At 39.7% G+C, this 72,089-nt stretch overlaps 2 protein-coding genes across 7 annotated transcripts; both read left to right on the top strand.

The window, feature by feature from the left end:
• The first annotated feature begins 3,684 nt into the window (after nucleotides 1-3,684).
• Nucleotides 3,685-42,072, top strand: LOC121326622 (histone deacetylase complex subunit SAP130-like). Of its 6 annotated transcripts, none has more exons than XM_041269949.1 (22): nucleotides 3,685-3,743; nucleotides 7,050-7,179; nucleotides 7,592-7,851; nucleotides 14,568-14,663; nucleotides 15,352-15,519; nucleotides 15,896-16,034; nucleotides 19,846-19,967; nucleotides 20,549-20,673; nucleotides 21,622-21,766; nucleotides 23,691-23,784; nucleotides 24,088-24,192; nucleotides 25,501-25,642; nucleotides 28,961-29,079; nucleotides 29,197-29,469; nucleotides 29,690-29,867; nucleotides 30,283-30,387; nucleotides 30,846-31,162; nucleotides 32,353-32,571; nucleotides 32,814-32,939; nucleotides 38,582-38,685; nucleotides 39,664-39,777; nucleotides 40,555-42,072. In XM_041269949.1, the coding sequence occupies exons 2-22, from the start codon at nucleotides 7,071-7,073 to the stop codon at nucleotides 40,711-40,713; spliced, it is 3,219 nt and encodes a 1,072-aa protein (XP_041125883.1). In that variant the 5' UTR covers nucleotides 3,685-3,743; nucleotides 7,050-7,070; the 3' UTR covers nucleotides 40,714-42,072. The 6 variants fall into 6 exon arrangements, with proteins under 6 accessions (XP_041125883.1, XP_041125882.1, XP_041125884.1 ...); XM_041269948.1 differs by lacking the exon at nucleotides 3,685-3,743 and adding an exon at nucleotides 3,751-3,903; XM_041269950.1 differs by lacking the exon at nucleotides 3,685-3,743 and adding an exon at nucleotides 3,751-3,903 and having other exon boundaries at nucleotides 20,549-20,667.
• Nucleotides 42,073-44,697: 2,625 nt separating this feature from the next.
• Nucleotides 44,698-57,731, top strand: LOC121327364 (AMMECR1-like protein). The gene is made up of 7 exons (XM_041271343.1): nucleotides 44,698-44,889; nucleotides 50,278-50,737; nucleotides 51,562-51,672; nucleotides 52,112-52,226; nucleotides 52,585-52,675; nucleotides 55,099-55,195; nucleotides 56,225-57,731. The coding sequence occupies exons 2-7, from the start codon at nucleotides 50,307-50,309 to the stop codon at nucleotides 56,334-56,336; spliced, it is 957 nt and encodes a 318-aa protein (XP_041127277.1). The 5' UTR covers nucleotides 44,698-44,889; nucleotides 50,278-50,306; the 3' UTR covers nucleotides 56,337-57,731.
• Nucleotides 57,732-72,089: the final 14,358 nt, after the last annotated feature.

Genomic DNA, 72,089 nt, shown 5'->3' on the forward strand with positions numbered 1-72,089 from the left:
CAGCTGGGTTTTCTGCACCTGGGTGATAACTAACATTGTAGTCATATGCTTGTAGTTTCAGCAGCCAGCATTCAATACGGGCTGGTAGCTTTGAAGTGGGGTTGTTGAAGAGTGGCTCCAAAGGCTTAAGGTCTGTAACAATGATGAAGTTGTGGCCATAGAAATAGAGATTGAAGTGGACACACCCCAAACAATGGCAAGGGCCTCTTGTTCTCTCTGAGTATCTGAGTATGAGTATCAATGTTTGACTGGTGACAGTGTCTTGCTGGCATAGGCGATTGTGTGAACTTGTCCTTGCACATCTCTTTGACATAAAACTGCTCCCAGAATGACAGGGCTGGCATCCACAACTAGCTCAGTTGTTTTCATAGGGTGGAAGTAGGCTATTATGGTGTCACTTGTCAAGTTCTTCTTCACTGTTAAGAGTTGTTTGGTGTTCTTGTGTCCATTGCCAAGGTTGATTCTTTTTTGTCAGTTCCCTGAGTGGTTGTGCAATTGTGGCTAGGTTGCGTTGCGTTTTTTGGTTATATATAAGGAGTCGCCATAATCAATTTAACCACGTTAGAAAAAAAGAATGGAGACTAACTATACAGGACCAATCCATTTTTTTTCATCATCAGTCCATTTTCCTTTTTGAACAGACACAACATATTGTAAATGAAGACAGATCTTGAAACACGGCCTATTTGTGGCAATGAAATTTGCTTGGACTCTGTAGCAAGCTTGGCCCCCACTTTTGTTAGTCACTTTGCTATTACTTTCCACTGCAATACAAACAGGGTTAACAACTTACATTTCTACATGTTGTATAACTTGATTCCTGGTGTACATATCACATTTGTAAGTAGCTGAACCCTTATTATTGGACAGATTCACATGATCTTGTAGTAAAGACAGTCTTTAACTAGTTTTCTCACTTAGATAAGTGGTTCTCTAGATATATGCATGTGTGGGTGATGTGTGACATAGAAATGTGTTATTTTCCAAGACAATATTTTACACTATGAGTTTCTGGATCAGCACACCTTGTTCATCTGGTAGAGTTAACAGTGCCATGGGAAGATACTGTGGATGAGGCATATGAGAGGAAAAAACCGGTATGCTCAACTAGCTGCTGAAGCGGAACAGCTGGGATGGAGAGTCCGAGTTTATCCAGTGGTGGTGGGTTGTCAAGGATTTGTCGCACACTCTATAACCCGGTTTCTCAGAGATGTCGGGTTCAGTGGCCAAGAGTTGCGTCACACAGTGAAGAACTTATCTGAAGCAGCAGAAAGGAGGAGCACCTGGCTGTGGTTGAGACGGAAAGATTCTGGATGAGGATCTCAAGCACAATAGAAAGAAAGCAACGCTGATGTATAGGTAAGTAAGCTGGGCTGAGCTGAGTGGAGGATGGAGGGGGGTGATGCTGTGACGCCAGATTTACTGTTGAGCCCTCTTGAGGTGTCGTGGGCTAGTCAACGAAACACCAAGGATGGAAGGTGCCCACTTGAAGAGCCAGAGATGTACCATACTTAGCTCAATCCAGACGGTTGTGATGTTGATTCGCTGAGGAGACCGCACTGGGTTGATCCCTGTAGCCAGCACTGCAGCCATTGTGTTTGCTGATGCGCTGGGGAGGCAAAATGAGCTGATCCCTGGAGCCAGCATTACACTTCAGCAATCAACACTAGACATAATGGTATCTACATCATCAGATGGAAAACAACACAAATTAATGGAGATGCAGATGGATCACACTAGCTTACTGCAAAGCTATGTCTTAGTTGGTGTTTATCTTGGCGAGAGCCGAGTTCAAATCAGCATGAAGTTCAACATCTACTCTCATGTAATGGAAACCTAAATAGTTCTCTTGCCATTCTTCTACTTCATACAGTGTAAAATACAATTGGGCTACAGAATTACAAGTTCATCGTTCCATCCTGTGGCTTGCATCGACCATGGCCACAGAACCTCATTCATAGGTTATATTAGTGCATAGTTATATTAATATTTTAGTCCAGTGGTTTCCAAACCTCAAGTACCCTCTATTGTCCAGGTTTTTGTTTTTGAACACAGACTCTATATGCTGTAGCTCAATGCTGTTAAAGTGTTTTTTTTTTGTAGACAATGCAGTTTTTGACTCAGACTTTGGTTCACCGTATTATATTTCATCAGAAAGAAAACATCTGTAGCTTTCCGGTTAGTTTCCATACATTAAGGGGTAGTTTGAGCTGCAAGTACACACATTCGGTCTCCTAAAGCTTGTTATTTTCCGCTTGCAACTTGTGATTTTAAATGATAAATGCTACTGTTTTCATTCATGTTGATATTTGTTGTAGTTGTTATAGCTTTTGTTTTAATGAGTTATCAGCAAAAACAATGTAGTGTTCAGGGTCATATGTTGTTCCACACTGTTTAAAGTATTCGCTTTTATGCACTTGAAAACAATGCATGTTTAAATCACATTTTTTTTGTTCCGGGTTGAAACAAAAACAGAGACACTTTAAGGAACTAGAGCAGAGTTGAAAAGGGAATCCCTTTACGCCCACCAAAGCGACTGAGTTAAACTGTCTTCAGCAGAGAACAGGTCAGACAGAGCTCCACATTAAAATGGACCGACATCAAAAATAAAACGTCCGGGCTTTCTGTTAGTTTACTAACATTAAAGGGTAGTTTCAACTGCATATTCCTGTCTTCTAAAGTTTGTTGCTGTCCTCTGCAAGCTTAGCTGTGTCTTACTGTAAAAATCTAAATAAATGCTACTCTATTGTCATTTTCATAGCTTTTGTTTTAATGATTTCTCATATTACACATTTAAACCGGATAGTTGTCGATTTTAAAGGCATGTACTTGTGTTAAATTAGGAGTGAAATGGAAAGTGAAAGACTGTCGTATGTTGCAGAACTTTTGGTTACTGGCTCATAGCATAGTGCCCGATGTGTAATTTTTTTTTAAAAAAATTAAAGACTAGGGGGCTATTTGAACCAAAATAAACTTAAATTGTCAAAAACACTACATCCCCCACAAAGCCTTACAAATGTAAACGTAATTGGGCGGGCGTAGCAAACAGTGACCAATTGAGTTCCTGTTTTACAACTGTTACCGAGGCGACCGGTGACCTATTCAATAGTGTAACCGAGAAGGAACAAAGCTGGTGGCTGTTTTCAGGCGGAAGAAAGACACCCATGACACAGCAGTCAGAAAACATTCACTAAACAGGTCGCCCTTTCATTTTATTAAAAGAAAGTAAGGATTATATTATCTTTATATACATTCCATAGGACAATCCAACTTGCCACATATGTCATTCAGTTTCCCAGGAGTTCAATGTTATCCTTTCCTAATGCACAACATGTTCTGTGTAAATAAACACAAGTTTAACACATTTAATAAACTAAAGGAAAACTTAGCTTGTTGTGATTTCTAACGGCTTAGTCAACTCAACATGTATGTTTGGCTTCGCCAGCCAAAAAGTCTATGTTGTGCAACCGCAGGTTCCTGGCGTGTCACATTACTACTTTGTCTCGGGGCGGGCATTCAACAGGTCGGTGAGCCGCAATGTGATTGGTTCTTTCAGAATGCGATCTTTTGCTGGTTGAATTGTGCATTGGCCTTGTACAAACTGTCCCTGAAATACTATTTTTGATTGGTGGTTGCGTTGTTGTCTCGCAAGTGATTGGTTTAACTGAGCTGCGATGGCCGACTCCTCCTCTTCCGGACTGACGCTAGGTGGTTTCAGAGACGGCTGTAGAAAGCTGACCGCGGTAATAGTATTAGACGAGTTGATATATTTTTCTAAATCGAAAAAGCTATTTAAATAAATGCTTAAAATTGCATTCGTTCAAAATATACCGTGTAGCATCTTGTTTGCATTTTGATTAAATATAATTTTGATGTGACGAAAACCTAAATCTCTTGAGTAAGGTAAGGAACGTGTTACTGTTTTATTCTATCAGCATACAGTACATAAATATATATTTAAAACAATAGCCTTTCCGTTCCAAAAATAGAATGTGTTATTGACTGGAAAACAAGGTTGCAAACACATCTTCTCGTAAGCAGTGGGGGTTGCTTGGTGTACTCTAGATGTTTACATTTTATTTTTATTTTCTTTACCGTATTACATTGTCAATAATTGTTTACCTCAAAATACTTCATGATGTATAACTAATAATATGTTTGCAATGATTAATTTAGATACCATTCCATTTAACTGAAGTAAATTAAAATGCTTAAAAGAAGTGGCTACATCCGCCAATGCTGTGTGAAGCCTCGTTGTTGTCGTACAATACATAGTGTTGGCTTTTTCGTAGTATCGGTCTGTCAAGTATTAAAATATATAATTTCTTGCTAACATAGAATGTTGAACGACTGCCATTTTTTCAAAATTTAACCCTTGTCAATTTTGTATTCCAAAGTCTCAGGGACATTTGAATTGGTTCAGAAAACATCGGAAACCCAAACGAAAATACTCTCAACTCTAACCAAAGCCGGGCATTTTCCAGATATTTAAATTGTATTGAAAACGTACATTCACTGTAATTAAAACCACCATACGCGAATACTCAAAGATTGTTGTGGGGCTCTGTGCAGAGTGTTGTCGTTGTTAGAAACTACCGATATTAGGACAAATTGTTGTCAAATTATACTACGAAAAGTAGATATAGCTTTTAATTTGCCTCGTGTTTGTGACATGACTGCAGTTTAAATGCTCAAAGCAGTTGGCTGTAGTTGGATCATCGGTAATCCGGACTGCATCTGTACAGCACAACAAAGTGCAGTACTGCTGCTCTCTCTTCTTGTGGCCAAAACAGAAGCCACTCGAAGAGCGGGATTACTATCGGAAAGCACCAGTAAATGTAGATGCATGTAAGTAAACGGTTTGAAGGTAGCAGAGCTTCTTGTCGGACTACCAGATTTAAACCAGTAGTAATATGATCAGATACCAAGGTAGTTACCTCATTCCTCAAGTCGTGGTTTGTTGTCTTGATCTGTATTGCAGATCAAGATAGCATACGAATTGCAGCTTACAAATACAGCGCTATGATGGGTCTGGGTACCGATAGAATGGATTCTCTGTGATGTTGGAGAGCTTCTGGGTTGTCATTTTGTTCCAAAATTGTATTCTGTTCAGCTTCAGAAGATGTTAATCCAGCATCTCAATACCCAGCTCTCAAGATCCGCTGTTCTGGTGAGGTGTGAAGGAGCTAGGCATGTTTGATGTTATAGAAGGTGTGATTAGTGCCCCAAAGACACACCCATGTGAAGACAGTCCCATTTCAGAGTTGGTTTGTTTAGAGACAATCATTTAGTCTAAAGTGAAATCCAACAATTGTATTAAAAATGCTCTGAGATTGTGGATGGTGGCAGATTTTCAAGTATTGACAGAAAAATCTGTTTTGCATTAACATATATTGATTTATACAGAGAAATGGAAAGTGGAACTGCTTCATATGGAACAATACATAATCTGTGCACTGTTTGCAAAACAGCATTGGGATTTCACAGTAATTTAGTGTAATAAATGGATAAAATTATGCTTTAACTGAAATCTTGCATTTCAAATATATTTACTGCTGGTTTCATGGACCTGGATAAGCGCATATATTGGGCTACTGACATCTGTGAAATTTAGTTCCTTGCGAACCATCCCTTAGTCCCTTGCGAACCATCATATAATAAAACCTGTCCTGATATTCTACAGTTCAGTAAAACTCAACTGTTAGGCATTGCGAAAATACAAAACTTAATTGGCGACATTTATTTATTTATTTATTTAGTTTAAGATGCTTTGAGCGGTGCATTTAAAGGTATGTATGCAAATAATTATCACAAGGACGAAAAGTTATTCATTTCTAGCTTTTGGAAAAAAAGGTATAATGCAATTAGGTATTTACGCTAGGGATGCACCGAATCCAAGTTTGTGGGATTCGACCGAATACCGAATCTACAAAAAATGTCAAGAAACTTGAAGAGCTGCATCTTTGCCTAACCTCTATTTTCTTTTAATGATGTTTCAGCCTGTGTCACCTGATCTGAGAGCTATGAGGAAAAAATTACCGTGATGAGTGACCTGAATTTCCCTGCAAAATAAAACCCACGTTGATTTAAAGGTGTAGTAACACCTCAAATAGGCTACAAAATAGTTTTAAAAATATTTTGATAAAACACAGCTGTTCAGATATAACCTAATTTAATTTACTAAAGCATATTTTTCAACAGCGTCTTGCACATCTGACAGTAGTAAAGTTATGAAATATGTTTCTGTGCACCGATGCATTTTTATCTCAGTATTATCTCTAGAACATGTTTGACAAACAAAGCACAAAAGTCTACAAGAGTTAGGGTTATGTCTGGGAGGTTACTAGGCGTCCTCTTCTTTTAACCAACTCTGAGGAAAACTGATTTAACCCTTTTAAGATTTGTGCTAATCGGGGACTGAGCAATATGTTGATAAAGGGTCCTGCAGATTTATAAAAAAAAATAAAATTACATATATATTTTTTGTAGTATAAAGTCAAACTCCAGTACCAAGTAAAGCATAGTTTGTATTTAAAAGATTTATTATACAAAATATTAAGGTATGATACCAATTTCTTTTTTCAAAGCTATTTGCTGTACTAAACTTGTAAATAAGTTCAACATAATTCTAAAGATGACACAGCTCAGGTTTGACAGCACAAGTCAATTTTAAGCAGCAGGTTGCAGTGGACAAGAACTTAAAACCAACAAAGAGGAGGAGAAAAAGGTGTTTGGTTGGTGAGGTCAAATACTAAAAAACAAATAAATTTTATTTTTACCTCAAAGATAATACATCTGTGTCAACTAGTTTAAAGAAAAATACCTTGGTTGTGCAGAAGAATATTTAAATTAACCTTAAACCTTAAGTTCAGTTTCATTAAGTGTTCTTTCTAAAAATAAGACTCCTATTGTATAGCAGTTTTCACAGTGTATAAGTAACAAGCTCAGGTGTGTCTTATTAAAACCGGGAATGGATTGAACTGCTATGCTATTTCCATTCCTTAGCTCTTATTGATGATTCCTGTGTGTATCTGTCTGTCTTTTTGCAGATTTTCTGTCACAATCTGAAGATGAGCTCCCAGCAATTTCCAAGGTCTGGAGTTCCAGCCTCTGGTTTGGGGTCAGCACAGACAATGGGGGGCAACACTGGCCTGGCCTCTGGAAACCCTCAGAGCACAGGTAACACCCTCACACCAGCATTGCTTGAGTTTAACAGGATCGGCTCTTGTCCTGACCAGTTTTGAACCAAACTTATCTTGCTCAGGGCTAGGAGCGGATCTTTATTAAATATAGAGAACACCTTACAGGGATTGGGTATACATTTTATAATTTACAGCTGCATAGATACAGTACAGGTGGTGTCCAGTGAACAATGCAACATAATTTGTGGCCTCTGGATATAGCAATGATATATTGGTTTTTACATTTCCATTTTATTTCATGTTTTGAGACCACTCGATCTGATACAACGTTCTCCTACAGTTATGCTACCGGAAATGCATTGTTTTTGTTCATAAAAAACATTTGCAGTTTAGGTTGGTGAGGGATGAATGTCACTAACATGCGTGTGTCTTTTGCTTCTCTGTCTCAGGGATGGGTGATGAAGGTAGCCGGGATTCAGATCATGGTCCTCGTGATCACTCTTCCACTGGTGGGGTCTCCCTACCCTTCCGAGATGAGAAGCAGGAGACAGTGGTGGTGAGACCCTACCCACAGGTCCAGACTCATGGACAGCCTCTAACGCTGGCCCAGCACCACACATTACCAACAGGCACTGCCGTCACCGTCACTGCCCCTCCTGCTCACCTTGCTCAGTCCATGCCCCTGCCCTTCCCTGAGGGTCTCATGAAGGTAAGAGACATGCTGGGAATCTGGTGCCATCTGAATAAAATGACATAACCATTTCATGATTAAGCTTAAGAGATTATTCAAATCCACTTTTGCTGTCTGACAAAGCTTGAAGTTTGAAATATAAATACATCTTGTTGGGCTTTGGTACATGCATCGCTTTTTAAGTGCAGAGTGTATTCCATATTCAGTACTCAGCCAACCGAGTCTAAACTCATGCAACATAAATTGAACGAAGACATGGCCATCCCTAACAGTAGTTGGGTTGGTCAGTGGACAGTTAATTTTTTAAATATTATTCTGTATACTGATATATTTTAGTAATTGCTAATAATATTAATGGCTTGATATTAATGCTGGGACAAATATCTGAATATTCAAACAAATATTTTTTGACATGCACTTACCGCCTCACCAGAAGTTGCGCGATGGTTTAAAAAAAAAAAAAAAAAAGGCAAATGAAAGAGCTCTGTGTGATTTTATCTATCTATCTATCTATCTATCTATCTATCTATCTATCTATCTATCTATCTATCTATCTATTTATCTCTATCTATCTATCTATTTATTTAACAAAACACAAAATCCCCCACAGAATCAACACAGAAGCTCTTTAGCCTCTATTTAAAAGTTTTAGACAGATTATGCGCATGCAAACGTAGTGATCTCTACGGAAAGCCAACTGGGTCAAAAAAGCATTGTGCTGCTTTAGAGCGAGCCAGAATCTCATGGGACAGAAAAATGGCAAGCACGTCATTTTGAAGTGCCTCGCTTAAACAGTGCACAGCTTCCTGAAAATGTTGTGCAGTGATTTTTATATAGATTGTAAATATTATATATTTTTTTTATTGTAACTTTTTGCGAAGTGGAATGTAATAAATGAGAACCAAGACGGTGAGTTTTTTCTTCCATTTTACATTTTGTTTTATTTCAAGTGTTTAAAGTTAAGTTTCAGTTTGTTTGCTTTTTCAGGGAATAATCAAAACAACGATTAACTTGGACTGCTATCCTTTGTTTTGTAGTTAATTCACTGGAGTAAAGTAAAGCCTACACAACTTTATTCTTTGCTCCTGGGATAATTTTCTACTTTAACGTGTTGCATATTGTAACATCGTCTTGTAAAATAAAGGCACACACACAGGCGACGCCCCCTCCCCTGCTGCTCTGCTGTTTCTGCCTGCATTCAGAGCAATATAATGGCTTTTATTGCTTTTTAAATAACAAAAGAATAGCCATACAAATATTAAATGAGCGAACATTCGAACATGAAAATCCTATGTTCGTCCCAGCACTACTTGATATCAGTCAATATAATTATTTTGGCAAGCTAAAATGGATGTTGCATCTACATTTGTGGCAGGGGATATGAATGTTGCTTGATAGTTGCATAAGCATTCATTGGAAAAACAACATTGAATGCATTGTTAAATTTAAAGTGTTATAGAACACCCTGCATTATGTAGTGTTTATATTGCAGCATTATAATTTTTTAAACCTATTGCCGACTCTTTCAAATTGTAATCGCACCTCATAGCTCATAAATCAACTGGGGGAAAACATTTCTCAACATTTACTCAGGAGTGTTCTCCAGGAGAAAAAAACAATGTCTTCTAAGGATCGCAGTGTATACAGATTGCACTCCTTCCTGCTCTGCTGGTTTTCTGCTCCCACAATAAGCCACTAATTTCAATCGGAACACCAGCATAGTTGCATCCAAATTATTTGTATCCTCTGGTCATACCTTAGAAGCCATGTGAGTTTCATACTTCATCTTCATACTTGTGTACTTGTAAGAAAATGTTTCCTTTAACTGGTGACTGTAAGGACCCAAAACCAGACTATTTTTGCGGCAAACTGTATGTGGGACCAAAAAAAACGATTGGGAGTAATAATTTGCATCACAGGCTTTCAGTATGGAATATAGTATGATTTTATAAAAATCATCAACTACCACACAAACAGGGAAGTAACGTACAAAACTGGTTTGCTTTAGTAAACTGATGTCTAAAAACTTGGTCTCACTTATATTAGGGCTGTGCAATTCATATCGCCAGGGACAGCAAGATTTGTGTGAGGGACAACAAATTTTGCCATTATACTTTGCCCGTTGGACAAATAGTATTTCTTTTTTCCTATGTTTGCTGCTAGAAAAACACTCCAGGTATATTTGTAGAGAGCCACGCACGTTTCTGAAAATGGAATTGCGGAAGTCTAGCACATACACACAAACATTTACAAAAATGTTTACGTCCCACCCATATCGCTTCTGATTTGATTACAACGAAACCCAGAAATCACAACCAAGAGAGCCTCTAATTTTTTAAACAAGGTATTTACTATAGATGATATTGGATAAGTCGATTTAGGGCATTCTTGTGGGGACCTTTAAGGGGGGAGCGACTAATACACCAGTGACGTATGCACCGGTATGTCTAATATTGAACTACTGTACCAGTGCCACTATGGCATCACTATAGCCACTGGTGTGGCTCGTACAAACTTAACTGTCAATAACCCGATTTTATTTTTTAAGGATATACGGCATTCAGGTTATGTTGCTAGGTAGAAACACAAAACCAGTTTTCTAATTAAGTTTTAATTTTTTACTCTCAATACCCTTGGTCATTTTGAATGTTAAACACAAGCTTTCAGACTCTTGACTGACCTCTCGAATGTCACCGCTTACTTCATTGTGAACACAATAGCTGTCAGTCTCTATGAATTTCCTTATTCTCACCCTCCAGAGCCATTGATTTGTGATCTCTACTGGCCCCGGGCTGCCGGGCCATGGTTAAAGTGGAGGTAGCATGTCAAATAATTATTTTGTTGACAACATATAAATACAATACGTTGTAATACCTTTATAAAAATGTGTACATTGTTTAGATTTTTTTTTTTTTTGCTTCTAATAAAAATGGATTTCAAGTCTGAGTGACCCAACCAAAAAACGTGATCTGGCAGGTGCTGCCGGTGACGTCAGGTTGAGAACAGGCTGTGTACTGCAGAAGCCCGCATTGGATCCGGCTTGTTTATCAAACGGTGAAAGTGTTTTGTTCTCTACTGTAGGGTTGGAACAATAATCGCCAATATTGATAATCACGATCATTTTAAGAGAATTTATTGCGTAGAAAAATTATCGTTAATCATAATTATCGTCAGTGAAGCAGGAAGTGGTACTGAACTGTTTGCATGAGGCGAAAACATGATCTGTGTGAGCACTGCGTACATTTGGAAGTTACAAAAAGTATTCATTTTAAGCAATATGCTATGTTTGTAAAATGAAACACTAGCTCACTGTAAAATTACTCTAGAAAAGTGGAACATTTTGACACAGGATTTTAATTAATTAGTTTATTTTTATGTAAATTGAAAACAAAAAAACAACCATATGGGAAACTTTTAATATAGCCTTGTGACACAGAGTGATTCTTGGTGGTAAATCTCCCTCCTGCAATTGTTTACCAAGGGGTCATGAGTGACGTATAAATAGGGGTTGAAGCGATGTATATGTTCTTTCACTTGATTTAAATGCCATTTGGAACGTAAGGACTGTGTGAGAGACCCTGTGAGAAACAATAGTCGCTCGTAGGTGTCTTGTTTTGTTTGTCTGTAATGGTCTTGTTGTGTATTGGACTATTGGAATTGCTAAACACAATTCCAGAGCTGTCGCCAAGGGCTAGCACTAACCCGGAACAGCACTGCACGATTGTCACTAAATAAAGTGTATCACCCACCAGGACTGGTGATTGTATTAATACTATTGTGGGGTGGATATTTGTTTATTGTTTGGGACTGCAACCTGTTATTTACGCTGCACAGTACACATTGTTGTATATTGCCGGGGTCTTATTTGGTCGCCAGACCTGGATACAATAAAATACCTTTCCAACTGGATTGTAACTCTCCATGTTTGTTTATTGCACACTGCATCACTCCTGCACCTGTACACAATCAACCACTTTGCCACAAGCCTAAGCAACATGTTGCTTCTTTATTTTAAACAATAGTAAAGACATGAATAGTACATAGTTTATGAATTAATTCATTTTATGTATTTTTTTTCAGTGAGTAGTGCAGGGAAAGAATTTGCTTGTGCAAGTGTTTGCAATTGGCACTGGTAAAGCACTTTTGGCCCAATAAGCTTCATGACTTGTTTTGCTTTTGTTTACTTTCACAGTGCATTGGTTAGTTGGAAGGGGAAAATGATTTATAGCAGCTCGAAGAGCGGCATTTACTTTGAAGGGGGAAAGAATGATAGGAAAGCAAGTCTGTCTTGTGATCGGGAACCTTGGTGACCTGAAGGTTGGTCTTGATGACGCCTGAGACCTGGAAAACATAGTGTTAGTCCCCTACTCACTGGAGAGCTGCGGCGGCAACTTGGATGCGGATGCAAGCCATTAGGGGGAAGAGGATAGATGACCTGTCTCAGCGGGCAAAATGGACTCAAGATTGTGACCTTAAAAAGGAAAATAGATATAGCGACACCCCGACGTTTAGGTTGGCATCGGCTTTAGGGGTACCCTGAATAGGAAACATATTACTATATACTAACCATATATAATATTTTATTCTGTGGGGGGGGGATGGGGGGGTTTTGAACCGGGAGGGATCTTTAAGCCTGCTCCTGTGAGGGAAAAGAAGGCTGCACCCTGACGACATTCTAAGATGAAACACAAAAGACATAGCAGAATAAGTTTAGACCACCTAAAGGAAAGCCATCTGCGCAGTGGAGAGGAGAAAACACCTTTCTTTTTTCTTTCTTCAGGTGGAAACCTCTGGTGGTTCCATGAAGGGCAAGCTAGTAAAAGATTGTTGGGCAACAACAATGTCCGAGGGAACTGTTCGAATATGATTCGATTGCTGATGATGTCCAGTGACCTATACATTTTATAGTGTTGTGGTTGAGGCCTGCTCTTGCAGCGGAAGTTGCCGCTCCGATTTCTGAAGGAGCGTGGAGTGAAGAATTGCTGTGGCAGGCCTGCTTTAGCTGTGAGGGAGGACAAATGGGAGGAGAACTAATTTCTTGTAATGATGGTCTTTGCTCAGTCCGAGAACAGAAGGTCCGATTGACTGGGGTTTTAGGAGTTGGTTAGAGAGCTGTAGGGACATAAAGGAGAGTTAATCTTAGACAGTTGAATACAGTGACCAGAGTGAAGTTGATGGAGACTGCTGCTGCAGCAGGCCGCTTCCCTAGAGCATCAAGCCTGGTGTTGATGGTAGCCATTGAATCCACCAGAAGCCTTTTATATCGGCAAATATCTCTTCGTGGACGCTGGCGGCCCTGGTGGATGCACCACTGACACCAGTGAGATGTCGCCCCGCGTCTCTGTAGCAGACGGCTGGTCTGGAGACTTTCCGAAGCTGCTGGTGCACTTAGATGCCTAGATGAGAGGGACCGGGCAGCTGGAGGAGGGAGGAAGATCGGTTTGGCAGACATGACTTCGCAGAGCATGAGGAACATTGCTCCTTTCCGATCCAGCTGGAATTGCCATGTCCCTATCGTTCAGAGATTTGTTTCACAACTCCAGTCATTCTCCTAATAGTGGAACTCCTTAACTCATAAACAAGACTGATTTCCAGTCTCGTACCACGTCTATGTATAACAACATTTGTGTGTTCTTTATGGCTTTAAATAAGTATATTCAATACATGTTTTAGGACAGTTAGTCATGTATTTGAATAAGTTAACGTAGGTCTACAAGACAAGCCTGCAGTATTTAAATGTCACAATTGGGTGAGTTGAACTCTTCCCCCAACAGTTGTGAAAGCACAGCAACAGGAAGCCAGAAGATTGCGGTACTGAGGCACAGAGTTCGCTGTGCCTAATGAAGCTGCCTGGTCACCATGGCAACTTACCACTCCTCGCAATCACTCAATGAGGGCGTGGCCATGGTAACCAGGGTCTGTGAGGCACCTGTGGAAAAGTTGCAGTACAGCAGTGTTGTTGGAGCATGTTGTGACCAGTTAAAATCTTGAGCTGCCACTGGTTGCAATGGAGTTTGTAATGGGTTGGCTATGTTTTTTAAAATACTGAACTACCTGATGAAGATCCAGGACAGGATCTTCTGATGGAACGGTAAATTGTGCTGACTCTGTGGGAGCAGGGGAAGGGCGCCTGATTGCAGTCGAGGAGTAAAGACAGATTCAGCAGACAAAATTTCATGGTCTTGAGATTACAGTGAAACTCACACATGCACCCCGAAATTCAACCAAAGTTAACACTTAAAATACATGGTGCGGTTTATTCTACACATGCCTTTTTAAAAGTATTTTTTTTCACAGTAAAACAGGTTTAAAAGGCACTGCATATCAACAGGACACTTAGTACTGCATCTCCAGCTCCAGCTCCAGCCCCGCCCCACCCGTACTCCTTGTTCGCTGTATTTATCACATACCTCTTAGTCGTCCATACTGATAAATCATCTCCTGATCACTCGTTCTGTCACCAAACTCCTCAATAATGTGATCCAAGTCATTATTTTATTACTGTAGCATCTCAAAAAGCTATGCAAATGTTTGTGATGCTCTAAGCGCTGGATGCGGAAGCAGCTATCTCGTTTATTTAAGTCCTTGTTATCTCTGTGGTGCAGGGACTATGTGTTGCTCAGCTCGTTTTTAAAATGAATTGAAACTGATGACAGTAATTTAAAGGGGGCAGTGGCACACACCCCCGGCACACAAGGAACAGGAGTACATTTTCAGTCCTTTTTCTTCATTAGTTTTGGCATACTGGACAAGAGCTGTCTGGGACAAGGACACTGTCGTACGATTCCATGACTGTCCCAGTGAATGAGGATGGGCGGTTACCCTATCAGGTGAAATATTCCCTTTGAAAACACTATCGTCACTGTACGCTGTAACACTGAATTGAGACTGCTTATTTAAAAGTCTTATTTTTTTGGAATACTGAATACCCTCTGCATGTAAATGCATGTATAGTTTTATGCTCTAAATCAGGGGCTGTCAAACTGGGAAAAGGGGGTTGCAAAACAACCATAGCACAAGCAGGCCACCATTTAACACATACTCAGTTAAGTAGAGTTCTGTTCTGATGCAGAATGTTTGTTCATGTATTTCCTGTTAATACTGTAAAAGTCTGCATCGACATGCATCTCCTATAGTGTATTATTTATGGCTTTTGGCAGCAAAGTTTTGAGAACCACTGCTTTTGAAACAATGTTGTTTTGATCAGTGTAACAAAACCAGTAAAAGTGGATTTTCTTGGATTGCATGTGCCCTGTTTAAATGTATTACTAGTAAAAAGGACACACACTACATTTATTATAATCCCTGTGTAACAATTTTTAAATTGTAATGCCTACTAAAAGTATCAATGTCCCGACTCTGAGTTGGGAGACGGGGGTAGGGTGGGGTGGGGGTGTGGGGTGGGTTTTATGTTGTATCCCCTACATTAGCAATAAATCTCTCAGGTCAAGGCATGTCGCACACTTGTTTAGAGGTCTGGCAATTCTTGTTGGAGAGAGTGTATTTTGTTTGTTTCAGCCTGCCCTGAAGCCTACAATGCCTAGCCGCCCCATTGCCCCAGCACCAGCCTCCATTCAGGGTCACCTTCCCATGCCTCCTAAAGTCTCCGGTCATGTCACCGTTACCATGGAGAGCAGCATGCCTCAGGCCTCCGCCATTCCTGTGGCAACCATCAGCGGGCAGCAGGTGAGAGGCAGATGAAAGGGAAAGTGATATGCTGCAAGGAAGTGCAGAACCAGCTTTTAATACTGCGCATGTAAATTCAGCTTGTACGTTTAAAGTTAAACTGACACACCAAGCAAACACATTCTTGGGGACCTAAAATGTGAGACCAGAAATACTACATTTTAAATCAGTTTTTTTTTACTTTATGTATATTTTATAATCCTGGACACAATTTACCTTTATCCACTAATCCCCTTCAAGACCTTACTGCATTACAGTGACGCTATCAGGAGACTGCAGAAGATAGCAAGTGTCCTACAGTTGCCATCTTCTGTGGTGTCCTGAGAGACAGTTATTTAATGACCCTCTGACTCTGGGGTCTCTTGTTTCTTCACAGGGTCACCCCAGCAACCTGCATCAGATTATGGCAGCCAACGTGCAGATGTCCATCATCCGGAGCAGCACCCCTGGACCTCCTCTGCACATCGGACCTTCAGCAGCACCCCAGCACACCTTCACCTCCCACTTACCCAGAGGTGAGCACGTGGGGTATTAGTAACACACAAATTTACAGCACAGTTCAATTTTTCTGTGTACCTGTATGTCTGGATGCTGCTCTATAATATGCCACAGTGTTAAAAGCGCATTACGCACGTTACGTCAGCAGTGTCTGTTTCAGGCAGAGGGTCTTGGTTGCCAAGGTGACACAGCTGAGAATTTTTTCCTCTGATATTTCTCAGACATTCCCTCTGGTGTTAGTTTCGGTTGTATTTTCGTCAGCACTCTCCTCCATAATTACAGACCCCCCCCCCCCCCCCTTTTTTTTTTTTTTAAAGTAGCATTGCATTGTTTGCTGACCTGACAAAGCTTTAGCAAGCGCACGGCATCTAACAGGACCTTTACACACTGAATTCTTGTGCTGATGCGCATCGCTTTTCTCTTTCCAGTGGTGTTGGAGACGGTGCTGTTTTTTTTCAAACTGTAAACCCTACACTGCGTACAGGGATTCAATAGCCAAGGTACAGTACAAGGGTAATCGCTCAGTAACGAGGTGCAAACAGTTGACTGATCGATCTGTTAAGATTTTACTACAATAAAACGCTGCCTTTTACGAGGTCAAAACAGCTGATTGGTAAGAGCGATTACTACAGTATAAGCAGTGTGTTTGTTATTTCAATCTATGTGAATGGTACATAATGAGATCCAAACAGCTGAGTTTATATATATATATATATATATATATATATATATATATATATTATATATATATAGATATGCTATCTTTTTAGTACTACCAGACTTAATGTATATGGTTAATGTAATAAGATGGTCTTAAATTAAAAAAACAGGGTGATGGTCTGAAATTACCCCTACCCAATTACATTATTCTCTCAGGAACACAGATCTTTACAATGCAGGAAACAGTCACCTGGTAGTGTTCGCGGGTATAAATGTTTATTTTTGCCCTGGTTACGTAACACAAATTACAAATAACTAACACAGGTTGTAGTACAACCATTGTACACAATCTCACGGCTGACGAGGGATGGGTCGGTATACCGGTTTTTCGGTTTTCAGCGGTTTAGATACATTACTGTATTAATACCGTTCCTTATTTTCTACATCGCAATTATCATAATTCAGTTATACAATGGTTAACGCTTTTCACCTGCAGACACGCTTCTTCTAAATCAAGCGATGGTACTTGCAGTCTTAGCAAAGTGCTGAGGAAGATTTTTGTGAACTGATACTGTATTTTGATAATGGTTTTGAATGAAACTGTCAACAACACAGAATACACGTTTTAATTGCTGCGTTGTGTTACCCAGAGCTTGCTGCTCCTGGCTGCTGTTTTTGATGTCACACACAGCTTTTAGAGAAACTCCTTCTCCAAACCTTGCAGCAAAGAACACATTTTCAACATTCTATATTTACATTTGTTTGGATTATCAACAGTCAGTTTAATGTAATAGATTAACATTAAGTTTATTGTAAAATTATACATCACTTATCACGGATTTAGTACATTGTTTGTTTAAATAATTGATTTATTTAATGTAGGCTGTTCACGGCTTATTTGTATAATGATAAAATGTCGTTTGCCTCCGCTAACAAGTTGGCAGCAGTAGTTTTAGTGGTTGTTTGCATTACGATTAGCAGGTCATTAGTGATGTTTGCATCGTCCCTTTGGTTCACGGCCGCAGCAGGTCTCCCGCAGTAACATTTCAAAGTTGCACTGGGCTATGCAGAATCTGCACATTTCTGTTGGTTGAGTTGAGTGACGTCTACAGCGCATCTTGGAGATTCTGTGCAGCACTGTGCAGAATTGCACTATGATAACGCGACCAATGTCACGTGTAAAACTACTCTTAAAATAAACAAATCCCCTGGGCCGGATGAGATCCTCCCAGTAGTACTCAAAGAAATGAAAGAAGTAATTTACAAACCGCTAACCAAGATCGTGCACCGATCCACAAAAAGGGAAACAAAACTGAACCAGGTAGCTACATACCAGTAAGCCTGACTTCTATTATATGCAAACTTATGGAAACTATAATAAGATCCAAAATGGAAAATTACCTATATGGTAACAGGGTACTGGGAGACAGTCAACATGGTTTTAGGAAAGGGAGATCGTGCCTAACTAACTTGCTTGATTTTTTTGAGGATGCAACATCCATAATGGATAATTGCAAAGCATATGACATGGTTTATTTAGGTTTCCAGAAAGCTTTTGACAAAGTCCCGCACAAAAGATTAATTCTCAAACTGAACGCAGTTGGGATTCAAGGAAACACATGTACATGGATTAGGGAGTGGTTAACATGTAGAAAACAGAAAGTACTGATTAGAGGAAAAACCTCAGAATGGAGTGTGGTAACCAGCGGTGTACCACATGGATCAGTATTAGGTCCTGTGCTATTCCTAATCTACATGAATGATTTAGATTCTGGTATAGTAAGCAAACTTGTTAAATTTGCAGATGACACAAAAGTAGGAGGAGTGGCAAACACTGTTGCAGCAGCAAAGGTCATTCAAAATGATCTAGACAAGATTCAGAACTGGGCAGACACATGGCAAATGACATTTAATAGAGAAAAGTGTAAGGTACTGCACGCAGGAAATAAAAATGTACATTATAAATATCATATGGGAGATATTGAAATTGGAGAAGGAATCTATGAAAAAGACCTAGGAGTTTTTGTTGACTCAGAAATGTCAACATCTAGACAATGTGGGGAAGCTATAAAAAAGGCTAACAAGATGCTCGGATACATTGTGAAAAGTGTTGAATTTAAATCAAGGGAAGTAATGTTAAAACTGTACAATGCATTAGTAAGACCTCATCTTGAATATTGTGTTCAGTTCTGGTCACCTCGCTATAAAAAATATATTGCTGCTCTAGAAAGAGTGCAAAGAAAAGCGACCAGAATTATTCCGGGCTTAAAAGGCATGTCATATGCAGACAGGCTAAAAGAATTGAATCTGTTCAGTCTTGAACAAAGAAGACTACGTGGCGACCTAATTCAAGCATTCAAAATTCTAAAAGGTATTGACAGTGTCGACCCAAGGGACTTTTTCAGCCTGAAAAAAGAAACAAGGACCAGGGGTCACAAATGGAGTTTAGAAAAAGGGGCATTCAGAACAGAAAATAGGAGATACTTTTTTACACAGAGAATTGTGAGGGTCTGGAATCAACTCCCCAGTAATGTTGTTGAAGCTGACACCCTGGGATCCTTCAAGAAGCTGCTTGATGAGATTTTGGGATCAATAAGCTACTAACAACCAAACGAGCAAGATAGATATTCTCAATCCAATTGAGAATATGTGGAAATAGTTGAAAATTGCTGTTCACCAAAGGTCCCCATCCAACTTGACGGAGCTTGAGCAATTTTGCAAAGAAGGCTGGGCAAAAATTGCAGTGTCCAGATGTGCAAAGCTGGTAGAGACTTATCCAAATAGACTCATGGCTGTAATTGCTGCCAAAGGTGCCTCTACCAAATATTGACTCAAGGGGGTAAATACTTATGCAGTCAATTATTTTCTGTTTTATATTTGTAATTAATTTAGAACAATTTGTAGATTTTATTTTTCACTTTGACATTGTAGACTTTTTTTTGTGTTGATCAGTGGCAAAAACTCCTAATTAAATCAATGTTGATTCCATGTTGTAACACAATAAAATATGGAAAATTCCAAGGGGGGTGAATACTTTTGAGATCCACTGTATCAATGATACTTCATGTTTACAGAATTTGAAATGCCCCATTGGTGGTTCACCTTCTTGAAGCCACTGTAGTACCATTTTGTAAACTGACTTGTTTACCCCTGTGTTTCTATTCTCAGGAGCGGCAGCTGCAGCAGTGATGTCCAGCTCCAAAGTGACCACAGTGCTGCGACCAGCCTCTGGACCCAGCACCGGGACAGGACAAACCACAGTGCAGCACATCATACACCAGCCAATCCAGGTACTGCTAGTTATTCTGCTGGAGCTGTGATGCAGTTATTGACCATTCTGTTTGGTGAGGCTGTTGCAGGTCCTATTCAGAAATGTCCTGTACCAACCCAACATAGATCTGGGATACACTGAATGTTTTTCAAAATATGCAGTTATTGGGTACCCAGGGTGGCTCACGTGGTAAGTCTGGTCGCAGGGTGACTCCTTTACTTAGAGTACAGGTTTGCATCCTGTCGCTGGTCTTTGCTGGGGATTCCAGAAGGATTGTCGCATTGACTCTGGTGCTCCTATGGGTTAGGGTGGCGAAACCAGCATGAATTGTTTAACATGCTTCAGTGGACCCCAGTGATGCCTGGTGAGCTTACCTACAGGGCTGACATCTGCTCTTGAGGTGAAAAGAGGTAGTTGGTTTGGTCATGGGATCAGAGGATGTCCACCAAACTTTAGTTCTCCTGAGCTGTTGTGGAGAATTGCTGCCCACACAAACTAGAAATCTCAGGAATTTGTTATGTTTTTTGATAGGACGTTAAGGCATTCTATATTGAGGGTACGCTGTTTTAGTGACATGCTTTTTCTGTCTGTCTGTTTCAGTCTCGCCCTGCTGTGACCACGTCCACAGCAGTGCCACCCACTGTTGTGGCAACAGTCTCTGCGACAAGGGCCCAGTCTCCAGTGATCACTACCGCCACGGCGCACATTGCCGACACAGGGTATGGGTAAGGAGTTCATCCTTGCCAGCCATGTCTTTCTGTTGCCAAACATTAACGATGTAGTGACATTCACACTCCTGGTGCCAGTCCTCTTGTACTAATTGGTTGTTAAAGTGCATATGTAGCAGAATTCTGCGTCGCTGGCATAAATAAATAAATAAATAAATAAAAATTGTTACCCCTATCTGATGAGCTCATTTTACGTTTTTCTGTAAATTACATCATTAATTAAATCTTGTATGACCATACTATATCTCCAATTTGATTGTTAGGTGTTTCTTCAGGGGTCTGTCATAGCTAACATGTACTTTCATTTAAGCACAATATTTTGGTACTACACTAGGTTAAATAAATTTCTGTTTGCCAGCCTTGCTTTCAGATAGAATTGCACTTTTGTGATCATTTCACCTGGTGAGTGAAACAGTCCCCACCCTGTCGGGGTTTTCAGCAGTTGCTTGCCCAAATGACTGACATACTTTTCAGCCAAGATTCTTTGACCCCCCAAGGACACTGCTCATTGAAACGATCTAGGATGTCAAGCAGATTTTCTGGAAGGCAAGGCAAGCAAACAGAACTTTTTCATCCAGTACCAGATGTATTTTCATTTAAAAAAATGTACACGTTGGGTAAAAAGTGTTCCTTATTGGTGAATAAAAGTCCAACAGCTAGAATTTTATAACATTATTTTAATTAGCTACAACAACTTGAATGACGCAGACTTTATCGCCACATTTATTTAAGACACCATTCTCTCGTAGGTGACATTAAACTTACATTAGCCATTGGGGATGTCTCGTTACATTCTTTTTATCCTTTATACAAGGGGTCTGTCTGCCACTAGGCTTTGATCACAGAACTGCAAGTACTGGAATAATGTGCTTTAGGATACAAGTTAAGAAAATAATAACACTTCTTTTTGCATGCAAGATTTAAATTGCATTCATTTACTTCTAGGCGACCATCGCTGACCATCCATCCTCCCCCAGCCATGCAGACTATGCAACGACAACCTCAAGCCAGAGATCCAACCACGCGCATCAACCTGCCTTCACACACTGCCCTTGGGACCCAGAAGCCACAGCTCCACACCATGGGACAGGTAACTGGAACATCTCGCCCTGTCTTATGACTCCTGTCAAGCAGAGTTTTTGTGACAGCTTTATGAAGAAGCCCAATAACCCTCTTTTCCACTGTACAACAGAGTGTGTCGGAGGAGCATGGTTAACTTTTCACTGCAGTGAATGTATCGAGATGCATGTAGATCATGTGTTATTAAAGATTAAGTAGTGAGGCTTCTGAAAAATGTAGCATTGTACCTCCTCACATGTTGCAACAACTGTTTAATTAACGTACCTGTAACTTTTTCTTTTCATTAACATCCTGACCAGTGTTTTACACTTTGTAACTTTAAAGTCTGTTTCAAAGCTGTTTTCAAAATGGCTGCTCTAGTTTACTGGGTTTTGAGATCTGTCCTCCTAAATCACTGCAGGGAGAGCGATTTAAATGTGCTCTGGCTTTTCTGTTCTGTACCACATAATGGATCATTATTGCTGTGTTCTGTTTGACAATGTGGGCAATAATCCTTACACTACCTGTGCACTATAGTGGCCATTTTGAAAAGAGCTTTGAAACAGAGTTTTTAGTGAAAGTTGTCAGATGTTAACAATGAAAAGAGAAAGTACGGGTATAACAGTATATGTTTTGGAACCCAGCTACTTGCTCTTTAAGAGGCGCTGTATTTCAGTTGAGAGTGGTAGATCCAGAGGTTATGGTTTGTTTTTTTCTTTTGTTTTCATTTTTCAAACACCGCCCACTCTGTCGCAGGTGTCTGGGTCCAATCGAAATCCACAATATATCCAGGGCTGCTATATAGCGAGAGACCCGCAGAAAAACAAATAGGCTAATAACAAATACTGTACAATCACTCCCTTGTTTTAATCAAGGGCGTCATGGTCCAATACAAATCCTCTATGCAACCTGCTTTTTCTCATTTTTTGTATAAAAAGCAGCACACCATTTTAATTCATACTGTGAAGGGTAACTGCTTCTCATCAACTTAAGTCTAAATTAGTTTCATGAATCTTCCTCTCCTTTCTCAAATGCCCAAACCGCTGAATTGAAAGAATCCATTCCCATTACGTTGAGGCTTGTTGCTAGGGAGCTGACCTCGCTGCCTGTGACCTTTGCTAGTGCATTGCTTCTACCTGTTTAAGCAAGTAGATATTTAATTTTCTTTGTGTTACTGTGCAATGTGTGTATATATGATAACAGTACAATAATAACACTTTGTTTGTAATTGTTCTGTATCTTTGTTTGTGCAGTGCAAAATAAAACAATCAGTAATTATAAGTGAAATTGTCTGTGTAGTGCAGCTGAGGTATGCGCAGTTAGACTAAAAATGTGGAGCCAACTCCAGGACCGTGATATAGCTGAATCTGCAGTATAGAGAGGAGTGATATGAGGATGTATTACTAAATAAAACTGAAATGCAACGAAGGGCTGATTTTGCAAAGAGGAAAATAATGCTTCTCTCTGAATGCCAATTTAATCTTCCTCGTGTACTGACTGGCGCAACGTAGTGGCTGGGCTGCAAGCCAGATACAGATGTGTTGAGACCAGACTTTCAGTTTTGGTTCTTGCTCGGCTAGACAAATAGCCAGTGAAAAAGAGGTATCGCATTAGTAGCCGTAATTGGCTGTTTTGCAGCAGATGGGTGTGAAATAAAGCAAAGTTCAAAACAAAAGTTTGCCGTACAAGGGCTGTGCTCTATTCTCCAAGCGAGGAGTCCCGCTTGCTAAGCTTTGTGCATTTCATATGTGTTTGTTTCAAAACTTACACATGATGCATTGATGTGGGGCAGCATCTAGCATTACCTATAAGATACAGCAGTTTTGCTTTCAGGCAGTCTAAAATGAGACCTCAGTGATGCAATCTAGTTTTCACTTTGATTTTGTGGTTTCTCCCGAAGTCCCTGACCAACTACTTAATTTTTATTTTTTTAATGTATGCAATTTTATTTCTAGAAATCCCCAATTTTCAGCACAGTGACTCCAGTTGCTGCAGCTACAGTGGCACCAATTCTTACAACCAACACTGTTCCATCACCTACAAACACAGGTAAATATAGGCAGGGAAACATCCCTTCTTTTTGGCACCTTTTAATACTGATGCTTTTATTTTAATGATTTACAGTGAGACCTATAATACAAATAAATACATTATAAACGTACCATGGTTGTTATACATATATAAATTTTTTTTACATCTGTAGACTTTAACATCCTTTTTTTATATATATATATATATATATATATATATATATATATATATATATATATATATATATATATATATATATATATATATGTTGCAGGACTTTAAATGTTGACTGCAGCTAATAGGGTCCCTGCTCTGTTCCAGGCTCCATGCCCCACACACAGTCTGCAACCAGTACCATTGTTACTATGACAATGCCCTCTCACTCCTCAAGTGCAACAGCAGCCACAACCTCAACAATCCCAGTGGGTAAGTGCAATGCGAGTCAAGGTTGAAGTGATTGGCGCCAACAAAATCATTCCATAAACCTTCCCTGGTGATCCCCATAATTTGCTATAAAGGTCTCAAATGTGCAGGTTTGTAAAAAAAAAAAAAAAAAAAAAAAAAAAGGACCACAAGTTATTGCAAATATGTTTCATCATTTTAAAACATGATATTCTATACTACATCAGGTTAAATAGATATGTTTGCAAACCTTAGTCCTGAGGTGATCATGCACTTCCTCGGTCATTTTCACCTTGAGAAGGTAATTTGTTCCGAAGTTGGCAAGGGACAGTAATTGGTATCTTAACCATGGGAAGACACGACTAGACTGAACGACAAGTCGCTCCTTGTACAATTAGGGTCACTGTGACTACTCGACTTACTTCGTTCCTTCACTTTGCCAAGGAAGTGAAACGGTGTGTGTCTTGCAAGAAATTACCCTTTAATGTACAAATTTACATGTTTAAATTTCCCCTCACGAGTGCTTTTAACATCAATGCGAAACTTTGAAAGAGTAATTTTACCCAGTCTTGGCAGTGCTTGTGTGTGTGCTGTTAATGTAAATTTAAGATTTTTGGGCAATTAACTTTAAAAGTGAACAATAATTGAAAGAAAAAAAAAACTGCCATTTCTTTAAATCAGTTTAGGTGAATTGGCTATAAACATTAATTTTATACACAATATATCTGTTTGGTTTACACCTAGAAATATGCAAAATAAAATTTAAAAAAAGTTCTACAAAAATAAACATTCTCATTATTTTATCAAAATAAAAATCTAACTACTATTCAGCTAGTGTGTCTAAATACGGGCAGTGAGATTCAGGGAATTTGGCAATTGTTTCGAAGTTTCTTTACTAAACATGAAATCAAAAGTAGTTATTCGTGAAGGTTTGACATGCATTCAGTACGGTTTCACTTCTGCTGCTCCGCTGGTTATTTTTGTAATAAGACAGCCTATTATATTGCATAATTGACTGCAGTTGATGAAGATTACTAAATGTTATTTTTTGTTCTAAACTTTGTCTTCCAGGGCCAATACTGGTCACAATAGTGCAAATACATAATCTTTTCTCAAATACAAAATTCGGGGGGGGGGGGGGGGGCATGGGGCCCAAATATAAATTGAATTCAAAGAAAAACTGTACAGAGTTTACAGGCTAGTCCAACTAGCATTTCCCCGCTAGATACCTAAATGTTGCCATTTTATTTAAAACAGTTTGATTTTTAAAGTTGAATAGTTGAATCATATTTAATGTACTATATCAATTGAATTAATTTCTCTTGTTAACAGCTAAGGTGGTCCCTCAGCCCATTGCTCATACTTCTTCCCGGATCCAGCCTGATTACCAAGGCGAAAGAAGCAACCTCATTCCTATTTCAGGTCATAGGTCATCGCCCAACCCAGTTGCAATGGAGGCCAGGAATGACAACAGGTAGGCTTCCCTTTCAAATACAAAATGTATCCATTACATAATGGGGTTAATTTTGTTTACCTGAACATTCTGAGACTTACCAAAGTTGTCGCACAGTGACCGGCAACATCATCACGCCAGTCTCCTGGGAGAGACTAGCCTCTGTAACGACGTTTGAACAGCGCCATTTTCTTTTCAGCCTGATTAGAGCAAGCTGCGGAGAGTGTCATCGTTTTCAAACCAATTCATTGTGGAATTGCTGAATAATTTTTCGTGGTTCTTGCCTAAGGGCTTGACCCCAAGACCTGTCCCATGGCAGTAGAAATGCCCCTCTACATTAAATGTCTATTTTGACAGCTATTTCATCTTGCCATCTTAAAATTGACTCTGTCTCCCCAGGAGCTCCCATCCTGGCGGGACAATTTTTGAAAGAGGCACAGAGGTTGCGCCCTCTACTTCATGACAGTGTGCTTCAGTGGCAGCTGAACGTAGTGCTTAATGCACTCTTGAAGCCGCCCTTTGAGCTCCTGCGTTCGTCTGAGCAGAAACATCTTGCTTGCCATAACCTCTGCCAAGCACGTCAGCGTGATGCAAGCTTTTTCTGTTGGTCACATTCCGCATGAACCCGGCTTTCTTGCCCAAATGTATTTTGACCTTCCACGTCAACCAATCGGTGGAACTGGAGGCTTTCCGTCCCCATCCTTTCCAGTCAGGTAGGGAGTATAAGCTCCATGCACTTTGCCCTGTTGGAGCATTAGCTTATTGTATTGACAGTTGGAGGCAATCTGAACAGTTGTTCATCTGCTATGGAGCTAAGACCCACGGTAAAGCCCTGTCTAAACAGTGTCTGTACTATTGGTTTGCAGAGATAGTCAAGATTGCTTATAAACAAACCAACTTGCCCTCTCCTGTGAAAGTCACTGGTTACTCCACAAGAGGCATGTCTACCTCATGGGCGTTGTTCAAGGGTACAGCTGTCACTGACATTTGCAATGCTGCACTATGGGCCACGCCCCATTCTTTAAAAGGTTTTACAGGCTTAATGTGCTGGATCTTCAAAACTCGGGCTTTGGGACCAGAGCTGAAAGCACCTGCAGAGAATTGATTCCTGCTATGTACTCTTTTTTTGTGTTTTCAACCAAAAATAAATGAATAAATCTATATTGTGGCAGACTTACTGTCTGACACTCTCAGATTACAGTGGCTCTCAAAAGTATTCACCCCCTTGGACTTTTCCACATTTTATTGTGTTACAGCATGGAATCAGAATTGATTTAATTAGGAGTTTTTGCCACTGATCAACACAAAGTCCATAATGTCAAATTGAAAAATAAAATCTACAAATTGTTCTAAATTAATTACAAATATAAAACAGAAAATAATAGATTTTGTATAGGTATTCACCCCATTGCTATGACATACCTAAATTAGGTCTAAATAATTGTCTTTAGAAGTCAAATAATTAGTTGAATGGCATCCACCTGTGTGCAGTTAAGGTGTTTCACGTGATTTTAGGTTAAATACACCTGTGTCTGGGATGTCCCACAGTTGGTTAGTACATTTCCTAACAAAAATTACATCATGAAGACGAAGGACCATTCAAAGCAAATCCGGAATAAGGTTCTTCAAAAGCACCAATCAGGGGTAGGATATAAGAACATTTCCAAGGCATTGAATATCCCCTGGAGCACAGTAAAATCCATTATTAAGAAATGGAGAGAATATGGCACAAGTGTGAATCTGTCTAGAGCATGCCATCCTCAAAAATTGAGTATCCGGGCAAGAAGGGCACTAGTCAAGGAGGCCACCAAGAGGCCTATGGCAACTCCAAAGGAGTTACAGTCTTCCACAGCTGAGGTGGGAGACACTGTGCGTACGGCAACAATAGCCCAGGTGCATCACAAAACTGGCCTTTTTATGGGAGAGTTGAAAAAAGAAAGCCATTGTTGAAAAAAACACATATCAAATCTCGGCTAGAGTTTGCCAGAAGGCACGTGGGAGACTCTGAGACCAAGTGGAAGAAGATTCTATAGTCTGAGACCAAAATAGAGCTTTTTGGCCTCAATGTTAAGCGCTATGTTTGGCGCAAGCCTAACACCGCACATCATCCTGAGAACACCATCCCTACCATGAAGCATGGTGGTGGCAGCATCATGCCATGGGGATGCTTCTCTGTATCAGGGCCTGGAAAGCTTGTGAAGATAGAGGGCAAAATGGATGCAGCAGAGTATAGAGAAATCCTGGAAGAAAACCTGCTGAAGTCTGCAAGAGACCTGGGACTTGGGAGAAGATTCATCTTCCGGCAGGACAGTGACCCCAAACATACAGCCAAAGCCACACTGGAGTGGCTTAAAAACAAAAAGGTCAATGTCCTGGAGTGGCCCAGTCAAAGCCCGGACCTCAATCCAATTGAGAATATGTGGAAAGAGTTGAAAATTGCTATTCACCAAAGGTCCCCATCCAACTTGACAGAGCTTAAGCAGTAAGTGTCCAGATGTGCAAAGCTGATAGACTTATCCAAATAGACTTATGGCTGTAATTGCTGCCAAAGGTGCGTCTACCAAATATTGACTCAAGGGAGTAAATACTTTTTGGGAGCCACTGTAAGTCGTTCTGCAAGTAATGCAAAAATGACTGCCGCTGTTCAACCGTCGTCACGGAGGCTGGTCTCTTCCAGGAGGGGCTAGACTGGCATGATGAAGTTGCTGGTCACTGTGTGACAACTTTGGTAAGTCTCAATTTTTAGGTAAACAAAGTTAACCCATTATGTATTGGATACATTTATATTTCAGGGAACTAAGCTTATGATAATAACTTAACATTTATTTTTTACTCCAATCAGTCATTCAATCAATCCTTTATTTGACAAGGTAAGTCAGTTGAGAACCAGTTCTCTGGCCAAGAGGCTTACAAATGTGCAGCTGCTTTAAAAATTACAGCTACGACAAGTAAGATGGTATCTAGCATTAGAGAAATATTACACTAAAACAGGTGGCAATGAGTTTACATTTTGACTAAAGAAATCTAGATGTGAAAGTAGTTTGAAGGGTGTTCCAGCTATTCGCAGCAGAGAATCCAAAAGCCAAAACAGTGTTAAATGCAGTTTATTTGAAAAGGTATGAATTTAAGTGGAGAGAATGTTCTTCACGCTGAATGGTGAGGGTGTGCAGTAGGCTACCTATCCAAGAAGTCAAGTCTAAAACAGCTGGTGAAAAAACTCAATGTATCGTCAGTTGCACAAGTCTTCTAGTTTGTATTAAATTGTGATCTTTTTAATGTGTCAAAAATAAGGCCATGCCTGTCTTACTTAAGGTGTTCTAATATTGCTTTGTTTTGTAGGCAATCTATGTCATTGCCAGTGCAGTTCCATTACCTCCAGTACAATCCATCTCCGTATCCACTGACTCACACCTACACACCCATGACCAGCTCTGTCTCCACCATCCGCCAGTTTCCAGGTAAGGAGACCACCTCCCCTATACAATATAGATGGGGAAGAGCACGAATGCTGTGCTGTTTGTATAAATGTGTAATCAAAACTTCAGCACATTGTTTAATCTCTTTCCCTTTGTCAGTTTCTGCTCAAGCTCCCAGTTCAGCCATCCCTGCTCAGGCTGGTGTAGGGGTCCACCTGAACCCTGTGCAGCTCATGACAGTTGAAGCTTCCCACCGCATGGGCCTTCAAACTGCACCAATTGGCACACAGGGAATCCAGACTGCAACATTAGGTACACAGGGAATTCAGTCAGCTCCAATAGGAACACAGGGGCTCCATCCCGTAGCACCAATCGGGACCCAGGGAATCCAGACAGCACCAATTGGCTCACAGCAGACTGAGGCTAAGTCAGGTAACTACTATAACTTATTTTGTAAAGAAGTAATCTGGGTAATGGCAGTGATCTACAAGCTGGAAGGCAAAGTAGTGCATTTATCATTTATTACTCAGTTTACTGCAGGAGGTTTGCATGTTATCTGCAAGTAGAGTCCTAATCTTGTATGCCTCTTGAGGACAGAGTTACCAATGTTCAACTTTTTTTTTCTTTATTCTTTCTTTTGTTCTCTCCACAGTGATGTTGGCAGACGGTTCCACTCTTGTTGCCAATCCCATCAGCAACACGTTCAGTGCTACTCCAGCAGGCGCCACCACAGTGGTGCAGACTCACCCACAGAGTAGCAGCACTAATGCACCAACACTGGTCTCCTCCCCGCGCCCCAGCATTCTCCGCAAGAAACCCACCAGTGAGGGGTAAGCAGTGCTCTCCTTAGATCAGCTGCAAGGATTTTAAAGCTTCATTACTGTCAGAATGTGGTTTCAGATACCAACTTGCTGGCAGTCTGGGATTTGAAATGATATGTGTGATTGGCTTGAAAGCTATAGGTCTACGTTAGAATTTGGTAAAAAAAACGAAGAGGCCCCAGGACCAAGATCTTGTAGAGTAGAAATCGCGTGCAAGCCTTGATTCAAATGTCTTGAAATTGCAAGGCTGTGTGCTCTAAAGCCTGAGATTGAATACTATGAAGTCAATAAAGGACATGTCATATTATAGATGTTGCCCATTAACAACAGTAATTTACAGCTGCTAACCATAAGAAAAAGTTAGTGAAATAGAAAGTGGTTGATATTTCATATGCTGAAGCTGTAAGAAGTTGTTGTTTTCCAGATCTGCGGTGCGTAAAAGCCTGATTCCAGTGCAGGCAGGTGAAGCAACCAGCCCACGGATAGACAGCACTATGAGGAGCGCATCTGGGTCACCGCGACCGGCAGGGTAAGGGACTGGGAGCTGGAGATTTGTGCTTTTCCTGTTGTCTTTGTGTAAAGCTTCAAAAAGATAACCTGGGATCAAATTAGTGGTATGTGACTTGTCTACAATGCCATAAGTCCCTTCCCCAGAACGAAGTGTGTACTACTTAACATTGAAAAGAAAGGTGAACTGTAGTCAATGAAAATCAGTAGGCATTGTTGTTTTTGAGATCCACTTGACAAAATGTGGTTTGTTACAAATTCTTGAGCACCTGAGATCATTGTGTGCTACTTTTTTCTGGGCCTTTTTTTTTTTCATCTATCTTTGATTATGGGATATTTATCATAGTGACATACTGCCTGTAAATGTTGTATTTCGTAGTTTTGCAGATTAAAATGTATTTATTGAAAAGAAAGGGAAGCTCCAGATTTATTTTCATGGTTCAGGGGTCTTGAAGTGTTTTTCATTTAATTTATTTGCAGAGCAAAAACAAAACCAGAGATTCAAGTAGAGGCTTTGTCCAGTCAGAGCAGCGAGCAGCAGGCAGTCCCAGCCCCTTCCCAGCACCCCTCACAGACTATTTCAGCTATATTGACGGCGGCTGCTCCTCCTTCCCAGCCAACAGCGGCTCTGTCTGCACTTCCAGCAGCCATGGCTGTGACCCCGCCCATCTCTGCCTCAATGGCCAATGTAGTGGCCCCTCCCACCCAACCAGCAGCGAGTAGTACAGCAGCATCAGCCGTCAGCTCTGCCTTCCCAGAGATCAAAATCAAACAGGAGGTGGAGCCTATGGAGACAGGTAGATTTGACCCATCTGTTCTGAATTGTCTGTTCAGTTTGACGACTTTATGGTATGGATGTGAATGCTGTTTCTCTCGGAAAATTACATGAAAATCTAAATTCTTAATTTTGTGTATATCTCTATCTCCTGTGTGTGTGTGTGTGTGTGTGTGTGTGTATAGATATATGTGTATGTATATGTGTGTCTATAATCTCAGTACCAGTCAAAAGTTTGAGTACACTTGCTGGAAACTAGTTTTTTTTTTTTTTTCACAATTGACTTTTCTGTAAATACTTAAATGAAAACATGTTACAGTATACAAAACATAAGGAGTATCTAAGCAGTGTTAAAGAAAATTGAAAATTGTCTCATCTTGGATTCCTCAAAATAGCCACCCTTTGTCTTAACAGCCTCACATCACTTTGGCAGGGAGGATTTTAACTTTAACATATGTAGTGTGTATATAGATAGAGATATAGATAGAGAGATATATCTGTCTCTCTCGATAAATATATCTCTAATCATGCATTTTACTTTTGTTCAGAATTGTTAAATATTCTGAACATTGTCATAGTACACATTTGGGGGAGGGGGTTGTGCTTGTTAACACCCACAGCAACAAAGCTGTTTCAGAGGAAGTTCTACAGTACTTGTACTGCAGATGGACTTAATTCAGGGACAGTTACATTTGTGTAAAATATTCCTTTAACTTTCCTTGGAAAAATATTAAGCTTTTAACAAACATACATGCAGAGCACAGTCACAGGTACAGGTCAGTTGTGGCCTTAGCATACACAAGTGATCGGTGGGAAATGCAATTGGGAAGCAAACATTTGGAAAATATACCCTCATAATGAAGCACAAAGAAATGTCATTTATTTAATGAATTCCTTTTTTACATTTAAAAAAATATTTAATTGACATTACATTTTATAGCCACTTCCTCTTTAAGTATTACATTGTACATCTCCGTAAACCAGCAAAATCTCTAATCCCAGATCACTTGTTACCTTGTAAATTAGACTAGTTTCACAACATGAACTGCACACAACACGGCAATCCAACCTGCTTTCAGGGGAAACTCCACAAAAAGCCCAGTTTCACAATGGACTATCAAGTGGCAGAACTATATGCAAAGGGTTACTCTTTTGCTGTGGGTTCCAATTGTTTTGTTTTTACTCACAAAGTACCCACACTGTCTCCCACAGTGCCCCCTGCCCTCACCCCATTTGGCAGCTCTCTGGGGCTTCCTTCAGGGGACGTACCCCCCGGTGCCTCCCCGAGGAAAAAACCTCGCAAGCAGCAGCATGTCATCACAGAGGAGAGCGAGATGATGGAGACCAACAGCACGGATGAGGAGAAATCCAGTGCCAGGCCTCTTGCAGGCAAGGCAGAGAAACGCAAGTTACCGCCAAAGGAGTACATAGGTAACTGGGTCTGCTTCAGCTCAAGAGCTAACGGATTTAGTAGTCTAAACTGTGGTTTTTTTTTTTTTTTTTAATGTACTAGAACTGTCAGATTATTGACTATGAAAAGGTTTTAAATTGCTTGCCGTTGTAACCCCCATGAACATGTAATGTTTAAACAAAAAACTTTATAACACTTCTGAAGCATAAAATACTAAGTGAGACAAAGTTGCATGAACATTTTGTGGTTTGTTTCTTTTCAGATGAGGAGGGCGTACGTTATGTGCCAGTTCGCCCTCGGCCACCAGTCACTTTGCTTCGCCACTACCGCAATCCATGGAAGGCCGCCTATCACCACTTCCAGAGATACAGTGACATTAGGGTGAAAGGTCAGTCTGCTGCCTGTTTTGTTCAAGAATCTGTTAAGAATATTATTTCCACATAAATAGTGTTTATCTTATAACAAGATTGTTAAGGTAAAACTATGGATGAATATTCTAGAGCCACGTTGTACATGCATTAAATATCACAGTAATAACAAATGTAATCCTGACGTGGCAGAGCTGCAACACCAGAGTGTAACCAATAACCCTTCCCCCTGCCTCTAGACGATGCAAGATATGCATCAGCAAGAAATACAATATAGAATAGAAAAAACATGGTATTTCTTAAATCTGCTTGGAGCAGAGTGTTGCAGGGAGGTCATTTTAAAGGTTACACATTGGTGTACTGAACATGGAGAACAGGTTTTAAAGTCTATTTGAGACCACACCAGGATGAGATACTGAAAGTGTATATACATATTGAATCTAAACAAGAACAGTTGTTAAAATAACTGTTATTTCATACCCATACCAAGTTGCTTTTCTTCCATTTGTGAAGTATATCTTGGTTTTAAAGAAGCACCTGCTATAGCAACATGGTGTTGTAATGTAGCGCTGTTAAATAGGTATGCCATTTTTAACCAAATTTCTACAGCATAAGCATGATGTAATGAGCCAGTGAGTATGAATAAAAAATATCAAAGAAACTGCAGTTTTATGTTAGTTGGCTTTGTGATAAAATGAAACACTCCTTAATGCAGTGCTGGTCAGCTTGAGATCCAGACACAGTACAATCTATACAGATTATTGCAGAATACCAAAAATATGACTGTGGCAGGCTGGTGAGTGGATAGAGGCCCAGAGACAGACTGCAGTTCAAAAAAAAATACCAATTTCATTATAAATAAACAAAAATAAAGGTGCACAAGGGCAAAATAACAGATATTCAAACACAAATAAAGCAAAAACAAAACTCACAGAAATAAAGGTTTCCAGGCTGGGCAATGCCTTCACTGGATTTAACAAAATTCAAAAAATCACACACAACAACAAACACCAACCTGCTCCTCAGCTCCCTCCTCCCAAATGAGAATCAGAGGCCTCCTTTTATGTTAGGTGGCTGGGCGCTGATTGATCATTAATTAAGCTAATCATCTAATCAACCCCAGCCACCTGAACATAATAAACCCAGGCAGGTAAGGGAAATTAACCCCATCTCTGCCAATTTCTAAACGGCAGAGATTTGCTCTGCCACAATGACTTATGGATAGTTTGTGCCAGACCAGACCCCTGCCACTTGTTAGCCAGTAGTGAGGAACGATTAATCGAAAATACGGTTAATTTCCGATTTATTAAATTAAACACCGAAACCGACTTTGAACAATTAATAAACTGCACAATTTCGATCGATTTCACTATGTAACAATTTTTGTTCCTAGGTAGTAAGTGTTATTTCCTAATTGCTTATGCCTCAAAGTATAGAAAATGGCTATTATCCTTATCTTTGCTTTTGTGACCAGGACAGTGATATTTTAAAATGTATCTATTTCCAATGAGAAAACGGTCTTTTCATTCACATAGTCAGAAAAAAACAAATGAATCCAAATTAACATGTATTTATACTAAAGTAATACAAAAATGACTACAAAAAATTTAGAAGTGAGTAGTTTTTCGGGATTTTACGATTATACTGTAAATCACTTTCACGAATCAGCCCCCAAATGTAGTCTCCCATCATGTTCTCGTTATACTGACCTTGGTAGCGGCGTTCAAAGTCCAGTATATCCTGGTGGAAGCGCTCGCCTTGCTCCTCCGAGTACGCTCCCATGTTCTACTTGAATTTATCAAGATGAGCATCAAGGATATGGACTTTGAGGGACATCCTACAGCCCACTGTGCCGTAGTTCTTCACCAGAGTCTCAACCAGCTCCACATAGTTTTCGGCCTTGTGATTGCCCAGGAAGCCCCGAACCACTGTGACAAAGCTGTTCCAAGCCTCTTTCTCCTTGCTAGTGAGCTTCTTGGGGAATTCATTGCACTCAAGGATCTTCTTTATCTGTGGTCCGACGTAGACATCGGCTTTGACCTTTGCCTCAGACAGCTTAGGGAAGAAGTCTTGAAAGGTACTTGAAGGGTACCGACTCCTTATCTAGAGCTCTGACAAATTGTTTCATAAGGCCCAATTTGATATGCAGTGGTGGCATCAGCACCTTCCAGGGATCCACCGGTGGCTCCCACTTGACGTTGTTCCTCCCCATAGAGAACTCGATCCGCTGTGGCCAGTCCCGCCTGTGGTAGTGCGCCTTGGTGTCCCTGCTGTCCCAAAGGCAAAGATAGCAGGGAAACTTGGTAAAACCGCCTTGGAGACCCATCAGGAATGCCACCATTGCAGCCTCTTGATGCCATCTCAGAAAAATGCAGATATGTATCCACTTAGGCAGCTGGAACTAAACTGAACTGGTGGGCTTAAGGCCCCTGTATTTATACTTTCTATTTATATTACTGGAAAGTTCTAAAAATTTATAGAAGTTACTCCAAGTTTACTCAGCACTGAATCTATCTGGAATGTTCTGGAAAATAGGTAAATTTCAAAATATCACTGTCCTGGTCACAAAAGCAAAGTTTGTGGGGAATAATAGCCATTTTCTATACTTTTGAGACATAGGCAATTAGGAAATAACACTTAGTACCCAGGAACCAAAAAAAAAAAAAAAAAAAAATTTGTTATATGGTGTTTTTGTTGTACTATAAAACTTTACATCATCTTTATGGTTACTCATCATAAAAGTTACTTTTGCATCCCAGCCACTTTAGATTCCAGCGGTTCATGTCAGGCAACCACTGAAGCTGCTGTCACTCTGGGATCAGTAGTCCAAGGGAACCACGAGACCCATCCTGCAGTTAGCTCCCATAATGCATACAAAACGGCATCACAAACAAAAACATGCAGGGAGCCTAGCGTAGTGTCAGAACTCTTCATTATATATACTTGTCAGAGAAAGAAGGTGAGCAAGTGTTTAAATACTGTAAGTTCACAAATACAAACTATTTTGTATTTTATTTACAAATTTATCAATAACCTTATTAGTGACGTTGTTCCACAAGAGAAAAGCGGCGGATATTAAATTATATAAATATGGGGTCAGTCCATGTTGGATCAGTCAGCATCAAAATCATGTAATTGTTAAATGAAATGTGATACAAGAAAGAATGGCAACCTAAAACTAAACATTATAAAAATAATTGTTAGTAATTAATAATTACAATTTATTTTTTTATAATATTTTGTTTCAGGTTGCCATTCTTTTTTGTATATTATATTTAAAGAGTTAAACTTCGAGCCATGTAGTAGTAGTAGTAGTATTATTATTATTATTATTTATTATTATTATTATTATTATTATTATTATTATTATTATTTTCTGTTATGCAGCATTATTAACCCTAGTGAGTTAGGGATTCAAAAGAGCTTAAGAGAAGATTTCAGGCAGTTGAGACTGAGTGCTTTGTCAGATTGTGTTGTGATGGTAATGTGCCAGGTAGGTATATTAAAGCCTACCAGTTTATTAATTAAGTTTTATTTTATCGGTCACCATGACCCAACTATATCTCAAGAATATCCCATTCTAGCAAGTTACACCCTGTCCAGGATAGCTTTATCATCAATATCGCTCAAAAGAGAGCAAATGGAGGGGAAAAAATATAACATGAACAAAACAATACACGTCGGCACCAGTTACCAGAGGAATAATGGTGGATGAAGTCAGAATAGTGTTACAACTATTATACAGCACCCCAGAAACGAACAAAAACAACCATTATAGAAATCAATGGGAATAACACAACGTACAGTGTACATTTTGTGGCTGCCCTAATATTCCAGTCAATTTTGATATAGGAAAAAATAAAATAAAAAATAAAACAATAAGTAAACATTTCATTTGTGGAATTCCCCTTATTCATACACACAGCCTTACAGACAGTTTGCCCTTTTTATCAGCAAGGATGCCAAAGAATCTTACCTTTTCAAAAGAAATTGTAAAAATAGAGTTCTTAAATAAAGGTATTGCACAACCAAAAAAGTAGTCTGCTAGAGCATATAACTTTAGTCCCCACTCCAATCACTTTGGCAGTCCAGAAACTGTACACCTTTTTTACATAAGCTGCTCATTTTTATTGTATATAATTGGCTTCATGAATGAATTAAGACAAGAGGAATACCAAAACAAAACAAAAAAATGTATTAATAAAAAATATCGATTAGAGAGGCTGATAGACAAACAAAAAAAATACCCTCCTCCAAAAATAAGAATGGGCACCAATAACCACTGCCCTAAAAGTACAGGAATATAAATTTTGAATTGACGTCAATTTCAGTATTAACCTGAATGACTGATTCACTCAACAGAATGAGAAAGAAAAAACAATGTATACTGCTGTAATTCAAGCAGTCATATATTCGTGATTCAACAGTAGCATGCTTTTACATAAGCTGCCTCCGAATCTTTACATTTTCACACAGTAACATATTTGCATTGAATAAAAAAAAAATCCAAAGGGAAAAAAAAGTTAGCTTTCACAGAGTATAACACAAGCCCGTTTCTCAATTAGTTTAAAGTGAATTGATCTGATCACAAAGAAATTCAAAACAAAGGGAGGAGGGGGGGGGGGGGGGGAAACTTGTGTTCTTTCCGGAGACAATAGATATTCACACACGCTTCTTAATCCAACACAGGTCAAACATAAGCCTGCTTTAGAGCTACACTATGCGCTATTGTCCCAAAGTAAGAAAAAAAACAAACACATGCAACCAAATAGCTTGACCTTCCACATACAAAACAAATAGCAACCCCACCTCTCAATCAAGTACTGTTCGAGCATCAGATTTAAGGGCTGAGCATTCTGATCCAGCTAAATAATTAGCTGAATTGTCTCAAAGAACAGAACAGTCGCTAATTAGCAAGTCCCAAAAAAAAAATTAGAATAAAAACTTTGTTTTAAACGCTGAAGACGATCCTCCCCAGCTCAGGATGACTGCCCTTGAATGTTTGTTGTTTCAGTAAATTAAGTAAATAGTTGCATGAAGATCAAAACTGGAAAACTGCTGCCACCTCCAATTTAACTCAATACTACAAGAATTATTTAAAAAAATAAATAAATAAAAAAAACCCTGTTGCTACTCCTTCATGCACGTTCACCTCTGCTGTTTCTCCCTTCTCACTTGAAAAACTGCACTGCGGCTCCCCCTGCTGTCCTCCAACAGGCTATCTCTCCCCCTAGCTATATACCTTATTAATTGAGGGCGGCGCCAAATTGAAGTAATAGGCTCTCGGTAACGGTCACCTTTTTAAATGTACTGTAGTCAAAGTAGGTTAGTCACAAACGCTGCTACATACAGGTAGGCTACCGTATTACAGAAAATAAGCAACCTTGATAATTCTGAAATGTCATAAATTATGTAATAAAATATTCCAGCATTTATAGTAATATTAATAAAGGTCGCCCTCGTAAAGGCCGTCCTCTTAAGCACCGCAGTCATTTTTATCAATTTAAAATAAACGCTGCAAAGAATGATATTAGAAAAATCAATTAATTGTAATCAGGATTATTTTCAAATATTGAATGATTAATCGAATCGACTTCTAAAAGTGGTAATCACTCAGTACTATTAGCCAGTCATCTACTCAGTCTAGAACTTTATTTTGCAGAAGAGAAGAAGGGCACTATGCAGGAGATTGCCAATCAGAAGGGTGTGGTGTGCAGAGTGCAGGGCTGGAAGATCCACCTGTGTGCAGCACAGCTTCTACAGCTGGTGAGTAAAGGGGCAGAGTTGGGATACTAGAGGTTTAGGAGAATGGGGTAGTGCTTCTATTTTCATACTGTAAACTAATACTTTCATACACCTAATCAGGAGTCATAATTCTGTCATGTCAAGCCTTTATTCTAACTCCACCCTGCGTGAGATTAAATGTGTCAATCATTATGTCACACTTACATTTTTTCTAGAGATCTGCATAGGCAGTTGTCATGAAACTTAGTATTAATGTTATTTAGCTCAAGTTTATTTTGAGTATCAGATTCTGGGCATTTTGAGGGGGTATCTGTCACACCTTAAATTTTTCCGTATATCTGGAGAAGCACTTATGATTTAAACGTTTTTATTGCCAATTTGTATTCTATAGTATTTACATACTGTTACAATGTGCATTTTACAGATATACGTGTTCTATTTTTTGTTTTTTTAACATCAAACCTAAATAGCTGGATGAAATTGCATCAAACAGACTTGTATATTTTGAACTAAGTGACATTTTACAGGTTGCATGTTGTCTTTTTATATGTAAAGAGGTGTCGCCATCATTGACGATGCCTTAAGTTTCCTTTTGAATTCCTTTTTAAAACCTTGTGAATAGCCAGTTTGTTCATTATAATTCAGTAGCATGCTATATCATGGGAAGATAGTGCTGTCAATCTACCATTGTAGTTTGCTGCAATGCGATTTGCTAGAGTTTAGATGAAGGCTGTAGCAACACATGGAGAGCTGTGAAGAAGGCCCACCAAGTATTTATTTATTTTGAAATTGAGATACGACTGAAGACAAAACTTTTACAGGGACAACAACGTTTTGTTTATTTTCAAATTTCAAAGTTTTGTTGTTTTTATACAGCAATATTAGTCTTCCATCAAATAACTGTACGTGGAATACACATTGAATGCCACTGCAGAAAGTAGGTTGAAGTGTTTGTAGTAAGTAATAAATACGATGCCCTTTATTCTGCGCTGTCCTCAGACAAACCTGGAGCATGATGTGTACAGCCGGCTGAGCACGCTGCAGGAGGGGCTCATTCCCAAAAAAAAGGCTGGAGCAGATGATGACCTGCACAGGATCAATGAGCTCATACAGGTGACTGAGCCCAGCACTTCAGAACACTATACAGTTATGATGGAACTTGCTAAGGACCTTCTTTAGCACTGGTTATTGAGTGTGGTAATCTGGAGATTCAGTCTGTTACACTTGCATTTAGTTGTCAGACACTTACTTTTGTATTTATTTTTGTTTGAGAGGGGGCGGGGTGCCTAAGTACAATTCTATTTGTGAAAATACTACCCTCTGACTAGCTGTCTATGTGTTTAAAAGTGCATGACTATGGCTGGACTCAACTGAGATAAACCACTGGATTAACTTGAGTTTCTTACTTCATGTATGTTTTGTTAACTTGGTATAAGTCCTCTCTGGTTTGCCCCACACTTTGTCTTGCTCTACTTTTATTTGCTAGTTTGATAGCAGCAGCTAAATACAAAACTTAAAAAGCAAATATTAATCCAAAGCTATTCATCCTATTGCTCAAATGTTTGAATGCCAGTTGAAGGAGCAGGGTAATAGTACTAATACTAGTTCAGTCTGAAGCAGTGGAGTTCAAAGAACACTACAGGTATAGTCGTGAGTCCAACCAGAAGCTGAGGGCAGTGAAGTGTAGAATTATTAAAATGTCGACACTGGATATAAACATTAAAAAGATAACTTAAGTCACAAACTAAAGGGATACTATAATCTAATAGTAATAATGTACTACGGAGGATTGAGGGTGGCTGTTGTGGATCAAAGGACTCAACATGAGCATTGTTACTTTTTTACTTTACCTGCTTTTCTGTATTTCCATGTGCCCATTTCCCTTTGCAGGGTAACATGCAACGCTGCAAGCTGGTGATGGATCAGATCACAGAGGCCCGTGAAGCCATGATGAAGGTGTTGGACCACAAGGACAGAGTCATGAAGCTGCTGAACAAGAATGGCGGGTCGAAGAAGGCGTCTAAACTGAAGCGCAAGGAGAAAGCTTAGCCACTCAAAGGGGCACTTGCACAGTTCGAGTCTTGTGTTCCTGCACATTGTCTGACACAGGACACAAGAAACTCCAAATGAGGGTTTAGTTTAAATATATACAAATGTAAAACTATATTGGGTCTCAAAGTATTATGAATGGTTCTACATTCTTGTTTTAACCAGAAACTATGATTTAATATTCATACACACACACACATTATCTTACAAATCCATGTTAGGGTCTGCTTTGTTTTAATACTTTGTGCAATATTTCATAACTTATGGATTTATTTGCAGTCAAACTTGTATATACATTTTTCACCAAGGTAAAAATAAAACTAGCAATCCCTGCAGTTTTAAATAAAAATAAAACTGCAAAGCTCTGCCTTCTAGCAGTGTACCAGCACTCAAATAATATCATCCTGCATATAGCACGAGCTCTTTCATTGTAACTGATATTGTTTAATTATAAATATGAGCAGTCTTAAATAGCTTAAATATCTTTGTGTATACAAATCCCATTTCCAGATACCGTCTGATTACTTGCCCACAATGTTGATTTTAAAAGCTTCATACAGTAAAAGTGGTAAATGCTTTGTAAGTATATGGGCCTAGGTCTCTTGTCTGATTTATCTAACTATTTGACCAAACTGCTGTCAAAAATAAGTCTGTCAAAATATTCACCTAAATACAGATCCACTGTTATCGGTGAAAAATGTGATTTCTCTCTGCACACATCAGTCTTGCCTACTGAATGACATGTTTTATATATAGAGATACATGCAATGGGTTTGGGTGGTTTTGCTATTCGAGTGATATTTGGTTGTATTATAAAAAAAAAAAAAAAAAAAAAAAAAAAATCTTACCATGTGCTGTATTCATGTCTGCTGCTGCAACAACTTTGTTTGTTTTAATCTCCCTTTCTACCAGAATAAGATCTATATATTGGAAATGTCGCTAGAAATGTCTGTATGTGAGAAAGATAGAATAGTGATTTGCCGCTAATTCTTACACACTTAAGCTGTCTCTAGCTCAAGCCCACTTACTAAATCTACCCGAGCAAGGCCTATTGTTAGCACACGGGGCTTTTGATGAAGTGTGACAGTGAGATGCGTGGACTGAATGCTACCCAAGACGTACTTGCCAGCTTAATTGCTCAAACTATATTGCTCGATTAGAATTCTGAGCCTATTCATCCATAATTTTAACCAGTAAAAAGATTTTCTGGATTGACTAAATTGCCATTGTGATCCAGGGTGGCTTAGTGCTACAAAATCAAGATCGATGTGCAAAACCTTTGGAAATGCATTAGGATAATGTTAAAACTGCCCAAATCTTGGGGTTGAGTTTTGATAGTGTGTCCCCCCCCCCCCCCCCCCCCCAAGAATACGCAGAAAATATCATCTGATTTATCCCCCCCTCCCAGTGTACATTATTATTGTAAATTATAATTACTTTTTTTTTGTATAGCAATTAATTTGTAGTTGTAACGTGTAGTCTCTGTTGGAGTTGAAGTGACATAGTACTTTCTCTAGTGTATGTAACACTCTGCTGTGTTTAATATCTTTTAAAAGGCTCATTTTAGTACATGCTGATTTGTTTTCCGTGTGTGTGTGTGTGTGTGTGTGTTTGTGTTTTAAATAAGGACCCCATCATAATATGGATTTGCGTGGCATGTGCTGTTTTTTTGTTTTTTGTTTTTTTCACCCAACTCAAACCACTTGCTTACAAAATATCTTGGTACTGGTATCCCTGAATAGATTATAATTTTCAAACATGTGCAAGTACATAAAATAAAATTTAAGAATATCTATTTTGTATTCCCTTTAAACGATGTGTGATAATGCACGTGTGGTTATGGAAATCTGGAATTCCAGGCTTCATGGAGTAGAGACCTATTGTCTTCACTGCAGGATCATGCAAGGTGCTTGTAGCCCCTGACTGATTTTTAAATTAAGCACAGTTTTTAATTCATTTTGGATGATAATGCAGGTTTCTCCGTAAATGGTTTACATTGTTTTTTATTTTTAATGTGGAAAACTTAATTAGAAACTGAACTTGGCCGTGGCTACGCCACTGCATACTATGAACTTGAACAAAATTATAATTTTCATCGCCACGCTGCTGATTTTGTATTCATCTTTTAAATAGCCAATTTTAATAGGGGCTTTGTAAGATCAATTCTAAATGTAAAACATCAGTTTGCAATCACAAATGAAATATCTAAGATGCAAGCTTCCCTTGTAGTGCTCTGCATATTACCACTGCTGTGCTGCAGGTACCCAGCATGTTGTGCACAATGACGTTGCAGTGCAATAGAAACGGAGGGGCTCCATTGAACAGTCAGTGGCATGACAAGATTTGAATCCTCTCAAACCTGCCATCTCACTTGAACTTGAGACTGAGCCAGCTTCATCTACTTCACACCTCATGAACCCATCTGGTCAAGCCCCAAATCGTTAATTTTTTTAAGTTTTGTTAACTGGCGCCTGGACTATAACGTCATTTTAAAGGGGAGCTGAACTCTGATAAGACATACGATTTATGTAAGATTTCTTTAATTTGATTCGCCATAGAAATATTAAGGTGTTTTTTTTTGTTTTTTTTTTTTTTTTTTTTGCTTTATTGAGCACTCATTCAATTTTACCCTAAATGAATTGTCTTGCAATGACCAACAACTTGGATATTCCAGAGCAGCGGTGCAAGTCTGGTGGAATGTTGACCCTGTGGGCCAAGTAATCCGAAATAAGTTTTGTTCTTGCAGTCCTTGGACCAAAGACATACAGGCCAAGGCCAAAGTAAATGTATACTGAAGGAACTAGCCAAAATGTTTGTCTACTTTGTTCATTGACGTTTTACCTTGATTGTTTTGAAGTTATGAATCCTGGCATAGTAAGTGCTCAAACCAGCCACAGGGCCTGAAGTCTGGTTGCACCTTTCAGTGTGGCAGCCAGTGCCCCCTCTGTCCAGGCTATGGTATGACACCCTGCGATTTTAAACCTGGTTGGAGAGCGCCCTGAATCAGTTTGGTTAGAAGGTGGCTTCTCTGCCCTTGAATATTCAACAGATTAGGTATTTTACAGAATAGCTCAACTAAACATACACTGTTGTACACTCTCAATCAATTAAACAAATTACAGTGGCTGTGACAGGTCTTCCTATGTATCCCATCATCCTGTTTCTGCATTGTTGCACTCAAGTATCTGGATCTATTTGTTGATGCTAATGAAGGTAAATCCATGGCATCTCATAAAAAGCCCATGTGTAGTTTCCAAGATGTGGCCTTCAAAAGCTCATTCAGTCTTGTGTCAGTGCTGTGAAAAAGTGGGTTATAAAGTATAGCATCCAATTTCATCAAGGCATATTTTCATTCCATTCCATTGTTTTGTTTTCATTTTTGGTGGACGTGACTTAGTTGAAAATGTGACTTCCACTACATGTGTAAGTAGACATTCACTGGTAAACCCCAGCAATATATTAATTTGCAGGCAGGGATAATTAACAACAAATATATCTAAAATGGCATCCTAGTTTTATGATTACAACTAGACTTATGGGACCAGACTCAGGACTCAGTACTCAGCTGATGCTTTTAAAAATGTTTGTTTAAACTAGACTCCATCTAAACATTTCAATTTAAAAACATTTTACACACCAGTCCAAATGCACCCGTGCAAATTGATCTTGCACTGCCTTGGCCTGACAATATACACTGCACTACAAAAAAAACTTCTACCTATGTTTTTGAAATTTTAAGGGTTAACCAACAGGCTATAACTGTAAACAAATACTTCAACAAAACTAACTCTGCTTCCAGAATGTTAGCAAAGGTCTTATATTATCCTGAGCCGCTTCGGGATACACTAGCATTTAATATCCCTGACTGAACTGTGTTTTCTGTGTATTATTCATTTTCTAATGTGTGCAGTTGGGATATTGGAGGACTGGAATATCACGATTCGGTCTTCTGGCAGTCCCCACCCCGTCTCTGTGGTACAGTACTAGGCGTCTCTTATACATTCCCGCTACTGCTCCTCTTGCTCTGTTGTAGAGGATTCTCAGTTTCCTATCGGTCTCAGCAGCTTTTCACAAACTCATCATGGATTCATAGGGGAATAAGGGAGAGGACGGAGGATCGCTGCAGCCCAGCTGTCCCTCTGGAGACGTGCTTGATTGATCTCAGCAGGTTGAAAGGTTTGACAATTCCATTCATAAAAATCTGCGTTCTTCACATAGATACTTATAAAATAAAATACAAAATAATCGTGTGATTATTGATTAACAAAACTGAACAGAAAATAAACGATACGGCCTACACCTTTTGTATATGTCTTAAGTCGGCTTTATTTTGGTGCATAATGCCTACATACATGTATTGCTTTTTAAATACAGCTTTCAAGAGTTTATATATAAATTAGTGTTTGATATACAGTAAATACAAATATAGGTTTATAATATTTTTACATTCATATATTGATGTTTTAAAACGCCAAGGCGTAAAGCTGTACCGTACGTAAACTGGCACAGTACAGACAGATTTATAACAAAACGAGATGGTTTATTCAAAAAGAAAAATTCCACTAATGATAATAGTTTGAAATAAAATATTTTGATAGAAATGCGGCAGCCTTTAATAATTTTTGACATAAATTTTGACATTTATTTTTTTTTTTTTTCAAATGCATGGAAATGCTAAGACCAGCATGTTTTTAATTAAAACTTTGTATTCGATGATTCAGTAAATGTAGTTTACGAGGGTTATCTGTACAACGGGATGAATTTCAAATAATCGTGACTGTATCCTTGGGGTGTTTTTCCGTATTCTGCTGCATCAATTTTCGTAATACAGATAGGATTCTTATTTAATGATTGGCGAGCTTGTAATTAATTATAGGAGTCCTCGAGTGAACCTCCTTCCGGATGTGATACATTTTAATATTATAGAAATTCCACACACATCTGTCGTTTGGCGCCACCTGCTGCAAAATACACTATGCGTCACTGGAACACACAAGAGGAAACAATAACACAAGGGTTAACATCCAAAAAGGGGAACAATATAGCCCATCTGTCCTTCAGAGCTGATAGAAAGTCCAATCGCTCTGTCCCCGTATGCCATGCTGTGACCATATGCTAATTAGTTCCCTGATTCCTTGTACTGCGATGTCATGTCATTTATGAAATTGTTTTTTATCAAGACAATAATGACTTGTGTTTGATAATATCAAATGTTAAACTTCTTCAGGAAAGGATACACTTATAAAAATAAATAAAAACTGTAGTATACGAGTGTGCCTTTGCTTTCTTATAAAATTTTGATGCAGTATAACATTTTAAGAATTGTTAAAATGCACTAAAGACGATGTCTAGGTTACAGAAACAGTGTGTGCACGCCACGGCATGCAAGGAGCTTTTTTAAAGAATACATTGCAGTATATTTTGATGAAACCTAAATATAATTGTAAATATATGTCATCTATAAAATATATCTCATATTATTGTATTAATGTACTGCAATATATGTTGAATGTTTTCTGAAATGTATGAGAATATGTTTAAAAATATGTTGCACTATATAGCATATATTTAGATGACAATATATTGCAATGTATTTAAAATATATTTCTGTTTTCATTTTACTTCATATTTAAAAGCATAATCTTTATCATTATACACAATAATGAGGCCACTAGTTATTAACAGAATGAAGTAATGATGTCGTTTACCAATATCTGGAAGAAGCTTCAGAACAAAACTCATGTCTCTTTTCCACTGTACAACAGGGCCGTACCGAGCCCTGACGGGGCAGTTAAGGAGAGCCTGGGTTGTTTTTCCACTGCAGAGCCGAGCCGTGTCATGCTACTGACGTCACACACAATGAAAAACAGTTGTTTTTCATTATTGTTATTAATGCAATCAGTTTGCCAAAAGATGCGCAAACAAATGGTGTTAAAAAATGAATAGACCAACGATTACAGCTGCGTCTTGTGTCTCTGTATTTTGTAAATGTATTTAAGAATTTCTTTATAATCCACACATTTACTGATTATATCAACTTGATTAGTTATTTTGATGGGGGGAAAAAAGGTTTTAAAAATATGATTTGCCAAAGATATCCCGTTTAAGGATAGTTGTTTTTTTTTGTTTGGGTGCTTAATAAAAACAAGCTGCGTGAGAGCAACGAGAGCCGTAGTTGTATGTGTGGTACAGCTGAGTTACTTTTTCCTATATTTTTGTAAATAAGTTTAGAATTTTTTGTTTTATTTTTTTTCTTTATATTAATATAGTAAAGGTCAAGGATGAGACATTTGGTAGAATTTTATGTTTTTGAGTATGTGAGTTAAGTGTACCATACCTGCGGTTTATGTCCATTTGCTTCAATTTGTCAGAAATTCTGGCATAAACGTTCTAATTTTTGACTCCAGATCTTCCTGAATGCTTCTATCTGCCCACAGAGAAACTAGAGCCTTCTCTTCCTCAGCGACCAAGGCTGTACTTTTCTCTCATCACACTCACTGCTTGCCATGTTGCTTGTTGTTTGTCTGTCTGGACTGTACTGACTGATGCAACGTAATGACAAAAATCCTTAACACAGGCTTGGCTCCGAGCCAGATTCAGATGTCTTGTGAGGCCAAAGTTTCAAAGTTTGGTTCTCACTCCGCCTTACAAGTAGCCATTGGGAAAACCACCTGTACTGGTACTGTACAGAGTCTTCGCTGGTCAGATGCCAGTGGAGGGGTATTGGAGTCATGGTTTGTACTCTTTCCACACTGGCAGCAGTGCTGTGTGCTTGTTTGCAGGTGCTGGAGGCTGGAACAGGACTGAAGGGAATGGAGTAACTTCAAAGCACCAAGTAAACCCCTTTCACAACTGCCTAGCAGATTGGAAACCTTTGAATTTGCAATAAGCACTTAGTACTGGAACTGCACTGGTCCATATCTTGGTGGAAATAGCTATACTTTATGTTGAGCGCTTCACAAAATGTTGTCAATTTAGTTGTTTCAAAACTAAGAAATTAATTTAGCATTTATACATCCCTGGTGAGAGGTGATTACAGTATATGGATTGCCGCTGCTTTTATCTGGCTGTGTTTGTTTCACCAGATTTAAACGTTACAGGTATTGCTGCTAGAGTTTGTTTGGTGACCATGCCCTTGACCTTGCCTGCCAGCATTCCAGTAGGTCTTGCTTCGTAAAGATCTCTCTAAAATGATTGAATGGTTTTGGGAAATTTCGTGTACGCTGAAAACAATTGCAACTTTACACAACTTGATTTTGGTCTCAGCTTAGCAATGACTGTCAGTGGGTGTGTCTAATGCTTAGGTATGTTGCCAGAAGTGTAGAGTACAAATCAAAGGGGATTATGGTGTTATGTGATGCACTGGCCTGTCCAATTTTGGTCACCAGAAGTTTAAATGGAGAGAATCCAACAAAAAGCAACCAAACTAATTTCAGGGCTGTGAATATAGCTGAATCTGAATTTATTTAGTCTAGAAGAAAGAAGAATTAGGAGGGACATGACTGAAGTCTTTAAATTCTTAGAAGGAATTGACAGTTAACCCAAACCATTATTTTACGTGCAGCACAGAAACCAGGACCAGAGGACACAGTTGGAAATTAAGTGGAGGTAGACCGAGCACAGGGTAAGAGACATTTCTTCACACACTGAGTGGTGAGGGTATGGAATGGGCAGCCTAGTCATGCTGTTGAGGCAGAATCACTGGGATTTCTTGTGTTCTTCTATTCTTAAATCGTATTGGCTAACTCAGTGAGTGGATGCAGTACACTGTGGCATGGGGAGATGCTTTGTTTTCACAAAGACACACATTTCTTGTTTTTTGTAATAATGTTAGTGCTTGTCAATTGGATACTTTAAAAGGGAAGTGACTGGCTACAGTCAAGCACTGTGCTGGCAGGTATGAACAGAGCTTTGTTTCTGAGCTCTGCTGTTCAGTTCTGGACCCCTCAACCCAATCAGGTACCAGTGTACTGGGGTTATGGTGTTGACAAATGTCCATTGGGAGCAAAAAACACAACTGAACTATAACCTGAGCCACTGAACTAGAACAGGCCCCCCATGAGATTTGGTATCCAAATCCACAGAAAGGAGGGAGTTCAGAGAAGAGCAGAGGCTAACCCATTGCTGAAGAGACTGGCTTATGAGAAGAAGTTAAGGGTTGGGGTTAGGGGGAGACTTGATCAAAGTTTTACAGTCCTAAAAAGAGTCAACAGATTCAACACTGGGCCCTGTTTACTAAGCTTTTAGGACTGTTTTAAGAAATGTCCTTACAAAGTGAATATAAAAAATGATTTTTTTTGACAGGGTGTTAAGAAAATTGTCCACATATGTTAAGTGATTAATAAACAATGCAAATATATTAGTCAGGTCCTTACTTTGTCCATAATAAATGACAGAACCGTGTTCCTATTAAGCATAGTTCTACATGTAAATACTCAAAATTGTGTGTCAAAATTAGAATGTAAACAAAATTAGAATGTAAAATATATGAGAAGAACAATATTCTCACAATAATTTGTACAATTAATGTAAAATAATTATGAAACCAACCTAAACTATATTCATGAATAAAAAAATTTACACACAGGACAGAGACGTGGAGTTTGGTAAAGCTGAGCGCTTGTTTTCGCCCATCATTTAATAATTAAACGGAGCAGAAAATAAAAGGTTAAACAAAAAACCGCACACGACACAATAAACAGACAAACAAAACGGATTAACACAAAATGAAACCAACACTAATTAACAGCGGACAAACAGACAACGGTGAGCTGCTATTATTTACTTTGATTATTATTACCTCCGTCTCCAATCCCGTTCTCCTCTCACCGAACACACTGCTGCTTTATGCAGCTGCACCGAGACTTGATTGCTAATCAGTCATTCAGTTGGAGTCTCGGTACAACTGCACATGAATTAATAAAAGTGCAGTTCCCCGTGCTCACATATTACATATTACATGCAGTCCTTGTGCCTAAATATAAATATACATTTTAAACACTCATGTTACACAGACCCATTTATATCCCATGTACTAATGACTATACACCAACATTAACACACTACACGTAACATACAACACAAATAAATAGTCCAGGGGCGGGGCACTTTGCCACAGTGCATTACAAAAAAGATGCCAAGGCACAGGCAGGGGACTAGGCTGATGTCAGGACTAAATACCTCTGAGGACAGGGTAAAACAATAATTAACCTTCAGCCTAGAAAAGACTGGTGGTCACTCTAGGCAAATTGCCCATGTAATACATTTACTCTGCAGGGGGCAATTTGCCTGATTTGCTCATAAGGGAAAATATAGGACAGGGAGTTTGAAAAAAGACTAAGAGCTACAGATTAATTTCAGGTTACCATTTCAGACATAATGGGAGAGAATAATAAACGTGTGGAAGTTGCCAGATGAAGCTGTAACTGAACCGCCAGGTTACCATTGGATTCTGCCCTGGTCCTTATAGTGCTGAGAAGCAGACATTCCTAAAAGAGCAGAAGGCACTCCTTTCACACTCCAGCTCTAAATGTCACTTGCTTCTCTTTTCTCCTGTCTGTCCAGGATAGTGTGCGGACCACAGCATAGAGAGAATGGGTAAGAGGCGCTGTGTCCCCCCACTGGAGGCCAAGCTGACATCCAGCTGCTGCAGGGTGAAGAAGCCCAAGCTGTGTGGGAGTGGCCACGGGACTCCCCCAGGCTCCAGCTCTAGCTTGGGCCCCAACCCCCAGCATGGGGTGGAGGTGGGAGTGGGCGGAGGTGGAGGTGGAGGTGGAGGAGGAGGAGGAGGAGGAGGAGGAGGAGGAGGAGGGAGCTCCAACCTGGGGAACCAGACTCCCCCGCTGGCCCGGATTAACCCAGGTCCGGTGGTGTTGAGCCCGCTGGTCCGCAGGAACGGAGTTGGAGGCTATGGGCGCACCCTGGTGGTGAGTGCCGAGATGTGTTTCTACTGCTTCGATGTGCTGCACTGCCATCTGCTCGGGTACCCCCAGTCCTGCCTGCCCCGCTTCACGAACGAGTCCTAGTGAGTATCACACTGCATCTCTTATTGCCCTATATTCATGCTAGCTTCAGTTCTACCTTTATTTTTCAGGGGCTTACAAAATACCGTAATAAATCCCTCACCTTTTGGACTATTTATTTGACTGGGGTTCTTCATTGGAACACCATGAAACTTCATAATTCTACAACAAGTTTCACCAATTTCACTTTCTGACGAGCTGGGTTGACGACATGCTGTGATTGAGTGGGGTGGAGATACTGTCATTCAAAGCCAACAATAGGAACGTTTCTGGTGTGATTGACACTGGCTTAATTTGCTGTGATTTTCCTTAGCTTGGTTTTCTCTGCCCTGGACACAGTTGGTCAGCTGCTTTTCAGGCACAGAATAAAATGAAAATTATTTGTAAGCAGCAAAACCTCTGAAACTTGTTGCACAATTAATACTTTTCATGATGTTTCAAAGTCAGCAAAAATAAATAAAAAATATTACTCCAAAAAGGTGAGTTATTTATTAGGGTATTTTGTGAGCCTCATTTAAAAAGGAGAAAGCACTATCAACAAGTAAGTGAAAAAAGAGCAAGTTCAGGTATGATATTAGGACATTGAAGCTTTCTTATAATAGGCTAATAAAGGGAGGTTTTTAGTAATCTGAGTATAGGATTACAGTCTGTCAAGGTGAATCCATGGGTGGGGGTAAAATTATTACAATGCAAAAGATGCCAGTGCCAATAAGGCAACGGATCTTGAATCCTTTGTTATCGCTCCTTTCAGCTGATACCTAATTGAATGAAAGGTGTGTTTTGTTAAAAAAAAAGAAGCAGATGACTGACACCTGTCTTTGTGCAGCCCCCTGTTTGTGACGTGGAAGACTGGCCGGGACAAGCGTCTCCGCGGCTGTATCGGGACCTTCTCCGCTATGAGCTTGCACTCAGGACTCAGGGAGTACACTCTAACTAGGTATGAAGTTCTAGCTACTTCTAATGTGTGTGTCACACCACTCAAGACTTGGTTGTGCCAAGATTTAAACAAGCCATTTTTTTGTGTCTTTCTTTCAGCCGTGTTGCACTTTAGAATTCTCTGCTTGAAGATATGAGAGATAGCTCTTCTGTTTCTGTGTTTAAGACCAAACTAAAAACACACTTGTTTAACTCTGATGGCCTTGATTGGCCTTTGATTTCTTTGTAAAAAGTTTCATAAGAACATTGTTTTATTCTTTTTATGGTTTTCTTGTTAGTAGACTATATAGGTTTTATACAACATTAGAGCATGCAGATTGTAATTTGTAAAATTTACAACGCACAAAATAAGACATTTTTACCAAAAGATTGAGGGTAGCCCACATGTGATTGTCTTGATCTTGTGTGATGCCAGCCGTAGTTCTGTCTCCATTCTGCAGTGCCCTTAAAGACAGCCGCTTCCCTCCGATGACCCGTGAGGAGCTACCCAAACTCTTCTGCTCCGTGTCTCTGCTCACCAACTTTGAGGACGCGGCCGACTACCTTGACTGGGAGGTGAGGCAGACTGGGCCGGGTCCTGTCTGCACTAAACACAATACCAGCTGTACTGATTGAAACTGTCCATGCCTGTTCTAGAGGCACTGTAGAAAACATGCGTTGTCTCAACATAGCCCTTTAAAAGAGTTCATAAGGCCACAGTAATGTACATTTTGGATCACACTTGTGTTTTTACAGAGTATCCCTTATAATCCACCAGTGAGGGAGATGTAGTGGAGGCACATGATGAAACTTGGTTAGAAATATTCTTTTAAAATGTCTTACTGTATGTGACAAAGTGCAAGTTTCTGAAAAGCAGCATGCTTTTTCTTGTGTAAGTTTAACACCCACTACCATGTTTTAACTGTCGTTGCAGGTGGGAGAGCATGGAATCCGGATTGAGTTTGTGAACGAGAAGGGGATGAAACGCACAGCCACATACCTTCCTGAGGTGGCCAAGGAACAGGGTGGGTAAGAGAGGCAAGTTCAAACACAAACGGGCTGACCTGAGTACAGACTGAGGGAGACTGGCTCTCCCTTGTACCATACCAATCCATAGCATAATATATGTGCCAGTATCTCTTGTAGCAAATGGTTTATTTAGTGGTATTGTCAAGATATTTAAAATATGAAGTCTAGTATTTCTCTATAGCGTGGAGGATTGCAGCAAATATTTTACCAAATGTCTATCTTAAACAAATATTCTAGTGACTTCTGTTTTAATTGCAGCAAACTACACTTGCAGTTCTATGTTTGTATACAAAACAGTTTATGCTTGTGATTAAAGCTTTCTGTGCCATGGTAGTTATTGAGAGTATCTGGATCTGGAAATCTATCGACCGGTCTGCCCATTTCTTCCATGTTTATACAGTAGATTCCGCTTATTAACAACCTCTTGGTTCCCAGCAGAAAGTTGCCAATAAGTGAAAAGCCCCTGTTTTCAAGTGCATTTATATGGAACGATATATACTATAGTTGTACAAATATGGCACTGAAATAGATGTGTTTTAAATGTTAGTGTTAAAAAAATAACATGAGAAACATGAAATACCGAAACTTAGAAATGTGTACTTCACACATGTGTAAAACAAACAAGAGTAGGCTTAAATAGTACTAAACAACGATGTGCTATAATTATTCTTACAGTGTAAAGCACACATAAAAAATATGTGTTGTACTTACAATCAATTGTAAAGAACACCATTTTAAAATAAGAAGTTGTCCAACGTTGTCTGCATTGTACAATGTACCACCTGTACCACCACAATGTAAATCCATCTCAATTTTGCATGCAGCTTCGTTGCCAGGTTCAAAGCCATGATTCTGCCTCAGTCCACTGTAATCCTTCAATAACCGCCTGTCTCACTGCAGACTGAGACCAGATCCAGACTATATCCCTTTAATAACCACCTGTCTTTCTGTGTAGACTGGGAACAGATCCTGACTACAGTGTCTATAGAAAGTCTACACCTCCTTTAACTTTTTTTCACATTTTGTGTCAGTGCCTCAGAGTTTCATGCATTTAAATGAGGATTTTTTTTCAACTTATCTACACGCCATACACCACACTGTTAAGGGGAAAAAGTTTTTATTGAGAAAAAAATTATATATTAAAAATACAAAACTGATATAATATAAAAATTGGATAAGTCTCCATCCCCCTGAGTTAATACTTGGTGGAAGCACCTTTGGCAGCAATTACAGCTGTGAGTCTGTTGGGATAGGTCTCTACCAACTTTGCACACCTAGATTTGGAAATATTTGACAATACTTACAAAACTGTTCAAGCTCTGTCAAGTTCCTTGGGGAGCATTGATGGACAGCAATCATCAAGTAATGCCACACATTTTCGATTGGATTTAGGTCGGGGTTCTGACTGGGCCACTCAAGGACATTTACCTTCTTGTTCCTTAGCCACTCCATTGTAGCTTTGGCTGTGTGCTTTGGGTCGTTGTCATGCTGAAAGGTAAACTTCCGTCCCAGTTTCAGCTTTCTTGCAGAGGGCAGCAGGTTTTCCTCAAGGACTTCTTTGTACTTTGCTCCATTCATTTTCCCTTCTATCCTGACAAGCGCCCCAGTCCCTGCCAATAAGAAACATCCCCATAACATGATGCTGCTGCCACCATGCTCCACAGTAGGGATGGTGTTCTTTGGGTGATGCACTGTGTTGGGTTTGCGCCAAACATAACGCTTTGTATTTAGGCCAAAAAGTTCAATTTTAGTTTCGTCAGACAAAACTTTTTGCCACATGGCTCTTGGTGGTGCCATACACCTTCCACTTCTTAATAATCGTCTTGACCGTATGCCAAGGGATATTCAAGGCCTTTGATATTTTTTTAAACCCATCCTCTGATCTGTGCCTTTCAACAACTATGTCCCGGAGTTCTTTTGAAAACGCCTTGGTGCTCATGGTTGAGTCTTTGCTTTGAAATGCACTACCCAGCAGAGGGAACCTACAGGAACTGCTGAGTTTATCCTGAAATCATGTGAATCACTGCTAACACAGGTGGAGGCCACTTAACTTGATGTGTGATTTTGAAGGTGATTGGTTACACCTGAGCTAATTTAGGATTGCTATTACAAGGGGGTGGACACTTATCCAACCAAGCTATTTCAGTTTTTATTTTTAATTAATTTTCTACATATTTCTAGAATATTTTTTTCAGTTGGAAGTTGTGGGGTAGGATGTGTAGATAAATGGAAAAAAAAAAAAACAATTTTATTGCATTTTAATTCCAGACTAAAAGGCAACAAAAGGTGAGAATTTTGAAAGGGGGTGTAGACTTTCTATAAGCACTGTATATCCCTTCAATAACTGCCTGCCTTTCACTGCAGACTGAGACCACATCCAGACTATATCCCTTCAATAACCACCTGTCTTTCACTGCAGACTGGGACCAGATCCAGACTATAGACTCTCTGCTGAGGAAGGGAGGCTTCAAAGCAGCCATAACCAACGAATTGAGGAAAACTATTAAACTGACACGGTAGGATGTCTATATGTATGTATACAGGATATTCATATTCATATTCTTCAGTGGGTTCATTGATATGGTCAGACATTTAAATATAATTTAATAACATCATTGTATACAATGACACCAAACATTATTCATACAGCCAACATATATTATGATCAATTGTGTTAAAAAAAAAAAAAACAGTAAAGCTTAACTTTTATTACCCAGGAAATTGCTGAAATATTAGCAAGTAATAACATAGAAATGTTTTGGCTCGAAATCAGCTGACTGGTGTGCTCTGACTTACAGTAATAAGTGGGTATATAGGATGTGTTATAGTTCCTGAAAATCAATAGTTCTAACAACTTTGCAACAATTCCAGCTAATGAGTTCAGACAGAGGCAGGACAAATCACGTAATGAACAGAAGTTTACTGATACACTTCTGAGTAGGTTGCAGGACAGATCTGCAGCCTCTCAGCACCAGCACTACCTCACCAACTCACCAGTGAGCATGGTCCCATCCCCAATTGGTGAGATAAAGACTGTTTTAAGATCACAACCATGTAGAATTCAAATATATTGTGGTACAATTGTCTGCAAATCAATTAAAAAAACAACAATGCTTTGTTATAAAGTCAAAGGTGTAGAGTGCAAATCAAAGGAGGTCATGATAAGGCTCTATTATTATGCATAGTTGAGACTGTACTAGACTACTGTGTTTAGTTCTGGTACCAGTGTGGGGAGTTTTTTAAATCCTGAAAGTTGACAATTAAACCTAACCAGTATTTAAGCACAGCACCAGGATCCAAGGATAGAGCTGTGAATTGAGTCGAGACAGATTTAGAGTGGTGCGTGTATGAAATGTGTTAATGAGCCATGCTGTTGATACTAAATTAATAAGATCCTGTAAGAACCAACAAGACAGCTCCTAGGAACCTTGATGGACCCTGGGATGGGTGCCCTGCGCTGTGCTGCGTTGCGTTGCCCTGTCCTTATTGAAAGCTTGTATTGAATTGTTCCTTGGGTGTAATAACGTAGCCCTTTCTTCTTTCAGGTACCGCAGTGAGAAGATGACCATCTCGTACTCGGAGTACCTTGCCTCCCGTCAGCACTGCTATCAAAACGGGGCTCTCCACTCCTCGTCGCTCTTCAACCATTACTCCTGACACCAGTCCACCGGCTCAGCCCCGCCCGCTGGGCACCACTGCTGCCTACGACATCATCGGTGCTGATGAAGGCAATAATGCCTATGACGTCATTGGTGGTGCTGCCAGCACCTCAACTTGGTCCAGCTATTTTTATTACTGCACTATATTGTGATGCCAGCTGGCAACTTGAGTGAGACAAAAAAAACAAAAAAAAAACTCCCACAGCAGATCTTGCAGAAATAGATATGGTACAGAGAGGCTAGCGCCTCTTCCACTCGGACGCATGTGACCCCTACTGCTAAATTAGAAACCTCTTGACATCATTTTGATAGCCTGTATGAGCGTCCCTGATTTACAGTCTGCATATTTCCTTCAGTCTGTACCAGTGGTGTGCTGATGATTCAGATTGGCTTCTTATACCCGTGAAATCTTACAACACTGCAGTGTAACCCTCAGTATTTTACCCATCGGTAACAATCTTGATTGGAAATCAGTATTCCAGTACTATATAAAGACTTCCCCAAAGCAAACTCATTAATACAAAATGGGAAATATTATCACATTTTGTGGGAAAGCCAAGAATCTTAATTGCTGGTTTTAATTTAGAAAAACAGAAACCCCCAGAGTTGTCCCTTTATAACGCGATCGTCAGAAGCTATACATATGAAACCATGCTGTTTGAGTTGCGCCTTATAACCAAAATGAAAGTGCTAGTGGGATGGCATTATGGGGTAAATGGGAGCCACCACAATGCTGCCTGGTTCTGTGTTACAAAGAGCTGCCTTATAAAGGGAAACTACTGGAATAGTACATGTGAATAATTTGCACTTTCTTACCTTCTGTATGTAACACCCCACCATTCACTAAGGATTTACTCTAAATTTGTTTAGTTTCTAAATGGATCAGAGAGTTTGCAAAACTTTAAATAAATAATCCTGTGCTGATTCAAGGACCCCAATGTACAGCAGCTATTTCTTGATAGATTTGGAACTTTGCAGACGCTGTGCTGGACTAATACCTCGTGACCTGTCTTTCCTACGTTGCTCATTTTAACCGAGCTCCGAACTTTTCCTCTGTACCTCCAGAACCGACCACTCTCTCTCAATCTCTTCCCCGCTGTACCACATTGTAAGAGACCCCTCTTTTTTGTCAACGTGTACCCTCTGTACCTCATCATTACTAACTCATGTACCTCACCTCTGTACCTCATCATTACTGAGCTCAAGACAGCACGGTCTCCACATTAAGCTACTTCTTTCTGTATTAACATAGCTGGTGCTGAAACCTGTTCAAATCTACTGATTCTGACTGAGTGGTTTCATAGCATTGCTAGTCCTCAATGAAGCATGGAAAGTTACTGGTCTGTTAAACTACATTGTAAGATGTCTAGAATTATAATATTTTGAAACATTACAACCTAGTCCTACTATAGTTTAAATTCTTTTTACCTGGAATTTTTATATATTTTTATATTCTAGTAGTTAGGTGTGGGGCTTATTTATTGTGATTCCTTACAGAATTACAGTGTATTTCATTTTTTCTGTATTTTCATTGTCCTGAATTCTCTTCCGAGACTGTTCTGGTGTTTATCCTCCTTGTCGCCTCCTGGGTTTATTCCAGTCTTGGCAGAGAAGGAAAGGAAGTGTGGTTCTCTACTGGTCTACCCATGTTTCCCTGTCGATTGTGGTTTTAGCCATGTGCTGTTAGAGATGGAGCAGATTACTTTTAATTGTGGACAACCAGATCCAATCTGAGCATTCTTCTAAGCATGGTAACTATAGGAGTGCAAAATAACTGAAGATTTTCCTCCCCTTCAGGTCTGAATATACACAACCAATTTGTAACTTAAAACTACCGGTTCAAAGGCAATTTTAATTGGGATTTGACATCTCTTTTGATTTTTATGGTGTTTGAGTGGAATCATGTTGCTCCAGGATTGCGATTTGGTCATTTTTCTCTTAACACTAACAATACTCGCCTTTGAGCTTGCTTGATGAGTCTTAGTTGCCTCCAAGTTGAATGCACGTCCTAATTCCTGAATAATCATGTGAGACTGTGAATATTTTAGATATGTAACATGTGAGATATTGTTGAAAATTGTGACTGAGCATGAGAAAACCTGCCTAAACAGATTTTTTTTTCCCCTTTGATTTACACAACCTACTCAACACTTTGAAGAGGCAAGATAATTTTTATTGTGATACAACAGTTAATGGGGGAAAAAAATAAATAAATGAAATGTCTTGGTTAGATAAATATTCACCACCCCAAGTCAATACTTGGTAGATCCACCTTTGGAAGCAATTACAGCTGTGAGTCCTTTGGGGTAAGTCTCTACCAGGTTTGCACATCTGTATCGTGCAATATTCTCCCGTTCGTCTTAGATAAAATTGTTCAAGCTTTGTCAAGTTGGATGGGGATCATTGGTGGACAGCAGTCTTCAAGTCTTGTCACAGATTCTCAATCGGATTCAAGTCCGGGCTTTGACTGGGCCACTCTAGGACATTCACTTTCTTGTTTTTAAGCCACTCAGTGTTGCTTTGGCTGTTTGCTTGGGGTCATTGTCCTGCTGAAAGGTGAGTCTCCATCCCAGTCTTAGGTCTTTTGCAGACTGAAGCCACCATGCTTAACAGTAGGGATGGTGTTACCTGGGTGATGTGCTGTGTTGGGTTTGCACCAGACATAACACTTTGCATTTAGGCTAAATAGTTCAATTTTTGATCGGAATAGAGAACTTTTTGCCACATCTTTTCAGTGTCCCACATGCCTTTTTGCAAATTCCAAGCAGGATTTTACATGGGCTTTTTTCAGAAATGGCTTCCTTCTTGCCACTCTTCCATACAGGCCAGATTTGTGGAGTACCTCAGCTGTTGTTGACACATGGACAGTTTCTCCCATCTCAGCCATGGAACACTGTAGGGCTTTCAGAGTTGTCATTGGTTTTGTGGTGGCTTCTCTGACCAATGCCCTTCTTACCTGGCTGCTCAGTTTGGGAGGACGGCCTGCTCTAAGCAGATTCTGGGTGGTGCTGTATACCTTCCACTTCTTAATGATTGACTTGACTGTTCCAAGGTATATTCAGTGCCTTTGAAATCTTTTTATACCCCTCCCCTGATCTTTGCCTTTCCACAACTTTATCCTGGAGTTGGTTTGAAAGCTGCTTGGTCATCATGGTAGTGTCTTTGCTTTGAATGCACTACCCATCTGTGGGATCTTACAGAGGCCCATCTCAAATCATGTGAACCACTTTTATTGAACACAGATGAACTCCATTTAACTTGTGTGAATTCTGAAGGCAACTGGTTGCACCTGAGCTTATTTAGGAGTGTCACAGCAAAGGGGGTGAACACTTATCTAATGAAGACTTTTCTGGTTTTTATTTTTAATTGATTTTTCGTCCCCCGTTATATTCTAGCCAGTAACTCAGTCCGATCATTTTGCTGCCCCTGATTCAATGTCCATATTTCTTCTGAACCTAAGATTGGAACATAACAAGTGGTCTATACACTGTATGTTTCTAAATGTTATTTCAAACAGTTACAGTTTTTATTTGTAGGCTTCAACTGGCTGCAACTGTTGTAACACCCTCAGCCCTCCCCAGGTCAAAGGAAACAATCCATACTAGTTTTAAAAATATATCCAAACCGGTTTCATTATTTTCTAAATCATTTGTCAAAGAATAAGCACAGTGTGTATTTTAAAGAAAACAACACACTCTATGGACACAGCATTGAAAGTTTAAGCATAAGCACATGCTATGAGATAACCCGTATTGCCGTTCTTGGTTCAGTCAAATGCCATTTCCATCGGCCACAGGGACTGGCATGAAAGTAATTTGAAATCAGACCTGGTGATTTCACATCAATTTTATCCCATTAAGTACCAAATCAAATGTTCTTTAAAATCAGAACACAAGCTGTACTTATGTAATTTGATACGTTCTAAAGCAGTATTTCTTCACAGAAAAAAACGAAATCCTTCGGTTTGGCTACAAACTGCTCTGTCCTAGTTTAAAACCAGTGAAATTTTACACCATGAAGCTCAGCACATAAAATGTAGGTTTATGATCACTACGGGTGGGAACACACTAAGAAATGTATCATTTTTTGGCTTTAGTTTCTTTTTTTATATTGAAGTGTCATAAAAGTAGCTGAAGGGCTATTTTTGCAGAATTCACAGTTACATTTAGACTTTTGCGGTCAACAAAATAAGAATGTTATAACAGTATAGTTAAAGAGAACATTAAAATAACAGTATGCTCGCTAAAATTACAGTAGCCTGTCCTCAATTGCCACTGTGAGAAGCTCATTTTAACAGAATGCTGGTAATTGCAATTTTGATCAATGGTGTGTTAGAACTGATTAAAATGGAACTGGAACTGGAACTGGAACTGGAATTGGGAATTCATTTTAAAAAGGAAATTGAATCGAAATTGAAAAACAGGAAATTACCCTCAACACTGATCATGGGCTACATTTTAGCACCAGATCGCAATCTGTCACCAAAGTTAATCCTGCCCTGAAATACACTTCATGGCAGAGGCAAACTTCCCTTAATGGGATTACACAGCAGGAGTGAGTGACCTCAATCGCAGTGAAGTAGAGAGAAGCAATGACAGCAGCACCGTCATGGGAGCGAGAGAGCGATAAGGGACATCCTGCTAAAAGCAATACAGAGCAGAGCTGATCATGCAGAGGTTCAGGCTCAGAGATGCACCGTCATGTTACTCAAGGACACTTCTGTCGTTCTCAGCACGCTCTGCTTCAATCCATGGATAGACCAGCAGTGGGCTGTAGTTAACAGGGCTAAATTTACATAAATCATGTGATGGAATGGTGATGATGGTGTTCTCAAGCCTTAATAAACCTATTCGGAGAGAATAAGTATATTTTTCACTTTTGTTAGTGTTATTTGTTCAGGGATAGTCTTCCAGAACCCTTGAATGCGTAAAGGAAACACATGACTTTACCTTTTACTGCATCTCTGCAGTTTATTAACATAATCCTAATTTATATTTTAGGCACACTTCATAGGTAAGTCAACTAGGGAATTCCCTTTTTTTTCAACTTTTATTCAAGAAAAATATTTTTTCTTCTAATGATTACAGTGTGTCCAGTTCATGCTCCCTCCTGCAACAATGGTTGTGCTCCAGTTGATATGAGTGGTGTCTTGCGGGAACTGCAATCCTTAAAAGAGAATTTTTTTTCTTCCTGCCATCGCTGCTGAATAAACGTAAAAAAAATTCTTGTGATGTGGGATTAAAAAAAAATGTGTTTTTCTTCTGAATGTTCCTGAGTAAAAATTGTGGGGAAAAAGCCCTAGTTGATTTACCTATGATGTATTTAAAAAAAAATAATAATCTAAACAATGTGGATTACATTGAAATATGTTGTTGCATTACAGACAGCATGCGAAACAGCTTAAAGAAGGAACCAGATTTCATCCATGAAGGATCTCCAAAGTGCTTTTCTGACACTGACCTACTGAAGCTCACTGAACTGTAGCCACCTGCAACCCACATAATATTCACCAAACTCGTTTAAAAGTCGATTTCTATCTTCAACAATGTTAGAGGGAGTTACAAATTTATTTCCAGTGTTTTATAAAAAGTCTTCCCAATGAACACTTCCCACCAATACCTTTTTTTTTATTGAAAAATGTTATTGCTGGTTTTCATGAAAGTTGTCTAAATCCATGCAGAGAAGAGTAGACAAGGCCACCAGAATTCATTTTGCGTTCATTTTGGAGTCCTGGAGTTTAAAGGCTGGTAAAAATCTCTCTACTTGGGGGCTTAATACTAAAAACTCCATTGCAATAACAGCTGTGCTGTGTTAATTCTGACAGTTTAGTAGCATTAATTTGTGTTACTTTATTATTATAGTTTATTAACATACACTTGCCCATTGCTTTTCTCTTATTCTATTTATTTCTTATGTCATGACAAGTAATGCATATTTATTTATTGATTCATGTTGTGTCTGGTGGCTAACTCCATCTTCCAGAACAATTCAGTTATAAGAACACTTCGCTTGTTCCCGAGGGATGTTCTTATAGCCAAAGACTACTGTATTGCTATTGTAGGGTTGGCATATCATGGGGCTTTTCTCTGTATCGACTACCTACTGTAGCCTTAATCTAGCAGCTTTTAATATTTTCTCAGAACAGGGCAATGTGTTACCTGAGCTACTGTGTGAGCACACCACTCTGCCTACTGCCTCTGTGCCTGTAGAGCAACAAGGAGTAGCACACGTAAAATGGCAGCAAGAAGACATGTTGTCTATCACTGCCTTGGAGGACATGGCTGATCAAAAGTCCCCCTCCTTTGAGGGGGACTCATAGCGCAACACCAACAGCGCACATGTCATTGTCAGCAGAGCTTGTGCCGCTGATTAAGAGAGCCACTGACGTCTTACAGGTTCCGTGATCTGCAGATGACAAGCAGAAGCACGCTATATCTGAGGTTGATCCTGCTCCCTCTCGCGTTTCTCCTCCAATACACCTGGACTTTCTTTTTTAGGGTCATTCACCTGGGGTCCCCCAGCTACAGCGCCTGCTGCTTCACATTTCTTAGGGATGCTGTACAGCTTGCATGAGGCAAAGAAAGTTTGGCTAATTTCCCTCCAGTAGATGCCGCTATTGCATCACTGGTGCAAGCTCCAAAGCTAGCGCTTTTGAATAAAGACTCTTTGCCCAAATAAACAGTGCAGTGTTTCGGAGACCATTCTCAAGAAAGATTACTCAGCCGGTTTGTTCACCGCAAGGCTGGGCAACTACAGCAGTATCTTGGTAGCTTATATATTGAAGTTCAATGGACACGCAGTGGGCAGGAACCTTGCTGCATTAGTAGCCGCAAGAAGGTAACTCTGGCTGTCCCAAGCACATATAGCGTATGGGTACAAGACACCATTGCTGGATGGTCCGATTACTCCGGAGCCCACTTTTGGTCCTGCAGTAGATGACATGCTGCAGGGCAGAGTCTACAAAGGAACTGGTGCACCTGCTTCCCAAGTGGCCTCCTCCACTACGTAGACCAGCACCAAACTGGCGACCAAGATTCCAGCAGCCTCAGAGACAGGCACAACCAGCTCCTGCTAAAGCCAGAGTGGATTTTCACAACCGACCGCGGCTGCGCAAAGGGAAAACTTCAATAAGTTCCACCTTCAAGCACAAAGGCAAAAGTCTCAGACTAAGCCCCAAGCAAAGCAGGAGCCCTAGCATTTTGCTGCCACAGGCCCAGGGCCCCTTTTCAGGGAGACACCTGGAGAACTGACATAAATGCACCACGGTCACCTGGGTGCTCAATACTGTACAGAACGGCTATTCTCTACAATTCAGACAGTCCCCCTCCCTTTCAGGGTGTGACTACAATGTTAATCATGGACCTGTCAGCGCAGGGATGGTAGCAGTGAGCTGAGCCTAAAAATAATTGGATATGCCAAATTGGGAGAAAATAATTAAATAATTGGCGATTACTAAATAAAAAAAAAGGGAGACACGTGCTTGTCCGGATAGACTACACTACCATGGTGGCTTACATAAGTCACCAGGGCAGCCTCAGGTCCCCCAGTCTCAACCAGGTAGCCCTCAAGCTGTTGCTTTGGGTGCACCGTCACCTCCACTCACTCCACTCATATCTGCCAGTGCTGTTGAATTGAGCAGTGGACCTCCTTTCAAGGGGAGTCCCCATTGCCTCACAATGGAGGCTTCACCCAGATTTGTCAATGATTCAGGAGAGCACTGGTGGACCTTTTTGCCTTCCTAGAATCAACACATTGTCCCCTCTGATTCTCCACAACAGGAGCCGGGGACCTGCTGGCAATAGATGCCTTGGTGCACCAGTGGCTGAGGCAGCTTCTGTATGCATTTCTACCACTCACCATGCTTCCTCTGGGCCTGGAGAAGATCAGGCAGGACCCGATCAGCCGCTGGGCATGGAGAAGATCAGGCAGGACCCGATCAGGGTGCTATTAGTAGCTCCTTATTGGCCCGGGAGAGTGTGGTTTTCAACCCAGATGCAGCTCCTGAGCGGCCAGCGATGGAGTTTGCCGAAACGGCGCAACCATGCCCAGTCAGACAAGGGGAACATTGTAGCATCCCGACCCGTCGAGTCTGCAGCTCTGGGTCTGGCCCCCTAGCGGGAACATTTGAGCTGTCTGGGGTTATCTAATAGGGTCATTGACACCTTACAGAATGCCAGAGTGGAGTTCATGCATTCCCAGTATTGGTACAAGTGGGGCATGTTTCAAACGTCGTGCCTATCTAAGGTCTCTAAAGATCTATTTAGCAGCCATTTTGACTTGTCATATTAAGATTGATTCAGTCTCCCCAGGAATTAATTTCCTGGCAGGGCAATTTTTAAAGGGAGCTCGGTGGCTACGGCCACCTATGAGGGTTTTTTGCTTGCAATCACATCCACTAAGCAGGTAGGTGAGATGAAAGCTGTTTCAATTGCTAAAGCCTGCTTAATTTTTTACAGAAGTCAAGGCAAAAGTTACACTTCACACCAATCCCGCTTTTTTGCCAAAAACCATCTCGGCATTCCACATTAAACAGATTGTGGAACTAGAGACTTTTCATCCACCTCATTTCCAGTCTGATACAGAGTTTCAGCTCCATACACTTTGTCCAGTGTGGGCACTAACAAATTATGTGGACAGAACTCAGAGTTGGAGGCAGTGTGAGCAGTTTTTTGTCTGTTCTATGGGAAGGCTCTGTCTAAACAGAGGCTGTCAAGATAGACTACAGACACAGTTAAGACTGCATATGAGCGAGCCAACTTGCCCTTTCCAGAGAAGCTCACTACCCATTCCACCAGGGGCATGGCAACTTCATAGGTTTTGTTCCAGGGTGCATCTGTCAGGGACATTTGAGATGCAGCAATGTGGGCTTCTCCCCATACTTTTTTGTGGTTCTATTGGCTGAATGTTGTGGATCCACAAAACCCGGTTTTGAAACAAGAGTGTTAAGGGCGGGTGCGAGCTCTTCCCTTACGACATAAACATAGAGGTGAGTTCTGCCTCAATGTTTTAGACCTAGCTGCTTGTACTGGAGTTCTTTATGGTAACGCACAAGGTGGCTGTTGGTTTAGCCTTGTAGCATTCCAGTTGGTCTGCAATACAGTGGCTCTCAAAAGTATTTACCCCCCTTGGAATTTTCCACATTTTATTGTGTTACAACATGGAATCAAAATTGATTTAATTAGAAGTTTTTGCCACTGATCAACACTCAAAAAGTCCATAATGTCAAAGTGAAAAATAAAATCTACAAATTGTTCTAAACTAATTACAAATACAAAACAGAAAATAATTGATTGCATAAGTATTCACCCCCTTGAGTCAATATTTGGTAGAGGCACATTTGGCAATAATTACAGCCATGAGTCTATTTGGATAACTCTCTACCAGCTTTGCACATCTGGACACTAAAATTTTTGCCCATTCTTCTTTGCAAAATTGCTGAAGCTCCGTCAAGTTGGATGGGGACCTTTGGTGAACAACAATTTTCAACTCTTTTCACATATTCTCAAGGTCCGGGCTTTGACTGGGCCACACCAAGACATTGACCTTTTTGTTTTTAAGACACTCCAGTGTGGCTTTGGCTGTATTTTTGGGGTCATTGTCCTGCTGGAAGATGAATCTTCTCCCAAGTCCCAGATCTCTTCCAGACCTCAGCAGGTTTGCCTCCAGGATTTCTCTGTACATTGCTGCATCCATTTTGCCCTCTATCTTCAGAGAAGCATATCCATAGCATGATGCTGCCACCACCAGGCTTCACGGTAGGAATGGTGTTCTCAGGACGATGTGCGGTGTTAGGCTTGCGCCAAACATAACGCTTAATGTTGAGGCCAAAAAGCTTTATTTTGGTCTCACCAGACCATAGAATCTTCTTCCACTTGGTTTCAGAGTCTCCCACATGCCTTCTGGCAAACTCTAGCCGAGATTTGATGTGTGTTTTTTTCAACAATGACTTTCTTTTTGCTACTCTCCCATAAAGGCCAGTTTTGTGAAGCACCCGGGCTATTGTTGCTGTATGCACAGTGTCTCCCAGCTCAGCTGTGGAAGACTGTAACTGCTTTAGAGTTGCCATAGGCCTCTTGGTGGCCTCCCTGACTAGTGCCCTTCTCATCCAGATACTCAGTTTTTGAGGACGGCCTGTTCTGTTGTTAGACAGATTCACAGTTGTGCCATATTCTCTCCATTTCTTAATAATGGATTTTACTGTGCTCCAGGGGATATTCAATTCCTTGGAAATGTTCTTATATCCTACCCCTGATTGGTGCTTTTGAAGAACCTTATTCCGGATTTGCTTTGAATGTTCCTTCGTCTTTGTGATGTAGATTTTGTTAGGAAATGTACTAACCAACTGTGGGACCTCCCAGAGACAGGTGTATTTAACCTGAAGTCATGTGAAACACCTTTATTGCACACAGGTGGACTCCATTTAATTAATTATGTGATTTCTAAAGACAATTGGTTGCACCAGGGCTTATTTGGGTGTGTCATAGCAAAGGGGGAGAATACTTATGCAATCAATTATTTTCTGTTTTTAAGAACAATTTGTAGATTTTATTTTTCACTTTGACATTACAGACTTTTTTTGTGTTGATCAGTGTCAAAAACTCCTAGTTAAATCCATTCTGATTCCATGTTGTAACACAATAAAATGTGGAAAAGTCCAAGGGGGGTGAATACTTTTGAGAGCCACTGTATTTCCTTGTGACAGCTTTGGTATTAGTACCCACAAGGTAATGGTTAAATTTCATACTTGATAGGGAATGTTAGGTTATTATCATAAACCTGGTTCCCTGAAATAGAAATGAAACCATTAACCTTCAAGGTCGCTGCGTTCATTATTGCAGCAAATCTTGAAGGAAAAATTATGACAATGTCAGTGTCAGCAATCTTTTTATGCCCTTGGGGGCGGGCGCGACTGCGTCACTGGCACTATGTGCAGCTTTGATAGTTCTCTTCAGGTTAGATGGATTAGTACCCATGAGATAATGGTTATATTTCTATTTGAGGGAACCAGGGTTATTATAATAACCTAACGTTCTCCACAATTACTGCAGTCCTTAATATTCATGCTGAGATTCTCAATAGAGACAATAATGACACAGCCTGCTGTATTCTTGAATTTATTATCCCTTTCTGGGGTTGCATATCCCTGATGATGGAGGATACATAGTAGTGTGGTCAATATACGTCACATATGCTTTCCACATGTCTTGATAAGCAGTTATCCGATTGTGATCCAATTAGGGGTTTTGGAGGGGTATGGGAGGCTGTATGTCTGTGTCTGTTTTTGACACCTATAATTTGACATACTTCTAGAGAATCTTTGCGGGGGTATATATGTATAGAAGCATCTGCACATTGTTGTATACAATGGATGTAGATCGTAAAGCTTTTTATTTCTGAAAAGGGGCCAAGTTATCTACAAAAACAAAGTATTGGTAGGTGTTTTATTTTTGTAGATGAATACTACAATACGGCAGTAACAAATTCAGGGCTACACATCAACATTCAATATTTGAGGGCTTGTTTTTGCATTTCCAATATATCTGAGAGATCAGTTGAGGGAAATTTGGTTGGTGTTGTAGCATGACATCATCATGTGTTCATTATTTCCTTTCTACTTGGGAGCATGTTTTGGCTTCCTGTTTTTTCTGTAGCCCTGACCAGGTGTCTGTTAATGAACTCAGCATTGCCAGTGACTAGATAACATTTGGGATACCAGCATATGGATACCTTTCTTATTAAAATAATTTGCATATATGTAAAAAAAAAAAAAATCCACATTGCATTCATACAGGGTTTAAAATAATCACTGCCACGATCATAAAATCTTCAGTGATACTTAAAGAAACCAATATTTGGTGGAAAACATTTTGGAAAAAAAGTGTTGCAAATATCTGAATATCTTGTGTTGAGTGGATCTTGCCAGTCCATTGATGGTTTGTATGTCTTTAAACACTTTTAATATTCAGTATTATCTCACTACAGCATTGTGTGAGCAGTATCTTTCATCAGCTATATCATGTACAAGATTGGGGCTAGTTCCTGCTCTAGGTGTTTAAAGTAAAACGTCCCAAGTTTACTGTATCTAAGACATTATGGGCCCTTTGTGTGCCAAGGACAAATCTAACATGTCAGTTTAGGGGGGATATAATTGATATCTTTTAAATCTAAAAATGCCCTATCGGATGGGTTACCTAGTCAAGTTGTTGAGGCAGAATCACTGGGATCCTTTAAGACCCAACGTGACAAAGTTCTACGATCAATCAGCTACTAAGAATTGGACAAGCTTAGATGGACCGAATGGCCTCCTCTTGTTTATACATTTTCTTATGTTCTTATCATGGTATTGCTATATAAAATGCCAGCAAAAGCCTTATTTTAATGATATAAAAGACTATTACCCCCAATATATCTTCTACCACTCTTTTCTTGACAGTCCTCAAATTTGCACTATTTTGGTTGGGGGTGGGAAATAAATATTTGTCAGCTTCCAAAAATAGTGAGATGTATGATTTAAATGATTTTGAACCACCTAAGATTTGAGATTCACTGCTGTGATGTCTTTTTACAGAAATTATGCCATTTCCTCCTTGTACAGTAGTAAACAGCATCATTTAAGTGTTCTAGTGATGCAACAGAGGCTGTTTCTGACATACGTTATGCAAGGAGCCAGAGTCACTCCTGCCAGGTGGCAGATCAGGAAACTGAGCAAGCTTATTTGATTAATGTTATTGACTCCTAGAGAGAGGAAGGGCACAGACCCAGGCAGGCATGCCATGAAACTTGAATATTTGAAGAAACAGAAAGGGGTATTTTTTAAAGACAATCCATAACCCATGTAAAGTGCATTTTTGAAAGTGTGAACCATGATAGTGTGTGTATATATGCACACAATTTTTCAGAAAAGTGACTCTAAATCAGGATATTAAATATACTATCCAGTGCTGGAATCCATTCATATCCATTCTGATGAAAATGGCCAAGGACATTAGTTAAGCGATAGTGCTCCTCGATGAAGGCGTCTACTGTGTGTTAGTTGACAGCGACTAGAGTCATGCATCCTGAGCCGAAGGCGAGGGCACTATCGCTTATAGGCACCTGCGTAGATTTAGCTAGAGACGGTAAGGACATGTCCCTACCAATGTCAAGGGACCGTTGAATTGTCCCTACCATTAATTTTGATAAATCTGAAATGTCTTTTGTCAAGTCATTTTCTCTGCTCCACAAAGGGTTAAGATCAAGATACCCTCAAGATACCCTCGTTGCTCCTCCCGCCTCATAGTAACTGGTTCTGGGGTGCAATCAGCAGACATAAAAACTACAAATTCCATAATGCTGTAACACGGACTCAGTGTGCACCTGACGTCAGGGACCAAGCAGAGTCTGTATTGTTTTCTCCGTGTTTAAAATAAAATAAAAAAATCTTGGTATATTATGCCACAATTTTCACATTTACTTAAAAAATAAGAACAAATATAATCGGTTTAATTTGATATTTAGTTTGTGTTTGTTGGTTAATGCGTTGTCACATTATTTCTTCCTCCCTTTGTAACTAACTTACTCCTTGCTTGATGTTTTTTGTATCATGTGTGTAAAAAGCGAACATGAACAGTGTATATGACAGTGTGACTATTCAAGAAGCTAAATAAATGCAATATATTATATAGGTGGAGGCAGTAATAACAAATATATATTAAAAAGTTAAATTAAAAAGGGGGGGAGAATTAAAAATGAATTTCAGTGGGTTGTGAGTAAAAAAAGGTTGGGAACCGCTGGCTTAGGCTGGACTCTGGAAAGAAGCTCATCTGAATTTGTCGCTTGCCGGTCAGTCTGATATGAGTGTGAGCCACTGACTGAATGAAAGCCAGGTGCCTGGGCTGAAGGTATTGTCAGGTCGTCAGTGTTTAAATCTTGATGTGTTCCCCTGCAATAAGAAGTTGACACAAATCCAGATGGGAAACAGAACAACTTAGCTTTTATTACACAGAACTATTTGCTCTGTTTCTACTCCATGCCACCACTTTCTTACACCATGCCATGTGCTGTGCAACCCCTGTTTTCCCCACCCAGGAAAACAGTAACACACCACAATAGGTTCTGCACATATTGCTACATCCTTTCTCTTTTTTTTTTTTTTTTTTTTTACTACTAAACATTATCAACTAACTTTTGTTAGCATTTGTAATCTCTAATACATAAAACAAAAGAAATGATGATGAACATTTCTATTAATTCAAACAAAGTCTTTTAGGTGTGTGAGCCTGCAAAGGGGTCTTCCATATTTGCTGTGGGCAGACTCTGCAACCGCTGAAGACTCACAGTAGGCCGGCTGTCCCTGGTCCTTGGAACTCCCTGGATCCCTGATGTCATCCGCGAGGCCCTCTGTACCCTGTATACTTGTCTGTAGTTCTTTGTGCTCTTCATCCTCAGTGTTTGTCTCCCACAGTTCTTGGGGCTTATCTAGAGTTGGAAAGTGGTTTCTCTGTTCTTTAGACCTCCTAAGGTGTCTTCGGTTTCTTCTTAAGGTCTGTCCTTGTTCTGTTAGTATCTCATAAGATCTCATGTTTACTGGCTTAATCACTGTGGCTTTCTGCCACCATTTGCTCTGTCCACCCCATGGTTGAACTCTCACCTTGTCATAAGTACATAAGAACATAAGAAAGTTTAGAAAAGAAAGGAGGCCATTAGGCCCATCTTGCTCGTTTGGTTGTTAGTAGCTTATTGATCCCAAAATCTCATCAAGCAGCTTCTTGTAGGATCCCTGGGTGTCAGCTTCAACAACATTACTGGGGAGTTCTCACAATTCTCTATGTAAAAAAGTGCCTCCTATTTTCTGTTTTGAATGCCCCTTTGTCTAATCTCCATTTGTGACCCCTGGTCCTTGTTTCTTTTTTCAGGCTGAAAAAGTCCCTTGGGTCGACACTGTCAATACCTTTTAGAATTTTGAATGCTTGAATTAGGTCACCACGTAATCTTCTTTGTTCAAGAGTGAACAGATTCAATTCTTTTAGCCTGTCTGCATATGACATGCCTTTTAAGCCCGGAATAATTCTGGTCGCTCTTCTTTGCACTCTTTCTAGAGCAGCAATATCTTTTTTATAGCGAGGTGACCAGAACTGCACACAATATTCAAGATGAGGTCTTACTAGTGCATTGTACAGTTTTAACATTACTTTCCTTGATTTAAATTCAACACTTTTCACAATGTATCCAAGCATCTTGTTAGCCTTTTTTAACTGAACTGGATGACATGTGGGGCATGTTGTCAGTATCTTCCTTTGTAAAAACTTGTGAAAAGTAATCATTTAATATATTTGCTATTTTTTTTTCTTCATCTACGATTTTGCCATTTGTATCTCTTAAACATTTAATCTCCTCTTTGGATGTTTGCTTGCTGTTGTAATATTGGAAAAACATTTTGGAATTGGTTTTAGCTCCCTTAGCAATGTTCATTTCTATTTCTCTCTTGGCCTTTCTAACTTCCTTTTTGACTTGCGTTTGCAGTTCTGTGTACTCTTTCTGCGTACTTTCTTTTTGGTCCTTTTTTAATGCTCTGTAAAGTGCCTTTTTTCGCTGAATATTTTTTTTAATTGATCTATTAAACCATTTTGGCCATTTAGTTTTACATTTAGATTTGTCTACTTTAGGGATATAAAGTCTTATGTAAAGGATGTCATTTCTTTGTAGTGGAGGTAGAGCCTTTGCTGAAGTGTTGTAGTACTGTGCTTGCCTGTGTTGGCTCTCCATGATCATC

This window comes from Polyodon spathula, chromosome 14 (genome assembly GCF_017654505.1).
Source record: "Polyodon spathula isolate WHYD16114869_AA chromosome 14, ASM1765450v1, whole genome shotgun sequence".
Taxonomy (NCBI): domain Eukaryota; kingdom Metazoa; phylum Chordata; class Actinopteri; order Acipenseriformes; family Polyodontidae; genus Polyodon; species Polyodon spathula.

What these genes read in the sequence shown, in the direction of transcription:
- LOC121326622 (XM_041269949.1), top strand. Translation starts at nt 7,071, where the DNA reads ATGAGCTCCCAGCAATTTCCAAGGTCTGGAGTTCCAGCCTCTGGTTTG. An exon ending in AACCTCAACAATCCCAGTGG is followed by an intron (nt 24,193 to 25,500) that starts GTAAGTGCAATG and finishes TCTTGTTAACAG; the next exon opens with CTAAGGTGGTCCCTCAGCCC. An exon ending in GGTGGAGCCTATGGAGACAG is followed by an intron (nt 31,163 to 32,352) that starts GTAGATTTGACC and finishes TGTCTCCCACAG; the next exon opens with TGCCCCCTGCCCTCACCCCA.
- LOC121327364 (XM_041271343.1), top strand. Translation starts at nt 50,307, where the DNA reads ATGGGTAAGAGGCGCTGTGTCCCCCCACTGGAGGCCAAGCTGACATCC. An exon ending in CGCTTCACGAACGAGTCCTA is followed by an intron (nt 50,738 to 51,561) that starts GTGAGTATCACA and finishes GTCTTTGTGCAG; the next exon opens with CCCCCTGTTTGTGACGTGGA. An exon ending in CCGACTACCTTGACTGGGAG is followed by an intron (nt 52,227 to 52,584) that starts GTGAGGCAGACT and finishes CTGTCGTTGCAG; the next exon opens with GTGGGAGAGCATGGAATCCG.